Source organism: Onychostruthus taczanowskii, unplaced genomic scaffold, assembly GCF_017590055.1.
Source record: "Onychostruthus taczanowskii isolate IOZ18803 unplaced genomic scaffold, ASM1759005v1 scaffold21, whole genome shotgun sequence".
In the NCBI taxonomy this organism is placed as follows: Eukaryota; Metazoa; Chordata; class Aves; order Passeriformes; family Passeridae; genus Onychostruthus; species Onychostruthus taczanowskii.
Window position 1 is genome coordinate 12,522,459 of NW_024499351.1, and position 72,089 is coordinate 12,594,547.

Below are 72,089 nucleotides of genomic sequence, written 5' to 3' on the forward strand. Positions count from 1 at the left end.
ATTAAAATTAAATTACCTAAGATGTCACTTCTTAGATCCTATGAAAGCAGGGTACATTTGGAGCATATTTCTGGCAAGAAAACAAGTAATCCAGGAGATGTTTATTTGATAGATAAGATGATATTTTGACTCATTTTTTTGTATGTCTTTTGAGCTACGTAATTCATTGGCCAATGGGTTGTGTCTCCCATGAAAGTTCTGGTAATTAATGCAACATGAAGTATTGCATGAAGAATGTTCAACATGAAATAAATAACTGGGCACCTGCATTCATTCACCAGTGGCAGTATGGAACATTTCCGAAGGTCTTCAAAAGTAAGAGGAAAGTCTGGCCTTTCAGAAACCTGGATGGAGAATCTCAGATACTTACACTTGTCTTTTTAGTTCAGAGGAGCAAACACTTCTACAGGACACAAGGGCACTGTGGTTTGATTTTAGTAGTAAATCAGTTCCCCAAATTCCTTATAATCTATATGAAAAGCAATGACAGAAAATAAACAGATTTTAAAAGTTGTACTGAGGTCTTAATTTCTTTTTGAGGTTTATGAGCTTTCTGTAAGTCACCAGAGCATCCAAGGACAATTCCACATGGGAATGATGTCTGGGATGCAAAGTTATCATGCTGCTCTGCCAAAACATGTTCCAGAGGACAGTATCTGTTACTGCAAAGACTTAACGCAGTTTCAAAGGAGTATGTGGAATGCAAAATGATTTGTGTCAGGTGCCGAGAGGATCTGGTGAAGTCCTGGTCACATCTGTCTCAGACAAAAATTTAGGTGGCAAGATCACGGGAAGGTTTTGTTACTGTAAAGTCAGATGCTGATAGATCACATAGTTTCAAGGTAAATGCTTGTATGGCAGTAAGTAATGAGCAGAACAGAGATACCTTTCCAGCAGAGCAAAAATCAAGCTGATTTAGTGCTGAAGCAGCAACATTGAGGCTCCTTCTCTATGGCTCAAGGGTGATATATCACCACAATGGCAACTTCTTCAGACAAAGACCAAAGCAGAAGGCTCCTCCTGAAGACCTTGCTAGCTTTGAGATGTTGAGAAATGTTAAGTTGGTTTTGAACTTCTGAGGTTATAAAAAACAGAAGCAGATTCAAAGAGGTGGAGGGGAATTCCATCTTAAATATGGAGGCTGAAGACTGACCAAAATGGCTCGCAGAAAGGCACACTAGAAGAGAAACTGGGAGTGGCTAGGGAGACTAGAACCCCAATGGCACTGCTGTATGGATTTGGGCAAGGCAAAATATCTGACCTTGGCAGATGGCATGCACATATATTCCCAGTCATGTGCACACTGACACTCTCTCAAAGAATAATCCAAGTTTTCCAGTCGTTGCTCTAAGACAAGATCAAAATTTGTAAAAATAAGTTAGTTTGATAAATTGGATCTAAACATATACAGTCAAAGAGAACAAATGGCATCACAAGTTTTGAATTACAGTTGCCATTTGAACATTTCTTCTCTGACAAAATAATTGTTGCTTTCTGTTTATTTGTGCCATTGCTGGAGGTGTACATTGATATTTGTTACTATGGACAAGTAAACAAAGGGAAGAGAACAATTATTTTCTGAAAATTATTACTTGTATATAGTTTCATATTTATTTTCAATACTTTGAGTTTTAGAAAATTATAGTGACTAACAGCAGCTTATTTAACAAGTTAATATGAAGCAGTTTGCAGTAGTTAGATGGCTATTGCTAGTCCGTGAGTCTTTTCATAGTGTATTTTACCAGAAGCCAATTCTCTTGGATTTTACAGCTGCAGTTGATATGAAAGATCCATCCAAACCTTGCAAGACAGGACTGTGTTGTGAGTGCTTTGTCCCTGAGAGTGTTCAAGACCAGGTTGGATGGGGCATTGAGCAACCTGGTCTAGGGGGAGTTGATCCTGCAGGATCAATATGCCACCCCCCAGCAGGGTGGGTTGGAACTAAATAAATCTTTAAGAACCCTTCCAACCCCAATCATTCTATGTTTCTGTGATTCTGTGAATAGGTCAGCCTTAACAGAAACTGTGGTCTACATTTTCAGTGGTGTTGGTGTGCTGCTCCATTTATCCAGTAACCTGTTGCCAAGCTAATGTGTCACACACATGTCCTTCAAGTAAATACAATTATTTTTCTACTTTGTCTCAGCATGTCTCATGCTGTTGGTGCAGCCACTGCATCCGACCCCAACACTGGCTTTCCAGCAGAATTCAGTGTAACATTTCAAGCCTACAGTGTGTCCAAGCACTGTGTGACCCTTCAGAGTTAAAAGTGCCATCTAACATTACCAGCCTGCTGGCACACCCATGGTAGCCATTCAGGCAATTTTCTCATGACCACTCTTGCTCATGCACCCTGAGCTTACAAACCAACTGGACTGTACTTTCCTTGGAAATGGAGGAAAGAAACACTGTGAACAGCAATTGGCAGAGCTGCTTCCTGTTTTCTGTGAACTGGTTTGTTCATAAATAACCTGAAATAAGTGACAGATTTTCTCCTTGCAAAGATCAGGACCTAACGAGCAGAAGGAGCTGCCGTGCCCTGCCTCACCAGGATGCCACTGGCACAGGTTCTGTAGGAAGCTGCTCACAGAGTGTTTGCACAGGTTTGCTCCCCACCCCATGAGGGACTGCTGGAGTCTTGGTACTCCCTCCTTCTGTCCAGAGATTTTGGCTAGCTGAAGAGATGGAGCCTGATGTGTTCCTGTGTTTCTACAGGGTGCCAGTAGAGGGCAAGGATGGCTTTAGGCTTGGTGCGAGCAATCACACAGGTTGCCCGGCAGAGCAGAAAAACTGCATGAGCTAAGGGAAAAGGCAAAAATGTACGGGAGTCTGGTGAAAAGAGTGCCCCAGGACCTCTCTTAGCTCCCTATTCCATCTTGTGTGACAGGCAGGTGCTGTGGATCATGGTGGTGAGCCCATGCTGCGACGGGAGCCTGCAGGACTCAGGCACAGGAGTCTGTCTGTCCTCAGTGGGACAGACGTGGCCCTGCCTGCCTGAGATGCTGTCGGTCCCCTCCAGGCCTAGGAGAGGGACATGCCTGGCTGCTGTGTCTGCTGCGAACAGAGGCTGCTCTGTTGCACTGGTCCAACCCCCACTTCCACATGACTGTCTTTCCTGAGCTGCTGCTTAACATGAGCTCAGAGGAAGGGTCTTCCACTGATATCTTATGGGACCTCATTTCCCTCTTATTTGCCAGAAAACTTTAAGTACAAGGGCAAAGAAGTTTTTTGGTTCCATTCTGGGAAAATGGAATTAGCTGCAGTATAAATAATCTCTAAAGGTTTTGTAATCCAAATAGCCCAATAAATGAAGAATAAGAAAGGCAGCTCTTATTTAGATACTTTCTCTGAGCTGAATAAAACATCTTTTATGTCAGTAAGTACTTCAGATAGTCTCTAGTATACCTCAGTAAAGAATTGTTTTCTCTTTTTGATGCAATTTCAAGTCCTATGTCCAGTTGATTTTTAAGTTCATTATGTTTCCCTTCTCTACAAGCAAATCATAGGTGCCTAAGAAGATTGTTAATTCCTCTGCTCCAGAAACAGAAATAGCATAACATTTTGTAAATTTGCCTGAGTCTGTCTCATGAGTTGATGTACAACCTTTCAAAGGGAGGAAAACACACAAACAAGCAAACAAACAAAAAACCAAAGAAACAAACAAACAAACAAACAAAAAAACCAAAACCCAAACCCAAAAAACCACAGCAATGAAAATGGAAGTGAATTGTAAATAAACTTCTTGGGTTTTTTTCCTGAAAAAACTTTTTTCATAAGACTTCCCAATAGTTAGAAGTTTTGACAGTTCTCTCACCCACAAAGGGAATGATGTTCCTCTGAGATACCAGTTGCTGCTTTTTAGCTATGACTGTGCAAAGCACCTGTGCTACTCTGGAAGGCAAAGCCTTTCACAGAATTTCTTACCTCTTTTTCCATCCCTTCAATTAAACAGTGAGGTAAATGAACAGGGACTTGTTACACAGGAGTGAAAGGCCACCAAATTTAGAACTGTAGAACTTCCAGAGAACTGTAATCAAGAGATAACTTTTGCAACTTTACATGCATGACGACTGATGTACAGTACAACCACTTCATCTGAGTCACATAGATCCATACATGTGTCTGAAAAGCAATGGAAGATGACTAAGGAGTGGGAGGAAAAGGTAGGCAAGGAGGACATACTGTTCAAGGAGAAGATACTTGAAAAGAAAAAAAATAATTTCCTCCTTTCAAGTGGAAAAGCAGATAGGATACACTGACATAGACATAGCAATCTTTGCCTCAACACCATTATATCCAAACACTTGACACTGGAAAGGAGAGCCAGACAATGAACTAGAAGATTCCACACGGCACCATTTTCCTGTGGCCTTGACAACAAAGGAAACGCAATAAATAAAAAGGATATGAAGTCCCCTTGTCTTTTTATTATTTACATGGTTTTGTTCTTCTTTATGTTAGTACACTCTAACCATGTTGGGGCAGCCAGTTAAGTGGAAGAGTAATTTGTACAATGCATGTGAAATATTGCATCTAATTTACAGCGGAGTCTTATTAGTCTGAGTAACCCTAATACACAAGAGCAATAATTTAGAGAGTGATAAAAACACATCAGACCTCTCAGAATGGACACAAACTACAGCTGAAAGGGACCTAAAGAGATAACTGAGCATGCCCTTCTGTACTGGGTGTCCCTGCATGTTGCGGTGTGTTGTCATGGTGTGCCTCAGTTTCCCCAGAAGATTCCTTCCCCATGTGGTGCGGCAATCACCACCTCTCCTTTCCCCACCCTTGACCCCTGCTGGGCACTGTCCATCAAACTAGAAATTCCAGAAGGCATCGAGTGATTGGCAGGTGAAAGGACACTCTCCACCTCCTGGGGGGCCATTGGCTCACCCAGCTGTCCCTCTCACCTGAGACCCCCTCCCCCCATACCTGGTTGGTGCTCCCTGGGTCCCCTCCCCTTCCCCTCTCCCCAGGTAAAAGGGCAAGCACACCACACAGTTGGGAGTTCTGTTGGAGCTGTTGCAGGATTCAGAGGCTGTGCGGCCCAAAACAAAAACTCTGGATTAAAAACTCTTTGTCAGAACCCACTCCTCTTTCACCATCGCCTTAAAGATTTCTCCAGCTCAGAAAGGCTGAGGAGTGACCCTCTCAACGGCAAGTTCCAGCCATAATTCCCCTCAACAGCCAAGTTCCAAGCACTGGAGCTCGGGACGTGCCCGGACTTGTCTCCACGTGCCCAGCTGTGACCACAGGTACTGAATAGCGTCTCTGGGGAGAAAACTCCACAGGTGCCGCTGTTTGGTTCAGCAGCTGGGACCAGGCAGACCAAGGCAGTACCGTCAGTAATATTGGTAAATTCCAATATCTGCATGTAGCAAGACTATCCCTGACAGTTTAGCTGTTTGCCTAAACCATTCACAAATTCTCCAAGAATTTAAAGTCCATGTCCACCTAGGAATTTATTGCTCTTACAGATGGAAATCATGTTGTTGTAGCACTAGGCCCTGTCATGTTTATTGCAATGTTGACAGATTTCTTTTATTATTTTCCGCCAAGGCCTACAAAAGAACAGTTTAGCCCCTGCTTAGCAGTCTTCAGCAGTGCTTTACCCTTCAGAAAACTTATGTGAACTGGCTCTTTTGTTTCCTTTTTTAGTCTGAAAAAACACATTTTAGCCTTTTCTAATGACTGTCTCAAATGTCATCCTTTCTGTTATGAATAAAAAGTTACCTATTTTTGTTTAAGGTTACAGAGCTAAAACCGGTTGGACCAGTTGCTGTTAAATTAGCTTAATTGTTAAGAAGGCATTAAAAAGGAGAAAGATCTCCTGCCCTATTTATTTCACTTTCTTAAAACATTTTCGTTTTGCTATAATACAGACTGTTCTCAGTTTACCTACACCTTCTTTAAAATCTGATGATCTGATCCCATGCAAAAGTCTACATTAACCCCACCATCCTAAGGAGTGGAACAATACTTCTTTCTCATCTCTCACATGTTCTAATTTTGCTCACACATCTCAGGAATTATGGCTTTGGAAGCCATCTGGTGTGTTTGGTGGGGAATCTTTGACACCTCCCAGATCCTTTCATACAGTAGTAATTCTGATGCTATTCTAGATATTTTATTTTATTTTAATTATCTTTAAAGTGTTTTAAATTACTTTCTTGAGGTGGGAGGATGGGATTTTAAGAATTTCCTGATAAGGGCTCTAGACTGGTGCATGTTGATTTCTTTCTCATTAATTCTGTTTTTAGTTTCTTCCTGTTTCGCTGCCCAGAGACCTCTGCACCCAGGACACTGAAAAACTAAAATGAAGATGAAAACAGGAACCAATTATTTCTACTTGCTAATGGGAACATAAAATGATCACAAAATTAAACTTCAGAGAATTGCATGTTATGCGTAAGAAAAATTACTACGTTAGCTGAAAAAAGAACCTGCTGAGGGAGGTGGGGGAAACAGCACCAGTAGATCTTGCCAAAGCTACAAGAAGACAGCTACTTGTTGTCAGCACAGTGTCATATGGGTTTGCTCACTGCAGAGAGTCAAAAAAAGGGAAAAGGAGGAAGGAGGTTGGCTCACACTCTGTGGCCTTCCAAGGCTTTAATAGCATTGAAATGGGTAAGAGCAAATGAACCTTGCATGAGGGATTCTGCAAAGGAGACCCACCTAGGTTCCTGGTCTGATCCTGAGGGAAACAGCACCACTGTCTCCCTTGTGAGAAGATGGGTGAATGTAGAGCAGCAGCAAGAGGAGAGACACATCATGGTCTGTAACAACAGGGAACAAGGTTATCGCTCCAGGAATTGCTGCTCTTCTGGAGAGTCTTCTCAAGAAGAGAGGGTTGTAGGCTTCTCATGAAGCATATGGACATCATCCTTCATGTAATTGTCATATCATGGAGATCTTTAGAATGAAGATGTAGGTTTATCTCTTTTTAACCTTTGAGGATCAATGTGGTGAATCAGTGGGAGGGAGGAAACAACTCTTGCTTGTGAGGTGATGACAGTTTTTGCTTCTTCAAAGTCCTTTCCCAGCAGGTGGCATATGGTGGCACATGCCCTGCCCTCCTTGCCTGTGGACTTCTATTAAGGGAACAAGTCCCATCCCAGTGCATAGAGATGCTTCAGGGCCTTCAGCTGCAACAAGAAATACAAGTGTTCTAAAACTGTTGAATCCACCCAAAGTCATGCTCTTATCCTTCCCACTCCAAATATTAGTCCAGCCTAAACAGAAGCCGAAGTAAAGGTCTGTTTAGCAGGACATGGGGATGTAGAAGAGTCTTTTTCACCTAGAGTTGAGATGGTTTCTTATTCCCCCTCATGCAGAGTACCTGCTGTGTGCAGGTGTTCTTCAGCGAGGGTTGTTCCATTTTCCTACTCCTTTTCAAAGTTCTAGATGGTGACTGACTGTCTCTATCTAGTCCTGTTTCTCATTCCTAGGGCTTCATTTTTGTGTACAATGGCTTTGGTGCTGCTAGATATCCCTGATACTTGAAGAAGACTCCTCTACCTCAGTTCAAGACTAACCAGCCAAGAGCAATGCAAACTATAAAAATATCTCTGATAATTCTGCCTGGGACCACTGGCAGCTGCTATCCATAGTGTGTTCTTCTGTGCCTGTAATCAGCGGATTGTCCCTGTGTGGAATGGTCCCTTTACACTCCCTGGCACCATTAACACCCTAGAATTCATCTATGGCACGTGGTACCAGCAGCATCCATCCCATGAGCTCGTGCTCTCATGCATTATCAGCTTTCTACAGACTCCTTCATAATGCAAGTGGCAAATCTCGTGGTGGGTGCTTCTGCACAGAGGTGGTGTGAGACCCCATTCCTGCTCCCTGGCATTCTGAGGCCACTTAGAGTCAAGTGTTGTACATAAATGGTTCCTGACATTGAACTATGATATTTCAAAGTCACAGCTTTGGCATTTATTTGGAATTACTGTAACTGGGAAAGTAGCACATACGGATTTCTCTACTGCTTAAAAAGATTCCACTGTGGGAGTTTTCTGTACCCTACCCTAGGCTGTCAAGATTATATTGGTTGCCATCTGGTTTTCAGTCCCACTCTTTGTTTTCGGTCTCCAGGCCATTATGCCTTTAGTAAATAATCAAACATATTTTGGTCTATTCAATTTCTTTTCTTCTGGTGAATTGTTGATTAGGAGCCAAAGGTTTATTTAAACAGGTGATAGCTTTGCTGCTTACTTGGTGCATTGGTAACATGATTTTAAGTCACATCTACAAAGACAAATGTAGTCATGCCAAGAGATCTGAGCACACAACAACAGACTAAAGTGTATCTAAGGTTTGGAAGCCTTCTGGAGAATTCCAGACTAGAAAGAGCTAAGCTTTATCCTCCCACTTCAGAGGCTGCAGCAGTAGGGACCACTGTGGTTATGAAGTGGGGTGGAGGAGCATAGGAGTGGCAGTAGGTGGGAAATGGAATGGGAAGAAAGGGAGGAGGAACATGCAGCTAGAAAAGGTGCAACTAAAATTGACAACAGGCATAGCCTCTTTCAAAACCTGTTTTGAACTGGAGCCTCACTAACAAGTGCCTGTATTTCAATAGGCTTGCCCAGTCCACTTCATTGCCCCCTAGTGAAGTTCTACTTGTGCCGTATACTGAACTACATCCATGCAAATCCTAATCCCCAGCAGATAAAAATAGCATGGCTGAAAGTGTGCAAAAGCTTGAGTTTTTCACTGAAGGAAGCCATGAGCACTCAGCTGGGTGCCCTGTTTGTTCAGTGTCTGCCTCCTGTAGCTGAAACAGTTCAGACTGATGTTGTTTGAGGGGAGAAGCCAAGTCTGTCTTCTGGCTATCAGCCTCAATTGCCAATTGTCCTGCCTGCAGGCAGCTGTGGTGCTCCTAGGGGGCATGGGACAGATGAAACACAGCTGAGGGAAGGGGAAATTAAGACATATAAGCAAGAAGACAAGCAATGGGAAGCAGAAGATATAGATAAAAGGGTTGGAAGTGGTATCCTTCCTTGAAAAATTAGTTGGGTCATTACTGCATAGGTCTGACTAGAATGTGTGTTTGAAACCAGTCACAAGCCTCCCCACCCCGAGTCTTGTTGATATTGCTTTCAAGAATGGTCATTTTACAGTAAATATACTCTGACAACCCCAAAGTCTCTTCTTCCCTCTCTGTGCCAGAGTTTAGCCCATGCATTTCCAAAACCACATAGCACTTGAAAGCACAGTAATATTTGGAGGCAGAAGCTTTTAAATAAGAGCCAGTTAGAGCTACAATCCATCTCCACCTTTTTTTTTTTTTTAATTTTCCTTGCATTCTTTGAAAGAAGCCTGTCTCAAACCTACACATTTTAAAAGGCTGCCAGTTCTTTCCTGCAGATTTTGCAGCTTTCAGCTGTTATGCCTCCGTAAGATTATACTTTGCATCTACTGACAAATATCATAGAATTAAACTCCCCCAGAGACATTAATATCACTTATGGCCAGACAACATATTCAGAAAATTGCTTGAAATTATTTGCCAGAAAACTAATTTCTTAGTGTCTTAGAGCAATTCTCCCCACAATTAACAGGTTCCTCAGCTAATGTAGTTCTGATTTCTTCCTGCACTTGATATAAATTTTATATCACACTCAAAAAAAAAAAAATTCTTAATTCAACACCCCATCCCTTTAACTTTGCCTGACTGACATGCTGGGATTACCAGAGCTGGGGCAAAATGTCAGGCTCTCTCAATTTGAGCAGCTGTGAAGGATAGAGAACAAAACTACAGATAACTTGATGGTTAAATTTTAAAAACAGGTATTTGCTTTACCTTCTGCCTTCACCTGATCTCTATCATATATCTCAGAGTCTAGTCATACAATTTACATCAGTGAATTTCACTTTCTGAAGATAAGCAGGACAGAAAAAAACCTTAAAACTTGAGTCGTCTTCATTGTATGAAAGAAAGCCATCCTTGCAAGCCTTTCTCATTTTAAGCCACCCATTTTCTATCATTTATTAAAAACTAACAGCCACAAAACTAACAGCCACAAAAACAGCCAAAGAGTGCAGTGTCCCCCTCAGGTGTCCAAGGTGTGCTGCTTACTCCTGCTTTTGTATTAATTTTCCATTCTACTCAGCAATTAAAAAGCAGACCAATTAGCTTGCTATTTTTCCTTCCTTTCCAGCTGTGCCAGAGATGAGTTGACAAAAGCCCCAGGATGAGAGGAATAGAGTATATCAATAGAGATTGTCTGCATCTGAAGTGTTAATTTGTTCCTTTACATTTTGCTAGCTGCCAACAACCCAAAAGCCACAAATATGAAGGTTGCCACAGAAGGACAACAGAGCTTTATGAATAAACACTTACACTTTAGCTTCAGAAGCTTGTGACTTCTATTTCAATGTGAACACAGATTTATTTCACATTGGTGTGCATATATTTTGCAATTTTGCCCAGCAACCAGGAGTATGTAGGAACAAGTGCTCCTCTGCAGAGTTTATTTTGATCAGTATGGATAGCACCCTACCCACAAATCAGCACAGAAGAGGATTTTTGTCTCTGATCTTAGCGGCATTAGGAATTATGATACTTCCTCATACACCCAAATGCTCAGCTAGATAAACAGAAATATGATCAACAAGTGTCCAAAGCCAAAAGTCCACAGAACACTGCAAAGCTGTGGACAGGCCTTAAACAGGAATTTTTTTCTCTTGGTCATTAGTACTGAGTACATTAATTTTCCTTACAATTATAGGCATATTATGGTGCCACACTATAGTTTTATATCAAATAAGATTAAAAGTGTGTCAAAGTATTTACATTTCCCCTGAATTAATAATGCATAGAAATAATTTGAAAACATGAGTGCTTTTGTTCAGCATATTTAGGAGAGTAGCCAGAAGAATGTTATTAAAAGTTAGCATGGGAAATTTCAAAGAATGTCTATAGGAAAAAAACCCCTGACTTGTACTTAAGATATTTTGTGTTTTAATCTCCTCACAGAGGAGAAATTCAGTTTCAGAGATTTTCAATTTTTCAGAATTCATATTTTCAGTTTCTTTTTTTCTGCTTTCTTTGTCATTCACAGCCCCACCCCAGTAAGGAGAAAAGAAGGGAAGGGTATATTTTCCACAGCTTTCTCCATGTAGGAAACAACATAACCATCAAAATATGAAGAGTGGGTTATCACTCTTCTGCTCTTTCCTATGAGCAGCAAGGAGTGACAAGAGGGAGAAAAATTCTGGCATCCCATAAAAAATATTCTAAAAACAGAAAACCAAAACACTTTGAATTCACAGGTTTTTCAGTTTAACTTCTAAAATAAAAAATGATAATCAGAATATTTCTCATAAGTTAATATATTTTCCATATATCTACTCTTTTTTTTTTTTTTTTTTTTTTTTTTTTTTATTAACCAGAAGGAGTTCTGGCTACGGGCTGTACTTGGCTATCAGAGGAAGCCCTCCCAACTACAACATGATACAGGGAGCCTCTGTGCAGGACAATGCTTTCAGCATCCCAGTCCACATTAACTCTCCCTTTCTAGAGAAGTCATGCTGGAGTGAAACAGCAAATTCCCTTGGTCAGTTAGATGAGTATTTGTGGGTCTTCTGTTTTGGACCTCTGTGCTCCTATCAGTCGTGGTACCACTCCCTGTGCGAGGCTGGCTGTGTAGTCCAAGATAACCAGTGGCTGCTACTTTGTTGCACCAAAGATGCACAACACCTGCTTAGACACCCATTGTCCACAAAACATCACCCCCCCACCTCCCCTCCCACCCCCCAAAACCCCAGCCCCTTAGGTGTCTGTTCCTTGGGAGCTGGGAATAAAATGACAGCAGTAAAGGGCAGTTTGGCACCCCTTTTTCCCTGAGTCTTTGCCCTCGTGCCACAAGTCAGCAGGAGTTGCATCAGCTGCATGCAAAAGCAGTTATTTGCCAAATATAAAGTGAATATCCCTCACCAACCCCTTCCAGTACCCCAAGCTGCACAAGACCCGATAATGAACAAGTCTGAGTGGAGAGCTAAGGGCCTGCCAGGAGGAGGCAATGCCATGGCTTTGCTCTCAGTGAGATGGGTGACCCTGGTCAGGGCTGAGTTTACTCCCACACACCCATCACTTCCCCCTTTTCCTCAGGGATGAAGCCACAGCCCAGGATCAGTCAGTAAGGCCAGGCAGGGTACATGGAGGAGGCCCAGTCTGGGTGCAAGTCAAGAGAATTCTCCAAGAAACAAAAATTAAAAACCTAAGGAATGTTGTACTCAGCACAACCTTTTATTCTTATATATCACAGTATTAGTTACCTTACCAAGGGCAGGTTGAAGCTAAAAATATGTTTAAAAAAAAAAAAAAGTAAAAATCAATCAACCAAAAAAACCCCCCAAACCAGCCAAGAAGTCATGAATTTAGAAAGAAAACCCTTTTTAAACTAGAGGTAACAGAGCTCCACCACCTCCTTGCATAAGACTTGAGACAGGTATTTTATGGGTCCTGCAGGACCTGAGTCCAGCTACAGGAAATTGCCCTGAATGGAGTAGCATTTCCCTGTTTAAAATGGTCCTGAACTGCAACTCGTCCTGATTTCTTACTGGCTTCACGTCTCAGAAGTAAAGGTTTGAGTTCTCTGTGACCACGAGCTGCAGGTTGCTGGTTTCATGTTGCACCAGGCACTGGTAAAGGCCTGTGATAGGCATTCAGTGAAAACATTTCAGGCCTTTTAAGTGTCAGCTGGTCTGTGATTTTATCTATTAAGCTATTGTGTTCAGAGTACCTGCAGCCAGGCATGGACCATAAGAACAGGTGTGTGACAGATACAGGTTTGTCCTGTTTTCCCACTTCTTGCTACCCTCCCCTCTATAAATTAATGACACTACTAAAATTCCAAGGGCAGAAGTTGAACAATAGTCTCCAGCCTGCTGGGAGCTGATAGAAATATTACTGGGTGCTTACCAGACTCCATGCCATGTGCTGCCCTCAGCTCCATGAGGAGCTGCCACCTCCCTCTTTGGCTCTTTTTGCCATCAGTCACCAGTCAGGCACTTTTTCCTTCACTGCTCCTGTTGTGTGGCTGGAGGAAAAGCAGAGATTGGCTACCCTCACTCAAATCCCACAGCATCCACCCTTCGCTGCCATGCCCATGCATCTCCCCACTTTCCTAGCTTGTGCCTCAGCAATTCCACTCAGTTGTCTAAAAGCCAAGGTTCAGTCCCTTCCTCCTCAGGCTGAGGTTGTCTCAGTTTCTTCAGACTGCTCCATCTCTACCATGGGTATCACCAAGTCACACTTTGCTGCCCATTAAGGCAGGTAGTTAGCTCTTTTCCAGGGTGTTGCCAAGGAAACTGCTGGAGCTGAAAGACTGCAAATAGTTCTAGCCTGAAAAATGGTGAGCACTGCTACTAGAAATATTGCGAAAATTCATAAACAGCTACTCAGATATTTTAATAGCTCTGGCAGGAGATTCAGATACCAGTCATAAATGTCCATTTTATTTTATCACAGTACTGATTAATTCCAACACTTCCCATCTCTGTGCATCTTTAAAAGCAGCCCACTGATAAAACACAGCCCTTAAAATAAACTTCAGTTTATTTTTCAACAGCTGTCCAAAATCCACATTGAATAATACTTTGCTATGCTGTATCTAATTGAAGACCAGATGCCATTGAACTGAAGTCATCAATACCCCGTACAAGTTAAGGCATCTGCTTGCACAAAACAACTTGCTTTTTGTCTCTTTACCTTCCAGCTCTTTGGGCCAGGACCAGCCTCATGTGTAAGGTGCATTACAAGTGTAGGTAGTTGTAAAAAGAAATATTGATTACCATTCTTCTCATGACAGAGAGGATAAATTGTAAAATTTTTATTGCAAAATATTAAAATAAATTACATTTTACAAAGACTTAGCAAATATTTACATACAGTGTGATTCCAGTGACAATCAGCAACAAAGAACAGACAGGCATATTATGGAGTGATAAAGAGTCAGAACTGCACAAATGTCAAAAGCCATATGAAAGACAAGCTAATTTTTGAAAGTTAAATCCATCACAAATGGAATAAATCCCACAAGGCACCAAAATTACATGTCTACAAAGTTCTTTTGTTTACTCTACAGACATAATGCCTTTTGCTCTCCTCGTCTGTCTCTACACACTCTTCCAGATCAACTGGAGGAAAAATAAAATCTTCGCACATACAGCTGTATCACCATGGATCTATTATCAGTCTGGTTTTAATTCTGCGTGCTTGGTGATATCCATTGCCAGCAACAGATTCACTAATCATTAGTTCAGAAAAATTAAACACTCTGATTTTGTATTTCCTCAGTGACTTCGTACCAGTGTATCAGATGTGTCAGGCTGCCTGATGTGAGACAGGTATCTGCAAGTGATGCCCTTCTGGTAAAAACAGGCTTCAATAATGCAATACAAACCCAAGAAGCATCACAACGATGTCATGAAGTATAGGGTCACATAGTCTTAAAGCACTTAAAAGGCCTTTTGTTGGAACAGACTTCCATGGTCACATTTCAGGATTTAATTTTTGAAAAAAGAGTAAAATTGAAAGTACTGGCTCATCTTGGCAAAATTAGTAAGTGAATCCTTCCTTCACATGATGTGACTGGAAATAAAATCTACTTGTAGGCAACAGCTAGAAAGAAGAGTTTTCACTGCTATTCCATCCCTTCCTTATACATGCTCTTAAGCTTTTTTCCTTCCTTAAATATCCCCCTTTTCTATCTTTCCAGGAAGAGATCTGCCTCACCTATAAAACCAACTCCACAGCTTTAAGAAAACTGTTAACATTACTAGTTAGCTAAATGAAATCAACAGGTATCCAAAGAATATGTTTCCAGATTGACCAAAGAATTGAAATAACAACAAGACATAACCAGGTAGCACTGGGGAATTCACTCAAGAGACACTTTTGGAGCTGAATAGAACAAAATCCAGCCTGGACATCCCTCTAAGTCATTATATGTAAATCTGAAGGCAGAAAGATATTAGTTTAGGTCCCCCAGGCAGCTTCTTTTCTCAAAACGTGGAAGACAGGCAGGCATAAAGCTATCCTGTTTAGCTCTTCGGCACTTCTGAGATGGCACCATAATTTTAAAAACCCTGGGAATGCTTCAGCTTTTTGGAGAGAGCCATTATCAAAGCTATGCACCAACTAAAGCCCTCCAAAACTCTGAAACATGTAGGGCTTAACGAGACCAGTTCTCTTGGCCCCTGTGTAAAGAGGAATTTTTTCCCAGTGTTAAGATTACATTAAGGCACATGGTGGGATATCTTGAGAACAGTTTTGTGAGGTGTGATCATGTTTCCCCGAAAAACTGAGAATATTGTACTTTGTTTTAATAAATTTAAACTATTACTTTAAATCCCATGATACTTATTATGCAGACTTATAGTCTGTGCTGACTACACTGGGAAAGGCCAGAGAGCCACATCTAGCATGATAATATGAAACAGATCCCATCTATTCTCAGCTCTGGCATACAAGTGCACTTCGCTATGCAGAACAGAGTCTGGGTTCCAGTGTGCAACATCCCCTCCCAATCAAAGCAGCCCAGCCAAGTGTCTGGGTTGTATTATTTCAGTATTAAAGAGACTTTTTTCTTTCTTTTTTTTTTTTCCCTTGTTTTTTAAATGAAGATTGGACTATGCTTTTCCATTTCACGCACTTGCTCAAAGTCTTTTCTCTCCTCGTTGTCCTGTAGCTCTCTAACTGTTACTGAAACTTTGATCTTTGCATCAATAATGGAAGATAAGTTGGAGGACAACAAAAACTATATGGAGTGCTTTCTCTTTTTTTTTTTTTTTAAGGGTGGACTTTTTAAAACAAAAAATATTTTTAAAAAAAGAGAGAGAAGGCTAAACTGACTACACAAGCATCCTCTGCATAGGCACATAATCCTACCGAACATTTCTTACAGTTATAAAGTACAGCTGTCAACCACAGCCCTTCAGATACAAAAGCTTGAAGGGCTTGGAGTAATTTTAGAAGAGTGGGGATTAAGCTATCTTACTAGAAGTAAATAAGAATCATCTTGATATGGCCTCTCCCTCTTTCCTGTCAGATAGAAGTCAAATTCATCCAGCCACCCCTGCTCCAAATAGCGTATATAAAATAAAATTTGATTACAAATGAGAATCTCTCCTCAACAATACTACCATAAATTTCAGGTTAAATACAAATCAAATGATGTTGACTCCACAGCTGTTCAGTATGACAGGTGGACGAGTTGGCCATTATTTGGCCATTGTGTTCACATTCTCTTTGAAAAAATGTCATATATGTGGAAAGTTCTAGGAAAGTAACAGAATAGTAAAGACAGTCCCTTGTTTCACAGTAGATAACTTCAAAACTTCCCATCTAAAGGCTATCCAACCAGAGTGCTAGCTTCCCATATATCCTCCTTCTTCCATGGGACAGGCCAGCAATTTAAGCTGCAGCCAATACTTGTAATCATCAGAAATAGCCAGTAATTTAAGATTAGCATTGCAAGGTTCCAAAAGGTCTTCTTATAGAGCTAGTGAGTCTGCCAGCATTACACTGAAAATGAGACTGGGACAACTTTTAACTAGTCTCTGAACTTTGGAAACTTTCGGACATACCAGAATGCTCTACAATGCTCTAAATGCTCTAAAACCAAACAGATCAGCAGAACCTGACATGTTAAGGTTTAAAGGTCTTGGCTATTTTCTGTTCCAAGTGTACTGGGTAAAACTAAAGTCAATACCTCTTGCCAGCATACAATCAAGAGCCTCATTTGAAAGAGTTGTCAGGGTTAATGCACAGACATAGAAAAAGAAAGAAAAATAAAACCATGGTAAAATTTCTTTGTAGCCAAAACAATTTGGGCGTACATGCTATGAACAGACATGCTTCCTTCTAGTAAGTAGCCCATCTCCAAGTCAAAAGATAATACTTTTAGAAGTTTAGAGCCAAAGTTCCTTCTAAAAAAAGTGCCTTATGTCCTGAAGTCACTTGATCACATCTCAGTTTGCCCAAGGTTTGATATTGCCCAACCTTCTATCAAGTGAGACAGAATAACCATTGTATATGCACATAGGTCAAACTCTAAAAACAAAACAATATATGAAGTGTAATCTACTGTTTCAAAAATCATCTCCCATTCAAGTCATGTCTGAAGTACCAAGGCAGGGAGGAATATCAAACAACAATACTGACTAACACACTGCCCAGATCAGCAGCAGTGCTACAGGTCCCTTCTGACAGGCATTAGGGCATTTGGAGAATATCTGTGCTTCCCAAGGTGATTTTTTCCTAAGAAGAACAGTGTCAATAAAACTTCACCTGTACACAGATACTGTATAAGATTCATTCAAGTATTTCCTTTAGGAAATGGACAGTGGAAGGACACTTTCAACACTAAAAAAGTTCATTGCATCCTGTTTGTGCCCATACATGCTTTGATCAATAAGTCTTACAGTCACTTTACTCTTTGACAGTTCTGGGGCTGATGTGCAGCTTAGCAGCCCAACTGGCAAGCTTCATCCCAGATTCTTCCTTGTTAGAGGGCTCCTTCTCAATCCATTCCTTTGGAACTCTTAACTTTAATATTTTATTTATGAAATTAGAACTCACTATAATTTGACAAGCACTGACATTATACAGAGATGTTTCAGAGCTTCCTTCTCAGTCTACCAGCACAGCTCAGCTCAGATCTGTGTATCCTGGTATTCCATTAAAAGTTTCTCTAAGTACAGCGCCATATTTTTGGCAGTAACAACTTAACAATGAGCAACCCCCTTGATTTCATTTGTGAGAAATGCCAGATTCAAATCCAGGTTTTCAGAGGTGAAAGGTAATGGAGTAACCGAACATATTTGATGCCCAAAACAGTCTTGCAACAGTATAGTTACACTCCCAAACTACTTCCTCAATGAAATGCATGAACTCAGAACAGATCCAGTGTATTAACTAGTCTTTTCTATTTTGTTCAAGAACCACAAAATCTAAAGAAGGAGTGGGACTCCAAATTCAACTGTTATTTTACAAGTCTTTCAGAAAAGCAAAGCTGATGGGCTCAGAAGCCAACTTAGGATGGGAAAAGGAGACTGGAGTTTCTTAGTCTGGGACTTGCTTTTGTTTTCAAAGAGACAGGAGAAGCTGCAAACCTACTTTTCTCCTTGCTCTATGTTCAATATGCACTGACCACTTTCAGAAAACCATTGTCCAGCATGCTTCACGTGGCAGCCTTCACATTGCTTACTGTATTATATTCATTCATCAGTTGTTCATAAGGCACAGAAAGTTCTAGCTCATTATTGGTAAAGGTAGATTCATCAGAGGATGGGAATTTTACCAATTTTTTTGCAGTTTCAGATTCCTCTGCAAGATTATCATCCATAGAGGATTTTGACGTTTCCTCATCATCTGAGATATCTTCTTCTTCATCATCATCTTCATTTACAAATGTTATATTGGCATTCTCAAATATTAAGGGCCGATAGTCTCTGGAATCCCACACTTCACCTTCTTCTTCACTAATCCTGTCCAGCTGGTTCACAAACATGGTTCCTTCTAGAGGGCTGTCTCCACTATGTTTGTCATGGAGGGGTCTCAGTACGTGACCATTTTGAATGTCCAGGGAAGCCTCATCATACTCAAAGGACTCTGTTTTTGTGTAAGTCACCTGAACATCTATACTGGCATTCATCTGTTTAGCATTTTCCACGATAATCATTTTGTCATTGCTTGTCTTCAGGGCCTTCTTCCCAATTTGCTTTATAAGGTCATTGTAGGTCTCTTCCTTCTTTGAAAGAAAGCTGAAAATGTTGACATCCTTTGAGGTACCCATTTGAAGGGGTTTTTTAGGCCGAGGGTGGTTCTCAAATGACTCTTTTCTTTTTTTCCTGCGTTTCTTGATTGCTTTGTGGACTTCCACAAACATACTGACCTTCCAGTTAACAAAGAGTGAGAGCCAAGCTAGTCCCAGATAGATCCATAACTCCACAAAATATCTGTAAAGCGCATGGTAGTTTGCATCTGGATTTACACCTACAGGAAATTAAAAACAAAAACATTACTATAAGAAGACTGACAGCTGATAAACCTTTGAAGTTATGACTCTGAGAATTACTATCTTCCTCACTAAAAGAGCCTTGTTATTTGAACACTGGTCAGAGAGCTAACGAGTGGGGAAATGAAAGAAAAAGTTGATCCCACATTTTCCCCTTCTTGGCCACATGTATTCTGACCACTGGACTAACAAAATAAAAATGAAGTATATTTATCCTCTCCTTGTAAGATATAAAAGTGAACATTTTCCTGTTTAAAAATTACAAATCTTCTTCCTGCCACTGAAGTATGCATATATAGGTACCTTCCTTGAGAAAAAGATTCAGAGTTCCCTTATGAGGACCAAAGTGCTGAACAAAGCAGTGGCTTTTATAGAAAGCAGAGATTTAGGAGGAGAGACGAATATGCTCAGCATTGCCCACTGACTAGTTCTAGGCAGGTGTAGAAAACATTGCCCAATGCCTGCACATTCTGCTTAGTATATTGGATCCCATTCGAAGGTGCACAACTAACATGGTGGGCAGGGTAGCTCCTTGCCCGAAATACAGACCTGGGGTACCAGAGAGACTTATGGGCTCTGGCTGCAAAATTAACCCAATAAAGGCCTTAGGTGTCTACACCAACACTGAAGAGCCAGATCTAGTCCACTGGATCAGTACCCAGCCTTAATGGAATATTCTATCCTGCAAAATGTGTTGGTAAAGCTTAGAAAACATCTTTTCAAATTAAGAGTTTAGAAGTAGAATTGCCACACTATACATGTAATGAAATAATATATAAAATACAATTACTGACCAGCAACAAAATCTCCAAATCCTATGGTGGTGATAGTGATGAATGAGAAATAGAGGCCTTCAATGTAATTCCATCCTTCAGTCATCATGAAGACAAAGGGAGGAATAACCAGATGGACCAAGACACCCCAAACAATGAATATAGCCGTGCATGTAATTTGGGCTTTCCTCTGTGAATAAAAAAGAAAGTCAGGAAAAGATCTCAAATTTTTTTTTCCCCACCCATGGCACCAAGAATCATCTGACAGTACCAGATATTTCAGTTTTGTGCTAACAATTTAGCTGCCATAATTAAAAGTCCCTAAAAGTGACTGAAGTAAACACACTTTTTTTTTCCCTTTAGGCAGGACTCCCTATTCTTACAACTACTTGCTCAAAAAGGATTATTTGCTTATAGTTTTTTTTCACAGTCTTGGAAGAGTTTAAGGAGTCCCTAGTATTTTATAAATTGGAATGGGATATGGACATAGCACTCTAGTCTAAAAAGCCATCAGTACCTCTAATTTTCCTCTCATTCATTTGAATACAGAAGATCAGAAGCATTTTATGTTGTTTCTCTCCCATTTCTTTTTCCTTCACTTTGCCACTCATGCCAACCTCTGTACAAACCTCCACATACATACACATATTTCACTATTATTTTCTAAACTCTTCTCAGGTGCAAACCCAAGAAATTTCTTGCTCTGATACTGAAACCAGGAGCTAAAGCAGTCCCAGTGCCCTCCAGGCACTATGACCCTGCATTGCCTCCCATTTCTGGGCAGTTAGAACTGAGAATTCACTTGCATTGGGGAATGGAGGAGAAAGAAACCCAAACAAATCATCACCAAAAAGCTAACAAAATGGCACAAACGAAAAAGCAAAAGCCAGTAAACTCAGAACAAAATATTGTTCTGCAGTAGGTTCACTGCACAGCAGGAAATATTTGTGCAAGCATGCAGGCAGGTGGGAGCCAAGCAGGACAGCACATTTTCAATCCTGTGCCTGAGGAGCTTGAATGAAACATCTGTGAAATGGAGCCTTATGTACATTTGTTCCAAAGTTCTTTAACAGAAGAAGCAGTACCAAAGGTTTTTAGGAGATCTCATTTTGCTAAACTTCTAGCAGAACTAACACATCAGACCCCATCCCTCTTTTAGTTCTTTCAGTGCAATACCATTTGGGAAAATTTGTGCAAGTGTCCATTTACTACGAGATAAGCAGGCAAGTTATGAAATGTAAGCTTAATTCATGCATCAAAACTACACAGTTCAAGGGTAAACAAGTAAGGGCTTACCAGGCTTACTCCTCTTTTCGTCAGAAACTGGCCCAGCCTCTTGGCACGTCCTCCAAAGAATTTCCCTAGAGCACTGATCCAAGTCAAGCAGAGAGGGACTCCAAAAAGCCCATAAAATATGCAGAAGAGACGCCCAGCATGTGTCTTTGGGGAAACATTTCCATAACCTGAAAGAGGTAAGTATGTCCTCAGTCTATTCTGGCTGAAGAGAATTCAAGGCAATTCTACCTGTGCACAAAACACTGTGTGGGCTCCTACTGTGCTGGGCACTCCTTACTTCACCATCTAAAAGGGATTTAGTTTACTCCAGCTGCTCATCTTCTGAAACTGGATGTGTTCCAATTCTACGCTAACAAACACATATTCCATTACTGCACTTTAAGTGTTCCCTAGATTTGGTGCATCTTTTTCTGGACAAGATGAGATAAATAGAAAATAAAGCTCATCTCAAAACTTCTAATATGATGTCCCAATCTTAAGCAGCACTGTTTAAACTTGACTGATTTAATTTTACAGAATGAAACTCAAAATTCATCCTGAAGCTAGATCCCAGGTGAAAGATCCACTATACACATTTAACTTGTGACGTGGTATCTTTACAGGGTAAGAGCTTGTGAGTTAAGTGCAAGGCAAGTAAGTGCAATATATTTAAAATGAATTTAGTTATTTGCTGGTCATAGAACCCAACAGGGCATGACAGATTCAGGTTCTAAAATCAGCAGCCTATTTTTTAACTTCTGACAGAGTCTTCTTATTTAGGTGTGTTACTGACTTCAAAATTTTTCATAAGTTATAATATAAGCTGGGTATTGTGAATTTTAAATAATAAAGAAAATCACAGTACTGCATATGGTTTAACAGTAAGACTTCTACATTCAGTCCTCTCTGATTACTTTGCATCCCCCCCCCCCTTTTTTTTTTAATTATGCAACAAGTATGTAACAACACCATATAGCAAAGATTTTTCTGTAAAAGCAGAAGGCAAATGATGTTGAGTTCTGAAAACCTACATATCACAGGAGAAAGAAGTCTTCCAGTGCAGAGGATCTTACAAGGACAAATCATAGTGATATTTAAAAAGCAACAGTTGTTCTGCTTCACATTTTTTTAAGAGGTGGATAAAAAATATAGCTAGGTCTGCAAGCCAGGAACACTGGTAATTTAGTAGTAGCTCAAGAGAATGCATGTGTGTAACAAGACAGCAGTCCAAAAACCTCATATGCACTTGCTTTAGGTATTATTTTAATGGAATGCTTTGTTACGCTTTTGTTTTGGAATTTTACAATTTGGAAATTAAGTGCATAAATCAATGGAACTGGAATGACACCAGGCAACACCAACAGCACCTTTAATCCATTACTTATTGGAAAGGCACACTTTTCTGTACACATGTGGAGAGGGTGCCAAAACCCTCGTTTTTTTCCTCCATGAATCTGCAGGTGAACACATACTTTAGGCAGCTCCAGCCATGGGGACTTTATTCGGTCGCTACCTTGACACAGAAATGGGAGAGTACAAAAACAGTAGAGCCCACAGAAAACTACAGCTAGGAAGGTTGACATAGTAAATATTTACCGATTGTTGTGATCACAGTAGCAGCAAAGATCACAGCGTTAGGCCAATTCCAGTTGTTAAAAGTATTGTTCCCAGTGATGGCAACCCCCTGTCCAGCAGCATCTGACACAATCTGTAAGGAAAAAGTAACAATCATCTTGTAAAATCCTGGCAGCCTAAAAAAAGAAATGTGTCTGTCCCTCTCAGGTTTCCCCCCTCAGCTCATACTTTCAAAATAATCTCTTGAGTTTTTTGTGAAGGCTGGCCTAGTATATTCACTAAAAATAATTTTATTAAATACTAAAAACTTTATTCACACAAGAAAAATTAATGCAGGTGCTCTGACATTTCAATAGGGAGTTTCAACTAGATAAACCTTTACTTGACTTACAAGTTTAAACCAAATGGATGTCCTCCAGAGAGCAAATAACACTCTTGCAGGCTGAAGTAGCATTTAAACTCCAGTGCAGATCTTGAATTGGTTTAATACTAGGGACATCTTCAGAACTACTATCCATTTCAAAACACTGTTTCATGCCTCAGCTTGACTTGGGTTTAAATCTCATAGAATCCTTGGCAAAGCTCATGTGATTCATGTTAATTCACCTGCTGTCTCTACCGAAGTCAAACCATCTAAAAGCAAATGGTAAAACTGTACTTTTCAAAGACAGAGAAATTAACTTTTTTTTCAAAGCTTTTCATGCAACAGGATTCCAATCATTGTCCTTGAATCAGGCCCTTTTCTTCTCCCACGCTGGAATCTGGTATGCTGTGGTAAATGCAAAGCACTAATTCTTATTTAGTGCAGAAAGTGCGAGTTTCAGATCAAAACCATGCCTCTTGCTGATTCTGGAGTGCATTTCTACCTCCCCTAAGTAAAAGGAAAAAACCAAACAGATATACCATAATCCCTCTGGGAAATCTCTAGTTATTTAAATGTTTGCCCTGTAGCATCATGATGTTAAAGCCTTAGCACATTACTCTGCTTTTTTTCCTTCAGTGTAAACACTGAACAAAACTGAGGCTGCATAAATAGACATAAAAGGTGAAGATATTTCCAAATATTGATTTGTAATATTACCCACTGTATGCATTTCTCCCTCAAAAAGTGTTGAACATAAAAACTATCTGCAGATAAATATTTAAAATACTGGAAACAATACACTTTAAAAAAATTTTTTTAGAAATAAATATGACAGGTGATGTTTATCTTAAACTGGCAAGAACTTTTAAAGGTAACAACCAACTCTTCCTTCCCCCATCATGCCTTCCTTCCTTTCTACTTGATTAAGATCTGATCTTGGACCCAGCAGAGACTCAACACAAAGTTTAATCACTACTGAAAACATACACAAGTTAACACAAGTTTTAATTATTCTTGAGACTTATTACCTATCACCACCCTTTTAGTATAATAAAAATGCCCTCAAAGTGAAAGTATTGTACATATACAAGATGCACACAATTTAATTAAAAATGCACTTTCAACACACAGGCTGTTCCAGCAGATAAAAGGAGAAGCATTGAAAGTGAGTGAAGGTAAAGAACTAGATTTTTTTTTTTCCTCTTGGTAAACCCAAAGTGTGTGTAAAACTTTCCATAGCCTACTGTCTTTCCATAACAGAGGCTCTGGATAGAAAAGGGACAGAGTTCACACCAATGCACTCATTTAACATGAGAAAGTGGTGTACAAATGAGAAGCAGCCCTAAAACAGGAAGGTTGAGAGCAGGCAAGTAAAACACACAAACTCTATTCCAAAAAGAAATGGATCACAAGAGCTCATCTGAGAAGAAACCAATCAAAATACAATCATTCATTTCTGCCATAGTCTGCCATAGTCTGCAACTTCCAACTTCCTGGAAGTCCCAAGGGACATCCCAATCACCTGAAAAACACAATCTGTTATCTATTATTCTTGAAAAGATGCCTTAACTTCTTCCATTGCCTAAATGTTACACTAAGCACCAGCTTTCCAGTCATTTCCCATTCCATAATCAGACTTGGATTTTTTCCATTGTTGTTTCCTCACAGAGCAAGTGATCTCCAAGAGACCCAGTGAACTATCCACTCCCATTGTCATGGGCCATTATCTCACTGCATTAATCCACCTTGACCTGACCTCATGAGCTCAGTTTCCCAGTACATACAATTATGCCAAGACCTGCCAGGATATGAGGTCTGGACGTGTAAAGAGGGCCCAGATCTGAGGGGAAGAAGCTGCTGGACTGAGTGGCACACAGCTGGTGTTCACAGCCAGGCAGCTAACATTCTGCAGGAGATGGCCCTACAAGTTATATGAACCCTTGGTACAGTGAACCACAGATAATTCTCCGAACACAGCCGACACCCTCTTCTTGTCCCTATTTGCACACATCCATTGGCTATTAGCACACAATTAATTATCTAAGATCTACAGTCCAGTCTTCTAAGTTACTTTATGCCTGCAATAAGTCTGAATGCAATACATGCATCCCAGCTGCAGGAACAAAGACAGTCACAAAACACGCTTATATAGCTTTGGTCCTGTGGGAAATCTGTAGCTGTTTTCCAAACAGCTTAACTTTTGCCCATACTGAAATAATTAAAGATTTTGGCTTAAAACAAACAAAAAAAAGTGAGTGGACACTATACAACTGAACAGCAAACATGGTTGTGTTTTTTTGCTTGGCAAATCTGTTAGGTTCTAATGTCAGAGATGTCTTTGTTTTCATATCCTAGGATACAGAATGCCCCAAGTTGGCTGTGCTTTATTTCCTAAACTACGGAAAACTTCCACCAAAAAGTCTCTGGATTGTAAAATACGAGACAAGGAAGAGGAAGAAGAAGGTAGATGGGGCAAGTATTAGTATCTTGAAAGATGTAATTTTAAAATACTTTTTCAAGTATGCCCAAATGCAAAAGCTGAAAATAACTAACTCATAATTTATACATTGCCTTAGATCTCACCTCAACAAAGTTCATACTGGTAAAGGCAGGACTGTTTTAGGCACCTGCCACTTGAATCCCCTCCATACAAGTAAGAGTAGGGCTGGAAAGTTCTCAAAAATAGCAAGGAGAAGTCTTGGCCCATATAGGTCACACACCGCTACTAACTTTATTCTAAGACTTAAGGAGTGCAAGAAAATCTTAAGATAGTGTAGTAAGGAACAGTTGGGTCTGATGACAATAAGCAATAGGAAGGACTTCTGGGGTACTTGTGGCCAGATAGACAGATACTCCAGACTGAAGACAATAAACTGACTATATATAAACTAGAGCAACAGATCCTGCCCCACAGACACCCTATTACATACAGGAAGAACAGCCAGATATTGCTCAGAGCCAGGTCTCCTTTGAAGAGGCTAAAGCCACCCTTCATGTTCTTCAAAGCATTCCCAGGGGATCTGACATATAGGTCTAATGGCAGCTTTAAGGTTCTCCCAGTGGTATGAACAATTGTCTTTTGAAATGCTGTTTTTCCACAAGAAAGGAGATGTAATTGAACTATTAAGCCTGAAATTAGACCCAGTGGCTTTCATTCTACTCTCAACAGTATTACAGTGTAATGGACAATCACAGCTTCTGAAAGCTGAATCCATTAAAGCAAGAACTGACTGCATCCTTTGAGGACTCCTAGGCTTTGTCTTCACTTCTGACTCCAAAAGAACACAGGAGTAATTCTGCTTCTTTCAAAAGTTGTTTCATCGAGGATGTAAAGATGTAGTGCACTGAAAAACACTGAATTTAGAATATACCAAGTACTTTAGAGACTTTCCTACAAGGAATAAAAAAGCTTTAACAGCAATCTTTTTTCACATTGATATCTAAATCTTTTATACAATTTGAGGAAACCAGAGAAGTGCAGTAGTTATCTAATCATAGGAAAGTATAATACTGACAACTTAGCAGTCACAATAAAATTGTCCAGGGTAATCAATTTTAAATTTAAACTATCAGATGAACAGTATACTGCTGTTCATCTTTAACCATATTTCAGTTTTTAACCAAATCCAGTAGCAGCAGGGCTAAACAGATAGGTGAAGTGGCACAAGCAATTGTATGAACAAAAAACTACATAAACAGTTAAAACGACACAAACAGTTAAAACCCATGCCATGCAAACTGCACACCCTTTTACTTGTCCCATATCGATTTTCAAGTGATTTAGGTTTTCTGGATCCAGCTATAAAGTTACAGTAGCAGTCAGCTGTTTATAATAATATTATTTTTAGATGCAATAAAAACATACTTAATTGTTAATGGATATCTTTCCAATAATAACAAACCTGAGTCACATGTTAAGACTCCCAGGTCAGATATACATTACAAAGTTCTGCTGACCTGGATAATATTGTTGTAAAATTACATACATAAAGATACATACATAAAAATACATAAAGAGAGAAGAAAACCTCTCGGCCAGTAACCTTTTCGAAGGAAAAATGCCTGTGGGTGGTCACAGCTAGACTGACAGGACAGCATCCTCAGACTCATTATGCAGACAGCAGCACTGTAGCCACGGGCAGAAGTTTCCTGTCCTGTTGGCATATTGCACTTTGATGTCTGTTTACACAGTAAAAGCAGCAGAACCTATTTCACACACACAGTCTGAATTTTGTAAGCTACTTTTGTACTTTATAGCTAGATCAAGTTGTAAATTCACAGTCAAACTAGAATATATTAATCCTGGCTTACAGATGTCATAGGTCAACTACTGAGTAGGTTTCTGTGTTTAGTTGTTAAACAACAAATACATATCTAATGTAATACTAAACACCATAATTTATTGTCCTGAGTTATAGTCACTGGAGTAAGAGAAAACAACCAACAAACAAGGTAGATATTGAAGGTGATTGGCTTTCACTCTGCACCCTCAATGTGCCCCAGCTGAATGGAAGATACTGTCCATCAGCGAAAATATTTTCCTCTCTGGAATACCTTGGCAGCTTGGGTTTTGGGTAAGGAAGCGGAAAGTGAAGCCAACTATGCAACTAATGATTTTACCAATGAATAAAAAATTCTTTCTCCCCATTACTTTTCATGTGTAGATATATGAGGTGTACACAAGTAATGTTTTAATAAAAATTCCTGTTTGAGTTCCTCAAAGATTTCATATTAACCTATATATTCTTTCACCTCTCTTCCCAACCTCAAAGACAGATGCAGTACTTTTAAGAAAATCTTGCTGTGCCACGCTGCTTACTTTGGTAGCCAGAGACACAACGTGGCAGAGCTGCAGAAAGCCAAGAGAATTCACATACGGTGAAATGATTTCATCAAGGCAGCAGAAAGATCAGCTATTCCCATGTCATCTTTAGAACGGCTGCTATACACGTGTCAGTGCACAGAAATGGAAGCTCATCACTTGTTGGAAAGGAAAAAAAAATTCTTTAAGGATTAGAACACAAAAAACCCACACAGCCTAGAATGCAAACCAGCAGCACCCTATCTGGACATGCATGTTTCTGTCACTTGGCACCTGGCACCTTTCATATGTAATCTGCTCAAGGCAAGAGTTCTCACGAAAGCAAGGTGGTAACCATCCTCCCCTTCTGAGCAGCTCAAACCCACTGGAAAAACACATAATTGTGGTTCCTGCCATCTATTTTCACTCCTATCTCTAGTGTAATGACAGACTTACCCTAACTGCTTGCTTGGACTGAAGAGCTCCCATCTGAATCACACTGGCAGTATTACCAGGGCCAGCACATGCGGCCAAATGGACAAGCCTTTGAGGCTGCCTTCGCCACTTGACAGTCTCTGCATGATTAGCCGAACCAGCAGGACTTAGGATAGCTGACCTCTCATTTCCCTCTCAGCATTATCTGTGTTTGCAGTATGAATTTCATGTTTGGCAGGGCAAGAACCATGCCAGATGTAAAAAGAAGTCTTTTAGCTGAGTCCTGGATTTCCTACTTCTCTTCTGTGGGGAATGGTTTGCGACCTTTTTTGAGAAAGAAAAATAAGACAAATGAACCACATTGTCCCAGTCTGACAGGCAACACCCTTGTGTCTTGCTAACCTGTGAAAGTTTTACTGTCCTTTACTGACCTATGCAGAGAGTTGACCTGAAAGCAAGAGGTTGGGGCAAAAGGTACAGGATATGAGTCAGCAGCACCTGCATTACAGAAGGATGGTGGGAATTAATAAATTCCACATTAAGTGAAGAGGACATCAGTTGACTACACAAGTCTGGTTCCGGATCAGCTAAGCATAAAGGAGTGAATACCCAGCTGGCCTATGTTAAACTAGGTTCTGCAAGACTCTTGATAATCCTAGAATTTGTACAGTCTGTTTTAACAAACAAAATCCAAGGCAGAAAAAAGCTTGTTTCTAGCAGGACAATGGGGTTGTGGACGGTAGCCACCTACCACAAGATCAAAGTTGAAACTGAAACAAAAAATAGGAAGTAGTCATTGAGGGAATAATGTTAACTTTCACTTCTACAAGAACAGAAACTCCACAGGCTTCATGCTTGCTGTTGACAGATGTAAATAACACACACAACCAAAAGAATACATGAAGATATGCAAAAAACTAGAGATCGCTAGGACTATACAGGATTCCTTCCCCCTTATCTATGAATTGAAACAGAAGAAAAAAATAAAAACAAACCCTGGAAAGCAAGTGTTATTCCCCAGGTTTACATTCCTATGTAGATCAACTACAAATAGCAGGGGAAAAATTTTCCCCTTGCTGTCATAACCAATCACTTTATAAATGCAGTGCAAGTGCTATTGCAAGTGCATACATATTTTGCATTTTTCAATCAACAGTTTAGTCTTAAAATATAGTTCTCTTATCAAAGGACAAAGTTTTGAAAATTCCCAGTAGGGGAAAAAATCCTGGCAAAATATGGATTAACATACTTCAAGGGAGGAGTTTTTTCCAACAATAGCAAGACTTTACCCAGAATGAGATATTTTCACACTTCTATCAATACAGCAGATAGAATATTATCTTCTCACTTTTCTACAGTCTAGGGAAAAAGAAGAACTCAAGTTTTGTTGGGTTTTTTTAACTGCTTCAACATGTCAGGGGTTTTTGTTTATTTGTGTGCTTTTAATAAGGCAATTATGAAAGTTATTTAAATTTGCTACAAGTGACTTTAAATGATCCAACAGTATGTTACAGCATACAAAACAGAAAGGTATATGTACAATTTGAATGCATTGCATATAACACACTTTATCCAAAAGGTTGTATAACAAGATTGAACTTGCTCTGCAGAAAAAATTTGGCTAATCTTGTTGATTCTTCATTTACCCAGCCAACTTCTTAGTGTTTCATTCTGTTCATGCAACAGTGCTTCTCAATGCATAAATTAATTACAGAACCAAGACACTCTATTGCTTTCCTTTCATTATGCTTTACTTTGGTCTGTCAGGAACTTGTGCCTTCACCTAAGCAGAATTTTTCTTACCTAATTGAGCCTCCAGCACATGCCACTTCCTACAAAGCTGTCCCTACATCTAAGCCTGATAGTTAAAGAATGCATGTAAATACATGCCTGGTTTTCACTCTGCATAGTTTTGTGATACAACAGACAGCAAATTAGGCATCATTTCTGGCTGTTAGTTTAGAACACAGAACACCCAGAAGATTTCTTTACATGTCTTGTTCTTGATTTCTTATTTAAGTCATTTTGTCACAATTCATTATTGATTTATTTTTAAGTGGGAAACCTCCTGTTCTGAGACTTTGATATGGCTGGCACTTTTTTTTTTTTTTTTTAAAGCAGTCTTGCTAGTTTTATTGCAATATTTTATTACCTCCGTTTAGGTGGAGAAAGCACAGAGTGGGATACCTTATCCCTTACCAGACTTTGAAAGCAGATTCCAGTGAAAGCAATTAAATACATGCTATGAAGAAAACTGTGGATTAGAGCTCAACATCCCTTTTAATTTACTGATTAACCAGCACAGAACAGGCTGTCCAGTAAGAACACCAAACACAAGAAACTACCAAACAAGATACTATCAAACACACAGAAACATGGAAATAGTCTTTACCAGAGAGAAAATACTCTTGACTAAATAACTGCATCACTGCACTGTAAAGAAGCATTGTGTATGTCCTTTAAAGAGTGTAAGTGAGTTTGAAGAAGGATTAGAAAACATTGACATCTTAATCCTACACACATACCTTTACACTTGAGAATATTCACTATTTAGTATAATTCTGAGGAAGCTTCTGTAAGGTTTATTTACATGCTCAGAACTGATGAAGAAACTGACATCCTCCAAAGCAAACTGGAACTGCTCAACATGAGCTCCAAAATCTCTCTGCAAAAGAATTTGTTGGATACGCCAGTGAACTCCTATTTGCATCTGAAGTTCTATCACACTAGCTGTTCCTAAAATTCACACTACCCAATCCCAGAATCATATCTAAATGCAAAGAGTATTTAAACAACAGCATCCTTGCTATGGGTTAGCGAATCCATTGTGTTTGTGTGGCCACGCTTTGGTAGTTGAGGGGGCTATGGGGGTGGCTTCTATGAGAATCTGCTTGAAGTTTCCTCCATGGCCAGCCAGTTCCAAGATGGACATGCCACTGGCCAAGGCTGGGTCTAGCAGAAATGATGGTAACACCTCTATGATAATGCAGTTAAAAAGGAAAAAAATGCTATTGCTCTGAGGTAACTGCAGCCAGAGCAGAGAGGAGTGAGAATGTGGGAGGAGCAGCTCTGCAGACACCAAGGTCAGTGCAGAAGGACGGGCGGGAGATGCTCCAGGTTCTGGAGCTGAGATTCCCCTGCAGCCCCTGGTGCAGACCATGGTGGAGCAGTCCCTGAAGCTCATGGAGGTCCCTGGGAATGCAGAGATCTTACAGCCTGTGGAGGAGCCCCACACCAGAGCAGGCAGATGCCTGAGAAGAGGCTGTGACCCTGTGGGAGGCCTGTGCTGGAGCAGGGTCCTGGCAGGAATGTGCAGACCCATGGAGAGAGCTCACTCTGGAGCAGGTTTCCTGGTAGGACCTGTGACCCCATGGGGGATCCACGCTGGAGCAGGTTGTGCCTGAAGGACTGAACCCCATGGAAGAGTGACCCACAGTGCAGCAGCTCAGAGAGAACTGCTGTCCATGAGACAGACTCCTGCTGGAGAAGTTCATGGAGAACAGTCTCCTGTGGGAGGGACTCCATGGCAGAGCAGTGGAACAACTCCCCTCCCTGAGAACTGGCAGGAATGTGTTGAGCTGACCATAACACCCCCATTCCCTGTCTCCCTGAGCCACTGAGTGGGAGGAGGTAGAGCCTGTTGAAGGAGGGAGGGAGGTTTTATTTCAGATTTATTTTACTTTTCATCATCCTGCTCTGATTTTGTCAGTAATAAATTCAATTAATATCCCCATGTTGAAACTGTTTTGCCTGTGATGGTAACTGGTGAGTGATCTCTTCCTGTCCTTATCTCAACTCACAAACCTTTCACTGTATTTTCTCTCTTCTGTCCAGTTGCGGAGGGGAGTGATGGAGAGACTTTGTTGAGTGCCTGGCATCCAGCCAGTGTCAACCCACCACATTTTACTATTGCATACAGTCTCCAGCACCTTCCAAAAGTGTGTGAGTGAAGTTTTTCAAAAGAATTTGTGTTTAGATACAATGCAATTATAAATAAAACATAAGAGATAATACTGTCACACCTCCCTACCTTTATTAAGGATAGTGGCTTAATCTGTCCTGACTTTGCAGAATAGACCGGCTTTCTAACTATTCTGCCAAGTGGAAAAGAGTTTTCCCACACCTTCTCCCAGGCACTGATGCTAGATAGTATTTTTCCACCCTTTCTCTTTAGCACCATTATTTTAACACAGCACCAATTACACACATGTTAAACAATGCAGCAAGTTCTTCAGTGGACTGGGTCTCAAAAAGAACAGAGTGATAAATTTCAATCTGGGATTTTTTCTCCTGAGTTTTATTTCTCTCTTATTTCTCCTGGCAATTTCAGGGTTTTTTCTCCTTGGTTTTACATTTTGGCAAGTGCAGAGTGTCTGTGGGAACAATGCTAAAATGATGAATTTGTAACAGAGACCAAGCACTTGGCTTTGTTAATCCGTAACTGCTGACAGGGACAACGCAGTGAAGAGAGGAAATAATTGATTTAACATGCAAAGGGCAGTCTCATTAAAGACAGTAATAGAGGCACAAGCACCTCTCTTTGTCTCTGTGTCCTCTTATTCTATATTCTTCCTAGTTGGCAAAATGAATGAGGGTAGAGAATGCACATTTGTCACAGATAGAAACACTCTTTATTTCAGTCTTTTAAGTGCTCATCTGTTTTCTTGTTTTTCAATTAAAATTTAATCAGACTAAGTGATCCTTTAGAAAGGCAATCTGTTAATTAACCCGTATTAGACAGCAGAAATCATGCTCTTCAAGTACAATCTCAATTTATTATCCAGAAATAGCTCTCATTAGTCAGAGACAAGAAGGGAGGGAAAGATTTTACATACAAATTTAGAAGATATATGCTCTGCTCTGGTTTTCGCTTGTTATCTGAAGGCCATGCAATAAATCATGAACTTGGAGGAGATGTAAAGAACCATCTCTTTACATGCCTGAACCTGAAAGACACATGAAACTCTAATTGTGGCTTAAATATAATATTTATGAGTCTGGAAACTTCAGGACACAGTCCAGTGGAAAAAAGTTGTGAATTTACAGATAAATTAATTCTACATCATTGTTTGGAAACAGGAAAGGTAAATAATCCTACCAGCTATTCCCTGCTTGAACAGATGATCAAAATTAGACAAAGCATGAGCAGCATGAAACAGGATACATAAGACTTGACGATAAAAATTTTAGGCATTCTATAGTGCTAACATTTGCTATATTGAATATTTTTTTTCCTACTTTCCCTTGCACACACTCCACCCACCACCACCTACCCCCCCCAATTAAAACCAGACATTCACGTGCTGGCCATTTTAGTAATTCATATAGGTGTAAATGCTGATCACTGCGATGAATTCTATTCTACCTACAAAAAGTCCACAGGGTTGCTTCTGCTTGGAGAAGCAGTCTTAGTATTGCGTAATGTTCTGCAAGATTAGCGGCTCAATCGGTGCTGGTAACTGGCACCACCACCTTTTCCTTCCCTCCAAGGTGGACACAAACATCACAAAGTGTATTGATATACTTGAGTTTTGCAGGGAAAGTTACAGCTGAGTAATAAACCTAATCAAGAGAGCTTTCCTGAGGATATGATGCTTCCCAAGATGCAAGTGCACATTTTTTTTGTGTGCCACTTGGCACAGAGAACAAAGACTGAGTTTTAAAGTTAGTGGAAAATATCTTGGTAAACAATTCCCACTGAAATGATGAGAGAATTATCTCCTGTGGGACAAAGAACGGGTGGAGCTCAAACTTAACACTCCTAGCTTCCCAACTTCTGCAATATCTGAAAATTAATAGAAAATCAGTAGCTCCAGGAAAAGCTCTTGATTTAATAACAGAAAGTGCCTGCCTGTAGAAGAGAATCATGGAAAAATCATTGGACCTAGTTCAATTATAGGGACAACAGACTAGCAAAATACAGTTTGAAACTCGTAATTTCCTACTTCAGTCTAGGCTGTAAAGTTAAGTTCTCCTTGAATTAGCCTGCAGTAAGAGGAGAATTCCAAAACTTCCGTATCTTGAAAATGGACCTCATTGCCCTTGAGAACAACATAGGTTTTGTCATCAATTTTATTTAGAGAAGATAAGCAAGTTGTACTGCAAAAACAAAGGGTGAGACGAGATAGCGTTGCTTTCTTTTTACTGTATCAGAAACTATAATGCAAGACCACAAACAAAAGCCATTTAAACAAAAAACCAGTTTGGTATAGGAATAAACAACAACAAAAAAAGTCTGAATGAAACTGAACTGCAAATTAAAACAGGCTCTCAACCAGGCAATAGCTGTTAATCAAAGCAATCAGCATGGTAATGTATAAGAACCTGCCTAAACCAAGATCCAGATTAACAGTGATTAGTTTAGCTAATGTAAATATTTCTGCAATGTGGTGTTAGAGGTAAGATTTTGGATCTGGAATCCTTATTACTACTATAGTGCACTGTGGAGCATATTTTTGTCCTTTAGTAAAATCCTCTATGTAAGAGGAGAAGGTCTTCAGAGAAATGTTGGGAGAAACTGTTTACTCTTTTTCCATTTTCTGTGTCTCCATTTAAAGTGGTGCAGGAGCTCTTCCTCAAGGATGTGACACAATGCCGAGTGCCCAAGAGATAAATGGTGAAGAGCAAAACAAATTACTTGGAAAGAAACAACTCTACTGAAAAATAGAAGACTAATATTTTTGTAGCATAAGCTTGATTTATTTTTTCTCCTGACAGACTTCCAACAATAAAGTCTTCAAGTAAGGTTTGAGCCATACAGAATACATTTCCTTTACTGAATATACTAGTGGTTCTACAAAGTGGATGCATTTCCCTACTGACTTTGTGAAGCCTTATCTTTAGGCCACATGGAAAATAAGTACAATTCAAAATCACTGATTTTGTAATGATAATTTGCACTCCTTATTTGTACCAAGTGCTATTCCACTGAAGGTTTACAGATGGCTGTTACGTCTACAGCTACAGACATAACATAAAAGCTGTCCTCTTTGGATTAAGCACATTTTGCATGAAAATATTTCATCTGACAATGGAAACAGAACACAAATCTGAGCAACATGGTCCAGTGAAAGGTATCCCTGCCCATGGCAAGAGGCTTCGAACTGGATTATCTCTAAGTCTCCTTCCAAGACAAACCATTCTATAATTTTGTTCTTTTGTTTGTAAGAAGCAATGCAAGAGTAACATTTGTCTTTGCAGCTTTCCATCGTAAGCATCTATTTTACAAAACAATGTTTTAAAAATAGGCAGTATAAGACATATTCAGTCAAAACACACATATGTGTTTTCTAAAAATTCCTCACATGGTGTACAGGAGTGTTTGTGGAAACCTGTTGTAGTCTGCCCAGACGTGATTTGGATAATGCTTATTGATTTCATGGTCTGCAACGAGTACTATGTTTTGCCTTTCTCCATCCTCATGGAAACTTCCCATTGCTTTCTCACACTGCCTTTACTGAAAGGAATGTCCTGAATCTGAGGCTTCATTTTTCATGCAATAAAATTCAAGAATAAAGTCACAGAAGGATGTTCAGCCCAAACAGGGTTGGATCTAAGCACACCTCCTCACTAAGGCAAATTGAGGCCAAGCCAGCATTGCTCATGTGAATTGACAGTAAAATTGGGTAGTCAGGCCTTTGGAAGTATGTGTGCTCTTTCTATACCATGTAATCAATCAAGCCTTGAAGAGAAAGTGAATGGGGCACCACTGATCAGAAACCAAGCAGTTTTAAGATGCTACATGGTGAATTTCGAAGGGTTTTGGCAAACCGAACCATTACAGTTGAATGAATAAGGCTTTCCCTCACTACCAACCACCGCTATCCTGCTGCTAATTTTGCTTTGACATAACAACTAGCTAACAACATGCTTGATTAGAGACCTCCTGGCCCAGATGTATAAAACAGAAGACTGGGGTAAACGACTGTGATGAAAGAATTAATTAATTCTGCAATAACCCCCCCCAAGTTTTGGAGTAGTTTCTGCTTTAGAGTAAAACATGAAGTCATTGAGATTTAGGTGGTAAGAGTCCATAAAAAACCAATTTAAACAACTGGAGTTCTACTTCTATTATGCAGTTCAAATAAATAGGTGTTACTGTTTCCTTTGGAAAAAAAGGTCTAATCTGTAGGGAAATTAACCTCTTGGAGGCATGTCAATATTTTTACAGCATACACTGTTTAAGACTTGCTTGTGTATGATGTATAGCATAGACAGTTAATTTTCCCATAAGTCATAATTCATAGGACAAACAATGTGAGGGATATTAATGGAAAGAGATCAACAAGGTTATTTCCTTTTTGTGACTTTCTGCAGAGTTAAATAATAAGTGAAACCCTTAATTCAGCAAATAAGTTAACTGGAACTATTTTGTCATTGCAGAATTGAATACTGAAGCTTCCCTACTTGTGATACTTGCAGATCCTGTCCTTCAGCAAATTGCTTAATTTTATTTCCCCTTTTGATTTCTGTGCAATGGATGTTAATACCAACTGTTTTGAAGAGGCATCTGGCTTTTTTGACAGATCAAGACTACAGAATTTAGCAGTTTGTATGTATTTTCCCCCTGTTAATTTCAGGACTAGATTACAGTTTTATGAACTACTTAATAAACTATTTTGATGAAAAGCATATTCAGTGCTTTACCAGCATTCCCTTGCTCTTTTGATTAATGCAGTAATAGAAATGTTTCCTTTTCATTTTCCCAAGTTCCACATAGACATGTTTTGAAGACAAATTAGCTAAAGGTTATTAGCTGCATGAGAACTGCAGCTGTTCTGCAGATCCTGAGTGTTCCTACTTTTCAATGATTTACCAACATTCTCATTCAGAAATAAAACCTATCAGACTATGTCATAGCTTTCATTAGTATAGCTTAATTTGGTGAACTTCTGTTCCAAAATGCTTATAACACACTTTGCCTTGGATGGGGAAAAGAGAAAAAAAGTATTTTGACAACTTTTATGTTGCATCAGCTGAAATTAAGACACTGGAATAATCTGTAATACCAGATTAGGCTTCCTTCCTATCTGAACACATACATGGTGACTAATGTAGCCAACTCCCCTTTAGAAGGGCTTTGGAAAACGCTGTTGTCCCCATTTCAGAGATAAGAAAGTGGAAGCAGAAGAGTCAAGAGTTTAATCAAGCCCTCACACCAGCTGGTGACCTATGTTAGGCAGGGTTAGAACCAGACAGTGTCTGCATGAGACTCTTGCAACAGAGCTGGTACCGATTGCATAAGCAGATGGTAACCCATGGAGCAGTCTGTTTCCAAAATAATACATTTCAGTTCAGTTGCAATTGATTTAAGTAGATTTAAATTAAACCAAAACAGTCCTATTGTCAATAAAAACACAGTTTATTGAGAGGAATTTATTAGATGCACAGGGGTTGGACAGAAAATGTTGATATTACACAAGAGAAGTAGAAGAGGAAACTGAATTTAAAAGGAAGCTTCCGCCACCCCCTCCCTCCCAATCTGCCATGCTCTCAGTGTATAAGAATAATTAATTAGGACAAGTCAAAACACAAGTGATCCAAGCTTGACAGCTTTGCTTACAGAGGCCCAATAAGCTTTTCAACTCAGTGAGTGACTTGAGGCATTAAGTAACACTGCATACTATATTCTCTCCAATTTACAGACATGCATTAAAATATGCTTCAGGTTAAGAAATTTACAGAAAGCTACTTGTTTAGAACACTCTAAAAACTGTTTGGTTTCTTAGGCACCAGGAGGAAAATGCCACAGACTTTTGGTTTCACAAGCACTTTTGTATTTCATCCCCAAATTTCAATACAACTTTAAAGGTGTTGTTTCTCTGAAGACATGCTAGAGGCTGCTGCTGAAGCATGCTAGTAGCATCACACACCTCATTTCCTATCTAACAACATATCCTAACAACTTACTTGTCTGACAATTCAGTGAGTTTACACATACTAGAATAAAAACCTTGCTTGTCCCAACAGCATCAAATAAAAAACTGAAAGTGATCAGACTTGGGTGGAGCAGAGTACTACTTGCAACAACATTTTTAATCAGGTAGACTTTTGAACTACAGAATAGGAACAAGAAAAAGACACACAGTTGGCTATTAACTCTTTAGGGTAGTACCTTCACTTAAGCCACCTTACTAAGCCAAACAAACAACCAGGTTTCCAGGGTCAACCAAAAACTTTTCATAACTTCAACCACACCAGTCTATCTCCCTATACCATTCCTGTATCAGGCAGGAGGAGGAGGCAAGGCAAGGCATGCTTCTAATGTCAACAGGGACAGGATGCTTTGTATGACTAGCAAGGTAATGGGTTTATCTTAAGGGTCTAACAAGGGCAAAAAACCTGCCACAGAAAGGCTCTTAGCTTTGAGGTTTCTGTTATTATGTATTTAACTTTATCCAGGGCTTAACCTGAAATAAAATGTTTTTATGTTACTTACTATAAATCTCTTCAACACTAGATTAACTGAAGACTGATCTTTGAGGAGGACTGGGGAAAGAAAGAGCGGAGGCTGCACTGAACAAATGTTTTCAAATACAGAGATCTGCCGGCACAGCTACGGCAGGCTAGAAAGAACTGTGATCAGTAACTGAGATAACAGACTAGGAAACAGTCTGACCTAGACAGTCTCAGACCTGTAATAGCTTGGTTTGCCTGCCTATTTCTTCTGCTGGCTGAGTGTATTATACTTGCTTGAGTTTGCTGCTAAAAGCTAGCCATGCATTAGTGTATTTATTAAACACAGTTGTGTCAGCATATATACAATCCCCTCCCCTTTTTTTTTTGCAGTAACTATATAACATTAAAAACCATATACACAACATATGCACTAAAACACAATCTTCTGCTATTTTAATACATTTGGCACTACACTAACAAGTACACAGAAGGAGCTTTCTTACCAAGGGAGCTTCCAAACATTAACTGACAGAAAGCAGAACAGATACTGCTTCAATCATTCTCCAATAATCTTTTCAGTCCTGTACCACATCTAGTTACTGGTCAAACCCCACAGGTAAACTAGAAATTGCAGGTATCTTGTAGAAAGGATATTAACTAAGTGAAAAAGTAAGCCTAGTCAACTGAAAAATCTTTCCACTTTAAAACTACCATGCACACTTTCAGATTCACAATATTTCTCCCATCCATTTGCAGGTTTCCCCTGAACAGCTCGTACAAGACAAATTGCAGGCAAAGAGTAATGCACAGCATTGATGTGTGGTAGGTAATTAACAGACTCTCTTCTCACTAACAGACTCACTTCTCAACTGTCCCATCCCTGAGGATGCATGAAAGCCAAACCACTTTGTCACCTTCTTGCTACTGTATTAAAGGCAAGAGGGATCAACTGGCAGAAGTACCATAGTTGTTGCCTTCTGCTACTCTTTTCCTTCCTAGCTCAGATTTCCTGCAACTGACATCTGTGACTGTTTAGCAGCATCTAGTACCTTCTCCAAAGCTGAGACAGAGGAAGCACTCATACATTTCTAAGTAGAGACCCCTCAAGCTTAAAAGCTGCTCACATACAAGATCCTAAGGAAGTCAACAAAACCACAGAAAAGCTGCAGTTGTCTCAAATAAGTGAGACAGTTTTTCCAAGATGCACAGAATTCAGCTGAAAACACCTACTCTATATCTAGTGTGAAGCTACTGTATGACAGTGTTTCTCCACTAGGAGACAAGAAGTAGCCACCTGTGAGGACATCTGTCCAAATAACCAATTGTCTAATTGTAGGAGAGCTGAACAAGCATTATTAAAACACGCAAATAAAGCCAAGGCATTCTCAAAGTTTGAACTATATTTTACTTCTCCTAAATATAATACAAAGACATCAAATCTCATTTCATTAATCAAGTTGGCAGCTTTAGGACCTTGCAGAGAATATGTAACAACTTCATGAAAAAGCACTGTTATCCTATAGTCACAATCCAGTTAAGACACTACCAGAAAATCTAGTATTCCTGTAACAAATAATGTAGAGACACAATAAAGATGATTACTGGGTTTGCTGCTAAACAGAAGCAACTTTAAAATTTTTTGCTCTCTCTCCCTTTCCTTGCCTTCCACCTGAAAAGCCATGAAAAAAGGTGGAAGCGGGCAAGTGGTTATTTTAAAAGGGCAATTGATAGTGACACAGGTGAAAAATTTTCAGAGTGCACTAATAAAAATAAGAAAGAGTGAAGTATAAACTCCAGTGCCCTTCAAAAACCCTTGTGCCAACAAGGCAAGCACTGATTGCCCTCTGTCATTCTGCAGTCACGTACACACCACTTAGACAGGCCTGAAGCCTTAACTGGCAGGTTATCATAGATCAACTATTTAACTTGATTTTAACATATTTGCGTTACAGTCTGTAGCTGGTTAACAGCAACTGTAAGAGCTGAGCATGTGGTAGGTTGAGCGTTCCAGCCAGACTAACTCAAGAGAGGCTAAGGAAGAAGTCGGTATCACAGTGAGCTTGATTAAACCCTTCTCTTTGTTCAGCTGCTTGGCTCCAAACACCTCCCGTTTCTTTGGTGCCTGGAGAAGACTCATCAACCTCACTTCCATTACAGACCAGAACCCATCTACTTACAAACTGCCATTTCTCTAGCGAGGGACCAAACAGGATTCTTGAGCAACTTTCCTCCAAAGCTTTTTTACTCATTTGGAGCAGGCTGGGAGTAGCAAAGAAGAGCAGCAATATGAGCATTTGGAGGTCACACAGCGAAGTCATCACTGATAATCTGATATTTTAGCCACGCCATCACAAATACTGTATCATATCTGGCTTTGCTTTCTACCTCGGGACCTTCACAACCCTTTGCAGAATTATTTTCAAGTTCCATCAGCTATTACTCACTCACTGCCATTATCTGACAATCTTGTGACTTACTTTGCAGTCCAAATGAATGTTAACTGTCACTGTTGTTAGCAAGTATCAGAATACAGAGACCTGTGATAGGTCCAACTGGGACATTTTTGCACCTCTTGCCACCTCAAAGAGACATACAGGTCTGTGTTTTGCTTCTCAGCAGTTGGAAAATGCTTACACAGTATTTGCAAGACACAGAACAAAGTCAATTTACTATGTGCCAGTTTGCTCAATCATGATCTGTATCTACCTTTTCATTAAGCAGAAATATAGTCCTACAGACTGGCTGATCTGTAGCAATCGACGCCACAACAGAGGCTAAAAAAGATAAGTCCATCGTAAGAAACACTACAGATACACATACAGTTAGAAAAGGAAACACAACCTATTATTTGTTTCCTATTTCATTTGTATCACTCACATTTCTTTCTCCTAAGAAAATCTGTGTATGAGGTTTGATTTTAAAACATTCCAGAAGCTATTTTGCACCCAAGAGTGTATTTGATCCACTTGAGTTCCTACAAGACAATGCGGGGGGGGAAAGCAAATTTCGCTACTGATTTGACTGTAAATTGTTCCTAGGCATGTATTGCCCTAGTAGCTCTATCTCTCCTGCCTACAGTTCAAGTGTTGGTAAGTACATAAACAAAATAAAATCTCAAAACCCCAATAAAAATACATGATAATTTAAGGTGGGAGGACACAGAAAACAAACAGCCAGCCTGAAGTTCCCTGCTAAAGAGCCTGGTGTTTTATTAAAGAAAAGATCTAGTAATGCTAGAAACAGCAGTGCTGATGAGGGACCTGACAGAATCAAGACAGAAAATAAAGCAAGACAAAGTTCCTTCAAGCCCAAGGCATCCTCTCAGCAGACAGAGCTAGCAAAAATGCAAAGTACCTATTGCATGCTTATTTTAAAAGTTCAGTTGGTCTCAAAGTGTGGCTCTCCTGAGGATGTCTGTAGCACCTCAGGCGGTGCTTCAGGATTTTGATTCAACTGAAGAGTGCAACTCTTCCACTTGTCCTGTTACCACATTCTGTTACACACGACAGAGCAGACTCAGTTTGTGATGAGCTCAGTTTGGACCAAAGCAAGCCCAAAGACATACTACTATTCCAACCTACTCCAGGGAAGATATTTAACTACATGTGCCTATGTAGTCAATCCATAGAATCAAACAAGTGCCAGGGCAAAATAAAACCTCTGCAAATCACAGGCACTGTGATCAGCAGATCCACAGCACCAAAGTGCAAAAGCATTCTCCTTTGCTCCTCAGCTGATCAGATTATTTACTTTCACTTGTAATCAAGCTTGTTTCTGGGTTGTGTACTATTATATTGACATCTAATTGCACTACCAGCAAGGAAAACAACTGTTCTGAAAGTCAACAGCATTCAGACAAAAGCAAAACAATTAATTGTGTTTAATTATTAATACATAGCAGAAACAACAACTTGTTTTTAAAAAGGAAATCTGTATAAACTCATCCTTACACTGTATCTGCACTAGCTACAGAAGGTATCTTGCAAAAACCATATATACAGTATGAACCAAAGCATGGAACAAGCTGTTGATAACTTGCAAAACTACTTGCATGCCATGGTCTCTAGAGCAGAGCTTGCCAAAAACACACCTAGTAGCAGAAGGTAACATGTACGGTCACACAAACATTCAGTTCTAAGGTAACAGAAGGACAGCATACTAGGAACACTCAAAGATTAAGTTCATAACAGGAAAAAGGAAAAGCCCATAGCAGAAAATTATGGCTTCTGATCGATTGCTATTGCTCCATCAGTAGAGTTGCACTGTATGCACTATCAGCTTTGTTTAACTATTTTCCAAGAAAGTTCAAACAATTTAATGGTTAAACAGGGAAAAAGGAAAAAAAAAGGAAACACAACAGAAAAGCACATCTGCTTACATTTGGTTTCCTGTGTAGAAACACACAGAGAAAAGCTGTGGTGTAACACAGCTAGACAGCAGGAGAATTTCTTCACAGGAAGGGCTGTTAAGCATTGGAATGGACTAGCCAGGAAGGTGGTGGAGTCACCATCGCTGGAGGCATTCAAGAAACAACTGGACACGGCACACAGTGCCAGAGTCCACTTAACAAGCTGGTGTTTGGTCAAAGGTTGGACTGTGATCTCAGAGGTCTTCTCCAACCCTAATGATTCTGTGCTGCCTGTCCTCAATTCTTTTCTAATGTTGCAGTGGCAGTACTCCTAAGTCACACTCTGAGGCATCTTAGTCGGCTGTGGAAAGTGGTCCTATATTTTCATCTCAAATTATAGTTGCTGAATTTACACGATGCATAATTAAGATATAAATTTGAAAAATCTAGGAACACCTATTTCACATGCATAAGCCTTAATTTACACTGTCAAGATTTCATATGAAAGATATTAGAAGCAGTTAACAACTCTTGTTTCATTGGCAGTCACTTGTCCTTGTTTGAAAGATGCTCAGCTTTACTTTGCTCAGACTATGAAAAAGGCTTTGCCTTGAAAGAGACAAGTCAACTGGAATTCCAGATAATTAATTCAGTCCCCTATTTATCCACCTTCAATATCTTCAATGAAAGGGATCAGGACGGTAAAGAGCAAACAAACAAACCCAAGTAAGTCTAGAATCTCATTTATGCATCTCCTGAAGAGCACAAAAAAGAAAAAATATTATGAAAAAGATGTCCCTATTAACTTTAGACTGAAAAACAAATCACTCTATAAAGGCTAAGCAAAAGCCATCATCTCTGGTACATGTTGAACAAAGCATTGAAAACCTAGTCCAAATTTTTAAGAACTTTAGTTTTTCTAGTTTGTAGACTCTCTCAAAAGTATTGCACATAGATTAAACCTTGAGGTAGCAGCTTGAAATTAAAGCAATGTGGCAAACAATGTTCGGAATCAGAGAATAATCTTAAATTTTCTCAATTTCCAAGAATACCCAAGCAAGAATATCCAAGCAAGCTTCACCATTTTCAAACACAAACCAAAATCCTGGAAATGCACTTGCAGGTATTTGTGAAAAGTGAAGACACTTTGAAAACCAGGAGAGAAGCTAGTATTAATCCACTTAACTGTTATTTTCTTTAGCATAAATCATGTGCCATGTATATTCCAGCAGCCATCCTTAAAAGTCTTCTAAAGTGTTTGTCACAGCACTAGGCTTTAAGTCTAAACATTTAGATTTCCAAAGTTATACCTCAGGCCTTCTTAGAGTCTTGTATGCTTTTCAAATAAAGACTCCAACTATTTTTTCTCATACTCAGTATGTTTGTCTGCTTCCCCTAAACACAGGCTGCAGTTTCTCTTTTCATTTTATTGCTGTTTTAAAAGTAACCATTTTCACTCATCTGCAAATGATTCCTTTTCTTTTCACCAGCCTTGATGTTTATCAATGGGAAGAGTATCATTTTTCAATGACTGGTGGGCAAGTAGAAGATTTCCTGGTAAATAAGACGTGGCCCAGCATAGGCAAACCTTTGCTCGCGTGTGAATAGACATGAGGGTCAAGAGGGCACCTCCTTGCATGAATAGCTCCTTTATCATTAAAGCTGATGTTTCACAACCAGCATGGAGCAATAAAGAGTAAAAGTAAGGAACTGGAGAAATGACTGAAATGGGAAATGACTGAATCACCTTATATTTGGTTCAGTCTTCCAAACTCCCTCCTACAGAGGGTAGATAAAGGTGTCAGCACTGAATCCCTGCTTTGCTACCCTTCCTAAAGAGTCCCAGGACTTAGGGCCACTGAAACAAGTGGCAGTGACAAGCCACAGAATTGTATCAACAGACAAAGCTGTTACACTACTTTTAAGATCCTACAATGATCTTATAAATATCTTAAAAATACATATAAGATCCTACAATGATCATATAAATATGATATAGTGACATTAATACTAACAATGTTAATTTCTGCACATATTCCGAAGAGTTATGAGACATTTCTCTTCCCAAGTAATTGTACATAGAGATGGGGGATTACACAGCTCCTTGTTTCAATACACAGTTGTGGTCGAGGGTCTTTGGAGGCTTAAATAATGTGAATAATGTGGCATCTCAGCCACATTTATATGTGAGCAATCAGCTCTACCCAGAAGAACATGGATAGGGCTATACACTGCCCAGCCTATACACTGCCCAGGGTGAGCCACCTTTAAAATCAGGGTCTACATAACGTTACTCTGAGAAGTGTTTAAGTACTTTACCTCTTACAGTTATGATAAATAGTATAGTGCTCTCAACGATCAAAAGCAAATGGATTCTTCATACAAGAGACTCCTAAAAGTTGCTTTTAAGCAAGTTTATTTTTAGGCATTTCTCAGGATGGAGGGAAAAGGCTTTCTTTTTAGCATATCCTCTAACACTCAGCTTGTAAATTTCTGCAAGTGTGTTAAACACATTTCAATAAACATTTATTATGGTGTATTTCTACTGTAATACATTTTTATTACAGAATATAAACTTTAGACAGTATTTGACCAAATACAGCCCACTTAATAATCAGTCAAACTGTTGGTACAGAGATGCTGATCTGTACCCGAGCTCAGAATCTGTGCTGATAACCTATTTGTCTTTTTAAGTGCTCAAGATCAATGCTACAGATCTGGCTTTGTAGTCATTCCACAGAGTTTCCATTGCACTTACAGCTAGCATTAGGCTCAAAGGAACACACGAGCTAACCTGGGTGGGGAACAAGGGCAGCAGAGAGACCCGTCTCTGAATAAGCCAGTCCTTGTCACCTTTCAGGCTGCTTCTGGAAACAAAATTGGTACTGTTAGTTCAACTTGAACATTTCTTGGCATCTTTGCATTTTACCAACAGCCATTTAAAATTCTACATTTGGTGATATTTGCTGAAGAACTTTATCCAGTATGTTTTAAATGGGGGTCTTAAATAGAACATCAGAGAACTAACAGCAAAGCTCAACATGGTTCTGTAAAGTCACACGAGTATCAGTGGGGACCAAAAACAGAGTGAAAGAAAAGCCTTCAAGATCAAATCACCTATTAAAAAAAGGGACAACAGCAGAAAAACGAGTTAAACCACACAAAATCCCAAGAACAAGTTTAGGGAGCCCTTGGAAGAAGCCAGAGGAAGAGGCTTAGAGGAACAAGAGAGAAGTGGGGATGAGGATGGGTGGGGAGGTGTAAAAAGCCCATTTATCAAATCAACGACGTTCTGGCTGTGAATAGAGAATAAACGTGGAGGTTTAACAAGAGAAGAGGGTGATCAGGATTTGTGAAAGAGATGCTAGCGATGGTTTAAAGATTCAGCAGAACATAACAGAAGCAGCATTGAGTGGCTGAGAAGGGACAACTACAAATACTATTTCTATATACTTTACAGCTTACTCGGGACAGAATCCTGATGTCCTTACGTGATTCCCCATTCCCCCCCCACCCCCATCAGTTAGCTTCAGCTAGGTTAGATTTCACCCTGCCATTGTCTTCTGTCAATTATGACACACTCCCCTCATTCCCATCACTTCTTACATAGAAGTTGAATACGAACAGTGACAAAACTACAAGTCTAAGAGAGCAGTCTAAGTTTGCAGTTACCAATAAGAGTGAAATAAAATCATTTACATTTGAGCTACCCTGAACTTAGGATGACAACAGAATATCTATGTGGGATCATCAGACTAGCAAGACTGGACATGGAAAGTAGGATAGGATTGGAAGAAGTGAAGAGGGAAACCTCAAACCACGTATAACATTATCATTAGGGGCTAATGCATTGAAGAGGAAAGGCCCTCCACGTTTTTTCATTATCATCTTGTATTTTAAGGAAAAAAACTCCAAAACCAAAAACCCCCCAACTTTCTGCCACTTCAGGATTCATTGTGATACACATCATGGGAAAAAATAACCAAAAATAAAAGCCCGTTAATGATTCCCTCATACCAACATAACTTTCATAATAAATTGAGGTAGAATGTAGATTCTGCATTATGTCTGCAGCAAGTTAAGCGTGCCAGGCACATCCCAATCCAAACAATGCTTTTTTCCTTGAGGACATTAAAACAGGTTTGGGATATGAACTAGAGCAAGACTTCATTAAGACTCCAGAACAGCAAAAACATACTCCAAACACATAATATGTATTTCACTTTCCAACATCTCTTTATAGTTTCAACCCTCTAACCACCTGTTCCACTAAATGCCACAGACACTTAAAAAGGCACTAAGATGGGAACAATAAGGACACTGCGACCAGAAAGCTCTGCTATCTGAAGCAGACAGAAGGAAGCCACCAACCGAAGAAAGGGAACTTTTAACCACAAAATTTTAGGATAAAGAATCTATACTCTTCCAAGCTTGAACAGTATCGATTACACCAAGAAAACTAATGAGCCACTTTGCCATTCTTCTGTATTTGAGCATTTCAATCGACTTTTAGTGAAATTTACTGTTAGAAAATAAAGTAATTTTATAAAAATCCAAACATAATGAACAGAAAATCTACTCGGTATAAATACTTCTGAAATTAAAGTCCCAAATGGCTCACTCTCACCACTGGAGCCCCACATATCTGGGCAGCCTGTGTTTCATAGTTCACTACTGCTTACCACGACATTTTAACGGATTCCACGTCCATAAGAAGGCACTAAGTAAGTTTATATTGCTCTCGGATTTAATACACGCTATCGATTAATAATTAGGTTTGAAGAGCATTCTGCCAGATGAGCGAGACAGGACGATTATCAACTCCTTATGGCTTGGAAAAAAAGTCAGTCTCCTAGAGTATAACAGCGCAGGAGTTGCGAGCATCCCTCCGTGCGAGCCTCTCCCCCAGTTACCCCGACCGACCTGCACGACCCCCAGGCATTTAGCAAGGGAAGAAATAAAAAGAAAACAAGAGAAAGGGAAGAAAATCACACCAAACACAAGAGGATCGAGACGCTTTGCTTCACCTTCCCTTCCTCTTAACACAACATCCATTGAGGCAGAAGGAACCGCCGTGGGTGCTAAAACAAGAGACGCATTCACGGGCGCCGGCTCGAGCAGAGGGCGGGAGCACACTCCGGACGGCACCTCCGGGCCGATCCGCTGAAAATCAACCCCCGGCTCCTTCAGCACTCACAAGGAAAGAGAAGGCAACGCGGACCCATTTTAAGGCTCTGTCATTAAGTAGTCAGGAACGATTAAGAGGTTTCCCTCCGATCCCGCTCGAGGGACAGTTTTTCGGCACCGGGCTTTATGAAGGCACAGACGCCGTCGGTCTGTGCCGGGTCCCGGCTGGTTCCTCTGCCCGCCCGGCCACGGCCGCGGGGTTTTCCGCTGCAGGGCGCCCGGCAGCACCTGCTGCCGCTGCTGCCGCCGGCACCCCCCGGCCCCAGCCCCGGTCCCCGCGCCGGCGGCGTTTGCTGTACCTGCAGGATCCTGTCCAGACCCTCTTGGCCCAGGCAAGGGAACTGCTTGAGCAACTCCGTCTTCTGCCGCTTATAGTTGTCGGTAGCCGAGCGCCAGTGGGGCTCCTCCAGCACCTCGAAGATCGCCGCCCCAATGGACAGGTAGAAGATGATGGCCGAGGTCAGCAAGGGGCCCCTGTCCACCATGGTGCTGGCGGTAGGCAGAGCGGGCGGACGGGCGGAGCGCGGCGGGTGGGCGAGCCGGGGCGGGTGCCCCACGCTGCGGCCGTGGGTGCCCAAAGCCGCCCTGTCCTTCCCCTGACACCTCTGCCTACCCCGGCCGTCTGCCGTGCCTCCTCTCCGGCTTCTGCCGCGTTCCCTTAGAGTCTTGCACACTCCCCACCCACTCTCTCCTCCTCCCTCCTCCGCAGCGCTCCACTCCCCCGGGCTGTCTCCTTCCCCTAGTTTTCTCCCCTCCCTCCAGAACAGCGATTTGAATCTGGTGCTCTCCCGCTTCCTCTCTTCCCCCCCGCCCGCGCATGCGGCGCTGCCGCCGGGGAGCGGCTGGAGACCCGGCCCGCGGCCTGGCTGGGGGCAGGCGGTCCCCGTAGCGCGGGAGGGCGGCGGTGGGGTCCGGCCGTCGCCATCGCCAGCCCCCGAGGGGCCGCCTGAGGGAAGGGGAGCGGGGCCGCGACCTCCGTTCTTCCTGCCCTGCCTGCCGGGAGCCGGTGTGGGGCCGAGAGGGCGGCCCGGCCCCGGCCTCAACCCCTGAGCGCGGTTGGTCGCTGCGCCCACAGCCGTCCGTGCGTTCCTTTCTGTGTTTTCCCCATAGTCAGGGTAACAAGAGGTAACGTCGCTCAGTTTTATTTTACTTGTTCCCTCATGCCGGCAGGTTCAGCGGAATTCCTCGTTTTCGACGCCGGGAGGCTGTGAAATGAGGTGTGTGGCTTGCCCTGGATGCGTGGAAGCATGGGGGAAGCTGAGCAGGAGCTTTGAGGAGAAAAGATGTCCGTCCGCGCATTTCACCCCTTCCCTGAGACGTCCACACGTGGGCATTGAAGATCATTAGGAGCAGAAACTGCATCTCCTTTGGTACCCTCAATAAATATCGCTAAGTCCCTGTCTATGTGTTTGGGAGGGAGGGGGAAACACTGGGTAGTGATTTTCCATAAGATGCTCAAGACATCTTCAAGGCTGAAGCTCACCCTGTTTGTGAAGCCTTCTCCAGGGGCTGCTTACAGCAACGCACAAGCCCTTACCCCTTCGTGTTTGAACGGAGCTGGAAATGGGATTAAATGGGTCAGGGAGAGATACAGTGAGGTGTTACGCGCACTGGCAAAGTGCTTCTGGTGTGGACACGGTTCATCTTACAAACATCATTTTTGTGAGGGTAACTTGTTCTGTTTCTCCTTCAGCCCCCAAAACAGGAAGTAAACTCTCAAAAAGTAGAGTAGTTCAAATCAACTGCATCAACACTAAGAGATATGGGTTGTATAGGTACTCAGTTGGAGTACACAAGCTAAAAGGCTGAGATAAACCTGTGCAGACATAGTTGAAATGGGAAGAGGGGGAATGGATGAGAATGGGAAAGACAAAGGAGAAAGGTAGGAAATATGCAAGAGTATGAGAAAACAAAAAGGAGTGTACATATAAGGCAGAGGAACATGCATTGGTTAGAGATACCTATATAAAACTGAATCAGGTCCAATGGATACTCATCTGATATTTCCAATCACATGGTCCTTAAGCAGTCCTTCTGCTAATGTATATAGTGCTCAATAAAAACACATCTGCAAGAGGTTCCTAGTAGCCTAAAAGCAGGACTGGAGAAACCACGAAATCTACAAACACATTAAGTGATCAGTCTTTGCATGGGATTTTCCAGTTATTTAAAGGAAGCATTACAAAGAAAAAAGGATTTTCAAACTGCAGTAGTTAAAAAAATTAATTTATATATATTAGAGAGAAGGAAAAAAAGCATCATAATAAACATTTTTAAAATGTCATAAACTATGCTAATTTTTTTTATTAAGGAAAAATTGGGGGATGCTTCATGAAGTTGAAAGGCTGTAATTTCCTTTTAATTAAAAGGAAAAGAAGAATTTCATGATGCACAACTACCACATGAAAATTATTCCCAGGTGTTATCACTTGGCCCAAGACCTTTGCAAAACTTGAAAAGCCATTGGCCACAAATTAATAATTTGAGCATCTGTCATTGTCTCACTCGCTGATTTGAAAAAATTGTATATAAGTACTTATGGCAAGTGACTGAAAGAATTGAAGAACTTTCAGTAGGCAAATTAGATATAATTTTCCTTTTCGTGCTCTTGCACCTTCTTCTGAGTCACCTGCAAGTGGTTAGGTTATTCCGACAGCAGCAGCAGTAGCCTCACACGTTACAGCAATGCTGCACTTGTGTGTTCCTGACCCTGAACATCTGTGCTTCGTAACTGGAAGGTATTTGATTAAATTTTGAAACTGTATTCTTCTCCATCTGTCTTTAAGTCTCTAAAGGCCCATTTATACATTGAAACAGTATCTTGAAGGCACAAGGAATGACACGAATGACCCTGAACCCACTGCAGTTGCAGAGCACAGACAAGAGCAAAAACACTTTCAGGCATTTTACAGAAAGTTTGTTTGTGATTTTGATTCAACATTTCTACTTTCCACTCTAAACTCCCAATCACTGATTGCATAATTAGTACTCTCAGTAACTGAGTCAGTCCATATTTAAAAACAAACAAGTCTGTAAATCACATACCATTTTTCCCTGTGTTGAAATGCTATTGCACTTGTTAGACTGTCTCCTTGTGTTTCTCTGGGTTTAAAAGAGGTGAGCCTGGTAAGGAGCAACATCCAGAAGAATAGTTTATTCCCCAAGGAACCATAACCAGCTACTCCTGCAAGTAGAGGCGATCCACTGAGTATCAACAAACTTCAGGTACTTAAGATATTTGACTTTGATTCTATTGTGTTTTGCAGAGCAAATTACAAGGTATACTTTCATGTTGCTGGCCAAGTAGTCATGTTGCTGGCAAGCAGGAATGTTTGGTGTAGCTGGCCGCTCTTTGCACCTCCTGATCTAAAATGCTTCTCCTGACCTCAGAAAAGATCCTATATCCTTTTATTCATGGCCTTTTTCTCCTCTTTGTTTCCCTTAGATTAAACAGTACCCCTATTGTCAACCCACAGCACCTGCCACATAGGCCCCACAGCTTTTCATGCTAGCTAAGTTAATCAAAAGACTGGGGTTATTCACTCACAGGCTTTTAAATCTCATTAAAAATCAAGGGAGAAACAGCAGAAAGCACTGTGGTGAGCAATACCACAAGTATCAATCATTTGTATTATTTGCATAGGACATTATTTCAGGCTGTCCAGTCCAAAAGGAAATCTCTTTCATCCAAGCTGTATGTCTAAGACACATTTGCTGTACAGATGTTTCCTAGGACAGCCTGGAATGAATGACTAAATGTCAGAAAATGTTTTAGATGGAGCAAGTAAAAGACATTATTTGGGCAAAAGAAACCTGTCATGTAGTGGTAAAGATTGCATGTTATACAGGGCTTGAACTATGGGCCTCTCTTCAAGCCTTTGCCACTTTTCACTTATGAGCCTGTTTTTGGCTGGTTGATGACTGTTCTCAATGCCTGTCAACACTGCATCTTTCGTTTGTTTTTTTACTGTTGAAATTTAGATACCCCCCAACGTTGCCTTCAAGTGTTATGCATCCAGCCTTGGATGGTTTAACTAAGTTGAGGGGTGTCCTGTCATGACTATCATGAGCAGTTTTGGTTCTTTGATGCAGTCCAGTGCACACAGAGAGGGTAAGGGTGGTCTGCAGATGATGCAGAATTTTATATGAGGCATTTGTGGAAAGTTAAAAAATTCTCAATGGGATTGTTCATACCTTTTGGCTTAAGTATTTACAAAAGCACATTTTATGTTCTGAATGTACAGGAACACATAGTAAATCATAATAAAAACCTTTACCAAAACAACCTGCATACCACTGCAACAGACTTCTTTGCCCATGGACAGATAATGAGTGAACAAACACCACATGACAGATGTTAGTCATGCTGCTTAATGAATAACTGGTGATGAGTACAATACCTGTGTGGAATGGCTGTAATATGTTCAAGGAAAAATATGCATTTGGATCATTGTTTTTCACTGAGGTACCGGCAGTGCTCGAGAGAGATGTCTTCATCAGGAAGAAGCCTAGGTATCAGGAAGAAGCCTAGGTATTTCAACAGTTTTTTTGCATCTGTTTCCTTGACTGCCTTGTTCCTCAGCCATCTGTAGCAGTCAGATTTTCCTTCAAAATATTTGAAAAATAAATACTCTGGCCTTCTCTTTCTGTTCCACCATGACCTCACTGGTAGTGCCAGAAGCTTTATGGCAGTCCTTCATGCTGACATTCATGTCAGTGATCTAAGCATTTCAGAATACAGCTCTACAAAAAAAGACTGACTTGTACAATGTCAGTCCTGGGCTGGCTTTTACCACCATGATACCCGGAGGACATTACTCTTCTAGATAATATGCTCAAGGATAGCTGAGCACCATGGTAACAGAGCCAGTGAATATGCAACAATCTGTTATTTTGTTAGATAAAACATCACTGTCAAGTCTTATTTTTGGGTCATTAAGAAGGAATTAAATTTTATTTGTGTATAGTAATATGGATGAATGTTTACCCATGGTCCTGAGACTTGTTTCCCAAACCAGTTTAATTTAACTCTTATCAGTCTGGTGTCATGCAGTGCATACCTTCCCCAGTGTTACTGCTTGAATGTGGCAGTGCTGGATTACAGGGGGGGAATTCAAGGAGGTGTTAGCCTCCCCCATCTCCCAGCTGGGTTGCACAGCTGTGTGTCTGTGTGCCAGGTTATGCAATGAAGGGCCTTGTATGTGACTGTGCAGCTCCCAAATCCAAACTGGGCTCCCTTCCATGCACGGTGTGTAGCACTCGCGTTTTGTTAGTCAACGTATCGGAAGAGCTGTTCCCACCTAACTCTTCCCTTTATAGAAAAAAAGTCTGCACATTAATTTTGGCAGTGGGAAGGCAGAGGGAAGGTTGATGGTGGCTTTTTTTTTCCCCTCTTGGGTGAATAGAGCCTCACGGATAACAAATGAAGACAGCTATAGACCAAAAAAACATTGAAAAGGATCATATTTTTATCATCTGTTCTCCAGTTCCAAACCCTGCAGCAACAGCTTGTGAGGTTAGATTAGGTCTTATCTAGGGAAAGAAAAGATTGAGTAAGTAAGTGAAAGAGTTGGCTGCATGCAGTTAAAGGAGTATGGATTTTTAAGATTTTTGTTTTCTATGGACACGAGTTGCTTTTGTGCTCGGTGTCCTGGAATGAAAGAAGAATCATGGCTCATGTGGTCTCTGTGCATGTGCCTCTGCCTTATGTGTTTAAAGGGGTTTTGGAAGAAGACAAGAGTTCCTGGCACAATCTGCACAGCCCCTTAGCCTGTCACGTGGTTCTTTGTGATCCCTCCTCCATCACAAGTGGTATTGGGAAAAAACACAGCAAAGGCTGAGCACTAACTCCCACTGCTGTCCTGCAAGTGAAGGGCTTGCAAAGCTGTTAGTGGCTTTCAACTTAAGCTTTGTACCCTCCTAGACCATCATCAGGAGAGGCATCAAGAGAGTTTGGAGGAACTTGGATTTTAGTGTTACTGCCTTTCAGTGGTGCCTCCCACATGCCAAAATTCAGTGTAAAAGTAGCAAGCAAATCCAGATGACTTGCCGATATTACTTCTGGGAGGTAACTTGGCACAAAAGTGACTGGGTTAGAGCATCAGGAAAAAGTCCACCTGGTCTGGTGCTTCAATCAACAGCAGGACTGTTGTCATTGCTCTAAGAATAGAAGCTGTCTGCAAGTCCTAACTTCCAGGTCTCATGGTGAACACCATGCTCTTGGCTCTCAGTGACTTTGTAGGGATGTGTGTATGCATGGTCACAGTCAATTGCAAGATAACCCATGACTGAGGCGGAAAAGCAAGTTGGATGCTGGATGTTTTCCTCGTGTTGCGTAGCACCTCAGCAGTGGTCTGTTCATCATTCTGTCTCACAACTGGAACACAGTCCAGGGAAACTGAAGAAGCAGTGAGTGAATGGAAGCAGACTCAAATTGCCCATGTTCTTGAACTGCTTTGGGAGCTCATGGGGAAGTCCTGGTAACTCAGGTCAGACTCACAGTGATGCCAACAAAGAGGTTTGAGGGAGGCCTGGCAAGAAGCAGAGTTGAGAGAGGGCACAGTGTATAAGAATAGACAACTCCTAACTATACCTGTGTGCATGCAAAAATCTCTGAAGCAGGTGGGGGAGAGAGAGAGAATATGGGGGAGAGAACACTGACTCCATCAAGATAAAGGACTGTGGTGCTCTCTAAGGGCATCCAAACAGGGGTGAACATCCCAAACTTTTTTGTTCATTCAAGAGGACCATCTGAGGCTGAACATCCCTGGGAAATAGTGCATTGCCAACATGGGTTGTAGAAACTAGTGGTTAGCAGCCTGTTAGAGGTTTCACAACTCATTTCCTTTGAATATTAGTTATTTATTTTGCCAAAGAGAGGCAAAAAAGGGGAGGAGGAGGAGGAAATAAAAACTAAATGGGCTAGTTAATTTATTTTATAAGATCAAGTCAATAAGCAGATGGGTGAACTCTGCAGATGGCATTGCTTCAGTCAAGATAGAAAATTCAGTGCTTTCCCTGTATGTGTTTTTTTGCAAGATTTTTTTGGAACAAGGAAGTGTATGCAAATAATGGGACCAATCTGCAAATGCTCATTCAGCTAAGCAGCCATGAACTCTCACTGACTGTGGGTACTTGTAACAGTAAAGACTCCAGGCTGGGGAGCCTGCTTCATATTGTACCCTTGCTTCACTACTCCCTACTCTCACCCCCAAACTTTTGCAATTCAGTGGCAATCAGAGTTAATAAAGGTGTGTCTGTGTTCCTATAAAGCAATTTGCATCATCATCTTTTGTGATGAAATTTTCACAGGGGAAGGAGGAACAGCAGCATTTTGTCCAAGGAAAGGTTGCCCTGGCAATATACCAAGAAGCCTGAAGCCCTTAATTTTCCTAAGAGAGATTTGATTACCGCAGCCCATATCTGAGTGCAGAAATGTGTCCTGCAGAAACTACACTCCCTCACCCTTCACTCCCCCTTTCCCAAGATAAGTCTAAAAGTAGTCTGGAGCTTACAATCTTGCATTGCTGCCACTGTGTCACAAGCACATGGACAAGCTTGGGCTGCCTTGCTGAAATTATTGTACTAGGTCTACAACAGATCACAGATCTGCCTCTAGCCTACCAAAAACTTAATTTTCCATAGCTGGGTTGAAGAAACTGTTGCTTTCACTAGAGAGAAGTAACCAGAACCTGCCAGTTGACATTAACTGTGTTGTATGTTTTTTCAATGTGTGTCTGTTATAAACAAATGACAATGCAACTTCCATTTTGACTAAAGGAACTGATAATCGACACAGAGCTATTAAAATATGACAAATAAGTAATGCCTAAGCCAGATAAATAAATGAGCTGTTGGAGAAGTCTTTCTTCTGCTGTGCTGCCTAGTGCAATTACAGCAGCCTTGCTTAATAAAGGAGGCCTCATTTAGTTCTGGGCTTGTCTCAACACTAGTCTTTTACAAGCACTTTGGACAAGATCATTAATCCTGCATGTATCAACTGAAGACATGCCTTCCAAATTTCCTTCTAATGCTGAGAAAAGCCCTAGTTACACAATTATACCTTAACTAACAAATGTCTATTCTCAGCAGCGGGAAGTGAGGTTTTTTGCAGATATCAGAGTGTACAAATGCCTTGTATGACATTTAGAGAGATTAAATTCCTTTGCCTCTGTTTATACCTGGACTGCTTGTAGGGCATGCTGCTTGGAAAACATGGGAAGATTACAATTGGAATATCTATTATCATGTCAATATGTGGAAATCTGACAGCTGTTAGCAGAGCAGTGTGGTAAGGACATTGCTGGGGTTCATAGGTAAAGAAGAGAGGGGATTTTGATATCTGCCATTAGTACAGAACAGTGGGAGAAGCTGCTGTGGTGCCTCACTGGCAAGACACAGTGGGGAGGCTGCTATTGCCACTGGAAGAAAGGGTGGGACGGAGCCTACAGCCTGTTGTGCTGCTATGGGAGGCCTTTGCTGGCCATATTTTGGGCAACAGGGCTACACTGATACTCCAGCAACACATAATCCAGCTATCATTTTTATTTTCCAGAAAAAAAGTTGGCTTTCCTGTCTGGGGTGACTAAACTAAAATGCTTTTTCTCCATTTAACCTTGATGCAAACTCATCTGTTTTTGAACAGAGATCGCAAGCTTTAAGAGGCGATTCAAATCTGAACCTTTCCTTATGGTCCCCACTGTGTGGAGAATTTCTTTGAGTCTGGCAGTTTTCCATGTTAGAAATCTAATATAGTTTATGTTGATCGTGCTTTAGACATAAAGCTTGAATTTGGTCCTATGTGGATAGAAGGATTGAATATCTTCAAACAGTGGTGAAGAGAGAGAAAGACAGGAAAAAGTAAAAATGCCTTGAATAATATAAAATACGGGATCTAGCACTGCTAAGGAGGCAGATAAAATAATGTGGTCTTTTTATATGTGACTTTTGCTGTTCAGCATAGGCTTTTCAGGACAATTGAGTACCCACTTCAGGACCAGGGAGCAGGGGTAGGGAAGAGCTCACAACAGCACCTTGACAGCTTGCCAATGCACACACAAGCAATATGCACTTTTCAGTTAGTCCCTGCAATGAATTATGTTTTCAGTTGTACCTTGCAGAGTGAACAGCAAATAACTTTAGACTGTAACACTGTCCAATCTGTTCCCCCATATGCACTCATTTTCCAAAGAATACACTGTACTGTGCAGTAATGAGTGTGTTCAAATAACAATGGAAAGAATGACTCTGATATTCTCCTGAACTAATTTCAAAGCTGCATATCCAGTTCTCTGCCTTTTTTGGTCAGTCTCTTTACACCATTTATGCCTGCTTTTAAACAGACGGGGTAGAAGAAGAGATTCCAGCACACCTGATCCAACTTTTAAACTCAATTCCACAGAAAGGCAGATATTACACAGCCATAGCTCCCAGTACATTTTTATTTCTTAAAACTATGCAAATTCCGTGTTGGTAAGGTAGGTAAAACTGATTGTAGGATGTTACACGTGAACTGGAATGCATAGCACAAAAATACATCTTTCTGTAACACTAAGTATTGTCTCACATATAGGAGAGAATTTTTCAGAACTGACAAATCCTCTTTTAGGCACCTGTAAAAAAAACACTGAAACCAACATGGGCCACCTGTGACATGCAAAGCCCTCAGCTGAAACAGTCACATTCACAAAGCTGAGCTATGAAGTCCCCTATAATACAAAGTCCTCCAAACTCAAAAGATTTATTGTTCTTCTGGGGGCAGATTTAGGCACATAACTTATTCTCATTGAGCTCTTGTAGTTTCTCATACCCTGGTTCTTCTCATGGTATCTTCTCTATGGCTGGTCCTGCAGCCAGCTTGTTTTCCAGATTGATAAGCTGCCTCTGCTGCAATACCAACACTAGCTGGGCCATCAGGGAATTCAGTGGGATCAGATACACATACAGGATAACAATAGTAATACGGTTACTATAATAACAGTATAGAATTACTAGGATAGGAATATTCTTTATTCCTTGTACTGACTTTCTCCCTGAAGGACTGTGCACATCACAATACTAAGTGAATTTCAACCCTGTGTACAGAGCCAGCACATGGTTTCCACAACACCTGACTTCTACTTAATGCTCAGGTTGGCTCTAAGTGAGAAATAACTCTTGTTACACTTCTGCACATAGGCAAATTTTGATTAAAGACAATGGAAGATTACTTGGGAAGAGTGAGGGTATTTTTTTTCTTCTTCTCATTCTGGAAAGGACCACAAAAGCCCTTCTGCCTACTGAACTATAAAGAATAAAGGTTGCAAGTAATATGGGGGAAAGGGAAAGGTTTTACGCCACCACTCTGTCCTGTTTGAGTGGTCTATCTCCATACGTTGTTCATGCTTGGGCAGTGCAGTTTCCATTTAGAAATATTCCTGCTTAAGTGTCTGCCTCGTGCAGTGATAGTCAATAGAGCATTGTGTCATAGATGGCGCCTGGCACAGGGCATTGCTGTGCTGTGAAAGAGCTCAGCTGAGCACTGGGGCTGTGAGGACATGGGTGAAGGCTCCCAGGTGCACTTGCTGAATCAAATATTTTGCTTAAAAAGTAGTGTATTGGAATAAGACAAGTAAAAAACAACAAGCCTCTGATTGGAAAAGAGACAGCCCAATTATTGTTTGAGACATTCCATTTGTGTAGGAGATGGACAGAAGCCCTCCACACCACTAAAATCCTCCAACTGTTGCAGACAGACAGGTCTCCTTTTAACCATTGTCCCAGATGTATTTCAGCTGCAATACAAAACAAGTCTGGCTCAACCCTTTGCAGACCTCTGAACTGTCAAAAGCCCGGAACATCGAGACTCTCGAGTGATTGCATCACGTGAGAGGGGAGGCGGTCAGAGGGAATCATCGCTTGAGAATGCATGCCCACATCTCAGCTCCTGATCCTGGTCTGACACTGGGCATGTCGGATCATGTACGGAGGAGATGCACAGGGCATGCCACTGCTGGCAGGTGCGTGCTGCCCAACAAAGCTGCTTTGAATGCTGGCCCCTGCAGGTTCTCCTCCACCTGCTCCAGCCCCGGGCTGAAGTGCTTCCTCTCCACAGCCGCAGTGCTGTGGAAGGCTCCTGCCTTGGGGATGGATACTGCAGGGATGGGCACAGGAGGATGGTGCTACCGCAGGGATGGGCACAGGAGGATGCTACTGGAAGTGGAAGAGTGGCAGCAGAGGGAATCACACTCCAACTGCCTTAGGCTCAGCAGGACTTCTCTCGGCATTACCAAAGGATCATGTCATTGCCTTTATAACTGCAGAAATACTGACCAAGGCTGACTTTTCCATTTAGAACAGAGAAATTCCATCCAGTGAACTATGTATTTCTTGGGTATTATTTGGCTTAACAAAGGGTTGTAACCTGTCAGCCTTCAGTTTCTTTCTACCAGATCAGCTCAAGTCCTAAAAATGCTTTCTCTTGTATCTTATTGCTGAAAGATTGCTTTGTGCATGCTTGATTAGAGAATTCTGTTAGGAGAATCTGTTGTATAGAGCTCCTTGTAGCTTCCTCACAAGGCAAATGTGTCCTTTCCCCTAGAAAAACATTGAAATTATCAAGGGATTAGCATATGTTAAGGAACTTAAATATATATATCTCAACAAGGCCAGAGAATATACAAGTTCTTTGGGTTCCTGTGTTTTGCAGCCAAAGTTCTGAAAAGCACTTCTGTTCTTCTGTTCAAGGACAGAAACTGCAGCTCTCTGTACTCTCAGAAGGGAAGGGTGTCAGCAATTGCAGAAGTGTGGAAGAGGAGAGGAAGTCTCATGGCGCCAGCTGAAGGAAGGAGGAGCAGTGGCATGAAGAGTGCCCCTTCAACCAGCAAGGAAAAGAGGAACCACCAGTTCTGTCTCTAAATCACTAGGTCTCTTTTCTATGCTAGCAGGATGCTCCTCCCAGCCCCTGCTTCAATTTAAAATTGTTTGTCAGAGAAGGAAATGCAAAAGCTCCAGGTGAGAACGAATTTGTATCACAGAAAATAAATGGAACCCATGGAGTCAGAAAAAAAAAACATTTTAAAATGGGCTGTGTTTCATTGCACTCACTTCTCTTTGAACTTGCTGACGTTCAGATACATTCAGAACTGGGGTTTTGGAGGAGACCCATCTCTGTTGTCAACTCACTTATCCTCTGTTGTTGTGGTTGTTTATTACAAAATAGTGTGTGCAAGATATTTAGGTGAAAATGTAGAAAAATTAGTTCTGAGTGCAGTGGTTGTAATAGTTTTTGTTTAAAATGCGTTGAATAATATGCTTAAGAAAACTGAGGACAAGTACGTGTGTGAAGATAAACTGCTTGAAATACTGAACTTTAACCTTGTAGGTCTGCACATTTGTACAGATAACCACATCATAAACTCAAGCACTCTTAGATTCAGTCTAGCTGGATTCATCAGGAACTCTTCAGCTGTGGACAGAATATATTTCAGGAAGTTGGAAGTAGTACAAAATAAGCATGGTCTGAAAAGGCTTTTGCCCTGTTCTGAGGCGCAGAGCAGATTCGTCTCAAAAATGCACTACCAGAAGCTCTTTGAATTAATGTAACAATAGAATATGGTAAATATTTCTTTTACCTAATAGTCTCCAAATCATTTTAAAGTATTATTTAGCACTAGCTACAGCTCTCAGTTGTGGGAATGTGTTTTCACAGGCAGCTGTGAAATGGTCATGTGATTTACCCTGATTCACAAAATTTAAAAACAACAAAAAACAAAGAGTAAACAAAAGGAGGCAGTGGCAGGGAAGCAAGAAAAGGGCCAGGGAATCAATCCAGATTGGAATGAAGGTTTTGCCTCCTATTCCTGCTGGACAATATTCTCTGTCACAGTTATTCTCACTAATTTATCTGACCTATAGGATGTCAAGTTACACACTGTCATGATTCTATGCAACATTATTTTTGACATTTTTTATTTACTTCCATTTTGACTGCTTACCAGGTTTCCTCAGAGAGGGATGATAAAGTCTACCCTCAGAGAAGCCCAAACTGTATTATTGTACTCCTGGCACAGTTTCTAAATCCAGCTGCTCCTCAAATATTAGAATGGACTGTATCTGTCAGGTCATCCCTTTTAATTTTTCCAAGCATTGGATGTTTGTGCAGTGCTTTAAGTACACGTAATTGCAATGACACAATTGAAATACACTTAAAAATAGAGCTTTATGATACCTCTCTGTGTTTACTCAAGTGAGGTTGCTTCAGTTTCTGGCTTGTCACAAGAACCAGCCATATAGGAAAGTATGGGCCTTTTCACATGAGAGAAAATTAATACTGGGAACTTTGTAACTAAGAAGATATTGGGAGATGTGCACCCATTAAAGTCTCTGACTAACAAACCAGGGAAATGATGGCAGACCACTGGTTACTGTGAGAAAGATGCTCTTGCAGTTTCCCCACCCAGTAAAGGCTGGGTCTAAATGTTTGTTGTCAGTTGCTAGAGAGCCTGTAACTTGACATAACCAGGCGCTGATGTCAGGGTTTCAGGATTAATACTGAGCTAAGATCTTGTCAGCATTTATAGTTAACCTTTTTATTACAGATAGATGGAACAAAGCACACTTAAGTCAATGTTTACCTCTACTGTTGAAAGCAAGGAGAAAGGAAGAGAACAGTTAGTGGCTTCAGGAGGGCTTGATAGCCAAAGACTAGTGTCCTTGTAAATCTGATAAATAACATGCAGTCCAAATTTTTGTAAGAGCTCCAAGGTTTCCTGTGGGATTCCTTTAGATAAGAATTTGAAGAGCACTGGTTACTTCTGAAGGTACATTCCTCTCTCAAGGTCCAGCATATGGGGAGAAACAACTTTAAAACAGAAAGAAGGAACTTATGGGGAGAAGCAGCTTTAGAAAAACCCCGAAAACCCAATAAACCAACTAGTACTTCTTTGCATAGAGATGGACTGTCTACACTCTCTTAGAAGAAGCCCGCAGCCAGTGGATGTGTAAAGCAAGAGGAACAATTAGGTAAGACAGTGGTGAGCAGAAACACAAAATGCAATGAAACTGAAAACCAAACAAACCCTGCTATATGTAACCTCCTGAATCAGGGTCATGCCCTAAATACACAGTACTGTCTGAAAGTAGTGCATGTTGTATTTAAGTACCTAAATACAGTCTTAGTGCATACCTGTAAAATATTTTCCAGATCCAGCATAATATCTTTTTATGTATGATATGTTGCTTTAATAAGGAAGAGATGGAAATCCTGAACCTGCAGTCAGTGGTGCTTTTCTTAAAGAAGGTTCCTGGAACCATCTCGGCTCAGGTTCAAAGGCTGCTTAAATGTTTAAGCTCAAACTAATCAAATTAAGTATGTTCTTGACAGATTATGTTCCCCCTTTTGTAGGTCTCCCCTGAGGGATATTAGTCATAAACTCAGCAGAACGCCTACACTGCATCCACACAATTTGAGGTAGATGTTAAAATAATCCCCCACCTGAGCACAGAAGTCTGGTAACTGTTCAACCAGTTATGCAATTTGCATGTGTAAATGAATTCAGCATTCACAGATGGATTCCTATGTGTATTATGGATTGTTAAGAATGGAATCTGAAAACTTTTCTGTAGTATTTATTTCCCCTAATGGGATTTTATCACATCAAATTATAAATGTATATGTTGAGATATATTTATATATAAAGATGCACAGAACATATCTGCCTGTGTTCATTTCTGTAACAGTGCTTAGCCAGTTGAGAATGTGATGGTAGAGCTACGTACAAAGCTGTCTTTGCTTGTCACATTTTGGGAAAGTGAGCAGGACAGCAAGACTTGCAATTTTTCTCAAACTGTAGCAGCCTCTGAGAATAGCCGATTTCATGAGCTCTGGGTGTTTGGATTTCAGTTTGTAGACAATTTAAACTCTTGCTCTATTTTTTGGAATGCAAATCTTCAGGTTATGCAATGTACTATTCACATTCTTTATTGTCAGTACTCAGAGAGGAAGTGTGTCACCAGTCCCCTGGCTACTTACTGGCATCAAGTTGTTAGCAAAGTGTTGCATGAGTGCTCAGTTTCTGGCACTGACCTTTTTTAATATATATATTTATTTTTTTTTTTTAGAGAACAGACAAACACAGTTCTGACCTGCGCAAATGAATGTAGAAAAATAAGGCGGCTTAAGGTTTAAGGCTGCTAGCTCTGTCAGTATTATCAGTTTCTGTAGTATAATACAAAATGAGAGTATTTTTGCATGATGAGACCAGGGAGGAATTGAGGGGCTGAAGTGATCAATACTTCACCTAACCTTAGAGAATTCAATTTTCATCGATTTCCAATGAAAACAGAAACATCTTTCAGATATTCATATGTTAAAAATATAACATCTCTCACTCACATGTTTACAAAACTGTTTCCCAATATGATTTTTAGTCTCTAAATGGGCGAGAATTCCAAGATAGGTAATTTTAAAAGTAATCCTACACTTCATGTTTAGGGATTAGATTAAAGTTTGGGTAACAGTAATGGCACATGTAGTCTTTTCAAATTCCTCATAGGAACCACAGAGCTACTACTAAGAGCCATGAATGTGGCTTTGCCTATATGCCTGTAGGCATAGGTTTATGTTATATTATTATAGGTTTATATATTTGAATATTCCCTGTCAGATAAAAGAACATTAATCCATTAGGAATTGATAAATCTCTTGACTAATCCTCTGGGGACATCTCCCTCATACTGATCTGCTTTTGGATTAAATGAAATATGTTTACCTTAAATTCTATTCCATAACACCTTTAAAGCCTTAATTTCAAAGATTCCCAGAACAAAAAATATTTCAGCACTTCTTCTTCTTGGAAAAAAAAAAAGTGTAATAGGATACCTCTGAATACCTGGATTCTCTACCTTGTTGGTTAATTTTTTTAGGAAGAGAATACTAATAGAAATTTACGAATGATAAAAAAAATTAGAAAAAGTATGTTACCAGTAAGCAGACACTGGTATAGGACATTAACAAATTAGAAAAACTGAAGTGATCATCTGAAGTGATGGGGACTCTTTTCTGCCTACTTAAAACTCAGTTTCTACTATTAGAATTGTAAATCTAATGCTCCATAAAGACTTCCTAGGTGAAAAAATTCTTTGCTAAAGACTTTATGTTTCCTTCGTTCCTATTCTCTCATATTGTTTAATCAGCCACTGATTCCAGTAATCAAATAGAAATAAAAACCTTACTATAAAACATCCAGAGAGTCCTTTAAGTAAACCAGTGCTAAAAATATGGCACTGAGAATTCCTCTCAGTTCCAGAGCCTCATGAGAATTAGAAAAATTATTATTTTCTCTTTGTAAATCACTTTAACATCAGGGTATGTTACTTGAAAATTTCAACCGTAAAAAAGAAATTCTCAAAAATAATATTAATCCAATCCACTAACTTTGCAGCAGATGTGCTGTTAGAGGCATTCTCTGTGTTTTGCTGGGTTTTAGCTGATGCCCTTATTTTCACCTGCTGCAGGAATACAGCTTTATCATCTGAGGCTGCTGTGTTGCTGTGCTGCTTCCTACCTGTCCCATTTCTTTAATTACTGTCTACTGTTCATGCCATTTGCAATATGTGAATGAAAACAGAAACCAAGGCATGAAAGAAATTGACAATATAGATTAAGTTATAAATCTGAAACCTCTTTTAGTGTCCTACTTCAGACTTTACTATCCTCATATGTATTTTATCTTGTTACAGTGATATGCTGGATTTGTCTTTACCCATCAAAAAACCTAATCAGTCGGGAGCCCTTTGTTTAACTAAGTAGTAGGATCACTTTTTCAGGCACAGCAAGTATTTTTCCATCCAGCTCTATCTTTACAAACTCAGGATGTCTTTGACAGATAAGGTTATTCATTTCTTTGCCATTTTCAGTGTGGACTGTTTAGCATTTTGGTCTGAGGTATGACTTTTGTCAGCATAACTATATAGCTAAAACCTGTAGGGAAAATGCAGCTGAAAAGAGCAGATACAGTGTTCTGCTTCTCTTAAAGTAATGAACTCCTCTCCTATAAACACTTCACTGTCAATATATCTTCATCCTCAATTAAGAACATAGTTGGAACAGTACAATTTCTAGGTGGAGACATGGCCCAAAGGACTTTCATGGTCCTTTTTAAACCCACTTGACTGTACTGATTAAGATGGAGTTACAATTCTGTTTGATAATGGATACATTTAGGTTAAGAGTTTTCTTGAAAAAAAATAATTTAAACAATAAGTTAATCTAAGATTAAATGCTTTACTGCACAGGAATTTAGGTAAGTGCTGAATCAGAACCCAATGAGTAAATGAATACCTATGTGGTTTTTAGAAGTCGTCTATTTAAATTACACATTTTCAAGCTCAAGAACAACTGATATTTCAGTACAATGATTATTATACTATATTTTTTTCCATAAAATGGAAATAAATGTTACCACACAAATATAAAATAGAAACTGTTTTAAAAAGTTTATTAATTAATAATATATTATGCTATTATTACAGTATCCCCCCCCCCCCCCCCCCCCCGTATGCTAGATGAACAGAATTCATAAAAATGTTCATTGTTCTGGAAAAGCAATTGTCTAAAGACAGAAAGAAAACAAAAAATATGAGGAGAGGAATAGTATATTTTAATAATAAAATCACTGTGAGGTGATGTGATGCTGAAGCAGAGTGTTGTTAACATACATAATTTTATCAACTCAGGCTTCAAAAAAAGAATATTTGTGAAGGTTACTTCTAGTTTTTTCTTGTCATTTTTCTTTGCAAATGAATTTTTAGACAGTCTCCAAACACTGTCAGAATCAAATGAATAAAATATGTTGGAACAAACTATGTGAATATGACAAAAGGTGATTGTGAAAATTCAACGGTTGAGAGTAGTGAGAAACTTGCAATGTAAAAGGGTTTTATTAAAAAATATATACTCATAAACCCCAAAATGTTCCACCACAATGTTTTCAGTGCACTTCTGATAAAATGCCAGCTGGATCTACTGGGGATGTGCAGCTTGTTCTGAGTCCAGCCATTAGGTCTGGAAAATAACCAAGAGCTTGAGCTTCCAAGTCCATAGTTCTGTGTCAGTGACACACTGCTGACTTGGTGTCTCACATTTATCCTCCAAGGCACCCAGTTCCTCTGCTATCAGCCCTGCCTTGCCATATGGGTTGTTTTGAAACCAGTGGTCCAGATGTTTCCTTGTGAGTGCCATTGCTGGGAACGTGGGAGTCTGCATGTGATGAGAACTCTCTGCTGGGAACAACTTCAGGATACCCAGAGGTGATAGGTGATTATCTTGTACCACATCAGTATTTTCATCTAAATGCATGACACCAAATCATTATTTAATTTAGGGTGCAGTATGGAGTTATAACAATGATGTCACTGAAAGACATGTTCATGCTTCTCAGAGAAGTTGCTTGTGTAAAGTTGCATACACACAACTATAAAGGTATTAGGAAAGTAAGTCTTATAGTTGTAGAGAAACTGATGTTAACCTGATACAATCTGAGTAGACATCGTATTTTCTGTGTTGATTTAGCTTTAGTTAATTGCCTACTGGCTTAAGCTAAATCCTTAAATCTACTCATAACTTCCTATATATCAGGGTGAATTCTGTCTAACCATTATAGTTTTCTTTTCTGTGAAGTGACTTATAAGTTCAAGACTCCTTTCAGAAATTACATGCATATTCAGGAACCTCAGACTTTTTGTAAGACACTAAATCTTATCTTGCAAAATTATATTATTGGTCTTAAAATGGCAAGAGTCTCCACCTGCATCGTGCAGCTTAAGGCCCTGGATTAGAAAACAAGTCCAACGTAAATATTTAATTAAGGATAAACAATTAACAGTTCAGAGAGATCAAAGAGAGAACTCACACTTCTGACCAGGACTGTTTAAACTTGCCCAGCTGCAGATTAGGAGCAGTGATCACTTTGAGGTCACCTTCACACTCAGAAATGACAGGAACTTCAGCATTTAAGCCATATCAGGTCTCCAGGCATAAGTTCTCTGGAGAACCCTGAACTCTAAGCTAGCTACACTTTTTCCATGCCTGAGGATTTCACATGTCTCATTTAATAATGATCTCCAACCATGAAAGCCAGTGGTGATCTCAAGCTCTTGAACTGTCAGTTATCTGGTATTTGCATCTCTTACTGAGGGGAAGGAGCAGGGCGTGGAAGGGAGAAAGATGTCATGCAAAGTGAAACTGAACTCAGAGAGAGAACTGCAAACATGCAGGCTGAAAAACCGAGCTGTTAAACTATCCTATAATATGTAGACTCATAAAAAGTTAGGAATGAGGATGTAGCTTCTGGCAGTGTCAATACACTAAGTAAGCAAAATGTTAGCATGGCTTAAGACAGCTTCATGTTCTTAATTTTCCTTCCCTGCCTCTTTCATCAATCTGATAATTTAATATAACCAAGGAGATTAAATACTTTAATCTTCTACCTTCATTGGACATGGTGGCATCATTTCCAATTCTGAGACACGACGGTATATCATCATCGTTATATATTCTTGGCTAAATTTGCAGACCTCGCCTTGTAATGTGAGTAACAAAAGATTTAGTATTAATCCTAGCTTTCAAGAAGCAAGTATTTTCCATGAGGAGGGAAGATGACTTGAACAGAAAAAGATCTAAATATCTACATAAGAAATTTGTAGAATAGCCTGTTTCTATGTCTTGCTAGGGGAATATAACCAAATGTTTAAGGGCTTGCAGACGGACCTAGATGCCTGACCACACCAACCCTATATATTTGCCTGTGAATTTTTGGGATTCTTTTCCAGGTTCTGGAACAGGGACAGCTGGACAATGCTTCTCCAGTCAATATTCCTCTCCAGTGCACCACCTTGAAAATATTAACAACAACAAGCTACTTCCCTGTCAATAAAAAAGTGCTATCGTGCAATAAAATGATCGAGGTGAAGGTACAGAAGGACCTTAATGTAGTTTAAAACAAAGAATAACCTGTGTGTAAAACAGTGTGAAAAGTAGAGAACTGATTTTTAATAGATCAAAATGGAACAGTTGGGCCTCCAAAATCACTATTAAAAAAAAAAATCAGTGTTTCTCATGCACATTGCACAGTCTTATCCCCAAAGTCTCTTGTCCAGCAGGTCTGCCAGCAGGAAAGAAATGACAGGGTAGACAGCTCCTAGGTGTACCTAAGATTATGAAGTCCTACTGTGCTTAGGTTCTAACCCACAGCCAGCATCTCTCTCCTGTCCCACTGCATCTGTTCTTGTGGCTGCAGGTATTCTTTACCTTTCCTTTTATCTTCAGAAAGTTGATGTACATCAGCTACCCCAAGGTTAAAAAAAGAAAGATAGAAAAAGCAGAGTTCAGCACTGAAGACAAGCCCTAAGGAGGTACTGACAAGCAGTCTGTCTTGAGGAGGTAATTTCCAGATGGATCTGGTGCAGAAACCAAATTCCTGAAACTAATAGATTGAAAGCATGGCAGCTGATACGGCTTAAATTTGTGACTCAGGCAAATCTGGGCTTACCCAGATAGGATTAATGCTGATACCAACCAGAAGAGCAGTCCCTTAGTGCCAGCAGTAAGGGTTTGGGGATTCTCCATCTAGAATAACTACTTGCTCTACTGACTGCCATGAATACGCCATTGATTTCTTCATGTATTTGAAAAATGGCAAAACAAACATTCGCAATACAATCTGGGCTTTCACTTGGAGGAGGGCTGAGCTGGTTCAGGCAGGTTATAGTAATTTGGCTGTTGATATTCTTCTGATGGACAAAATGCCTATTATAAATAGGTTTGCTTCTTCTCCTGCTCTGGTGGCCTCTTGCCAGAAGCATAGTCTAATCCTGGCTGTAAGAGCTGGCTCTGCAGATACAGTGCTACCATATGCAGTGCAGCTCCAAACACTAAGAGAAAATTAATTAGATATACCACTAACAGAATTTTAGAAGGTTAAGTCTTCCCACAGCAGAGTGAAAGAGATGAGAGGCACGTGTCTGTCTGTGGATGGTGAATTCCAAGTCTATGAAGCTTTTACATTCCATTTATCAGGGGGAAAGGGTGTAAATGGCCACAGGCTTGCAAGTGGCCTTGGAAATTAAAAAAAAAAAAAACCAAAACCTTCAAAAAGTCATCCTCTATAAACCAGATCACCTTGAAGGGAGTCTATAAGACAGATGGGAACAAACATTCTACCAGGGCCTGTCATAGTAGGAAAAGGAGTTTTGGTTTTAAACTGATGGAGGGTTAGTTTAGATTAGATATGTGGAAGAAGTTATTTACAATGACGGTGGCGAAACATTGGAAAGGTTGCCTGGAAATGTGGTAGATGCCCCATTCCTGGAAACATCTAAAAGCTGGAGCTCTAAGCAACCTGATCTCACTGAAAATGTCCCTGCCCCATTGGAGGGGGGTTGGACTAGATGCCCTTTAAAGGTCCCTGCCAAGCCAAACTATTCTGTGATCTCACAAATCAGATCATATTGCAGACATATAAACATTAGATTTAGCACAAGGAAGAAGGAAGGAATATGAGGCTGGGAAGGAGAAAAAGGAGAAGTTAAGATTAAGACTGTCCAAATTTAACTCAGCTCAAGGTGCCTGGAACCCTACCTAGAATTTCAACATATGCCTTTCAAGACATATATGCTTTGAAATGATGATGCATTTGACCAATGCAAAATGAACTGAAATTGTACATCCTTGTTAAGCTGATTTGTCTGCAATTCTAGTAACTGTATCAGTCAAACCTCATTTATTTCCCTGGGCCCCAGTACCCTTCAATGCACACTTCACTCATATTAGTGATCCTTCACTAATGTTCACTTTACCCAAAACCCATTCCATATTTAACTACAAACAGGTCTCAGGTTCAAAGCTTGCAGCGACAAGATGACACACGGTGACAAAAAGAGGTTGAGAAATTCCATGTTTCTTCCTGACCCCTCTGTTTACCCGTGGGAATCAAGAACGGAGATTTCCATTTTTGATGGACAGATGGATTTCCATCTGTCTGGCCACAGTATCAGGTGGGCTTGGACTAGCTGGATGTTCAGTCTGATTTCTCATGGAAGCTCCTGTATTGAAGCCTCTAATTGAACAAGGCTCTTAATTCAAGGTTCAAGTCTGACTGCTGCAGTGCTGTATAAACAGAGGATTAAATGCTTTACTAAATCAGAGTTTATGCTGGTACCTTTTTTTGGCACTGCAGGAGTTGCACCACTCGGAACTGACTTCTGATCGCTCTCAATACAGGCACATGACTTAGCTCTGCTGGGGTGATAAGCACATGTTAACCACTTGGGTGGGTTTTAAGTAACATGTTTACTTAAAACCATCTGCTCAGCTAATCTGTGTAACTATCTGAAACAATTCCTGAGGTCAGTCTTTTAAACAAGGACATTGGACAGATGGTCAGCTTTACAATGTGGGTGGAGCACCATAGGTTTGAGGAAGCAGATATCATTCCAATAGAAGCTTGAATTACCCACTTTTCTTGCAGTTGTTGGATTGATAAAGCTGTTGCATCAGTTCCCAGCCAGTGCTCCTGGCAAAGTGACCATATTCATGCTGCTCATATGGTATAGAATCTGGGACCTAACATTAGGGTAACATGTGTTTGTACAATAGTTTCACTGCTCAGCTTCCAACTACCACCCCACAAACAGCAGCTGCTGCCCATTCAGCTGGTAAGTACAACTGTTTGAGTGTGGATGGCTTTAGACACCTTCTAGAGAACATACAGACTTTTCTCCTTAGTTTGCAGTTCTGTGACCATGACTGTGATCACTCACTGTACCTTATCTGCTAATTCCTTCAATCCACTAAAGATAAGAGAGATCTGACTCCAAACCCTTCTCGGTGCTTTGCCAGGATAATGTCAAGCCAACAATCAGCCTACCTGTGTCTCATTTTCTGTGCTTACAAAAGAAAGGGATAGCACATATCCTGCTCCTTGGTGTGCAACACAATGAGAGAATACAAACATTTTTAGAAAACATCCATAAAAACATGGATTGTTCTCCTCACAGGTCTTTCAAGGGTACCACATATTGAGCATGGAAATCCTCACAGAACAGAACAAACTGTGTTTGGATGTTTTGGTTGAAAACCAAACTTAGTACTTGGTACTTGAAAACCTTACGGAAATGGGGGAGCCAAAGGGAAGGTAAATGGTTAAAATATTTGCTTAGCAATGAGGTTATCATAAACACAGAAAATTATGTTTACGTAAACACAGAAAATTTTCAGTAAAATTTGTTCTGAGCAATTTCATCAGACACGTCTACCAGATGGCTGTCAAATAATTGATTTTGTACCTTGGAAGCCAAATAAAAAGTGGAAATTCAGAATCTGAATCTTCTTCCCAAATAAATTATTAGAAATTTATTTAATTTGACATGTCATGTTCTGGCTAATACAAAATATTTAATTTCAAGTATTTTCACAGAATGTCAATATAAGCATGTAGAGCAGCAGTAGTTCTCAAGACTGCTCTGGGGGAGACAGTTGCCCCTTTATTCAGTATCTCTAGAGCTCTGGCCCTTGCAAAGGACATGAACTATCCAGATTCAACTCTATTCTCTGTCTCCATTGCTCACCTTTCAGAAAACTGACATAATCAGCACGTGTGGTGAAAGAGCCACTCTCCAGTTATCTGCTGATACACTTTCACTTTGGACAAACATTTGTAGCCTCAGCCTTCCAGGGAGTTTCTCACACAACAGGTGGAGGCTCATTCCTGGACACTTTTCTGTGGTCCTTCTTTTGTAATACAGTAATGTGGAGTTGTCGTGCTAACCCAGGCTTTCTCACAGCCCAAGAAAGCACCTGACTGCCAGGCTGTCACATAAATCCAGTACCTGTCACGTCCTCCTTTATCTTTGTGGTAAAAGAAGA

At 40.4% G+C, this 72,089-nt stretch overlaps 1 protein-coding gene across 1 annotated transcript; it reads right to left on the bottom strand.

Moving 5' to 3' along the window:
* Nucleotides 1–13,832: 13,832 nt before the first annotated feature.
* KCNK5 (potassium two pore domain channel subfamily K member 5) lies at nucleotides 13,833–48,857 on the bottom strand. The gene is made up of 5 exons (XM_041404477.1): nucleotides 48,487–48,857; nucleotides 22,676–22,787; nucleotides 21,101–21,267; nucleotides 19,826–19,994; nucleotides 13,833–19,009 (listed from the first exon to the last, which is right to left on the bottom strand). The coding sequence occupies exons 1-5, from the start codon at nucleotides 48,670–48,672 to the stop codon at nucleotides 18,195–18,197; spliced, it is 1,449 nt and encodes a 482-aa protein (XP_041260411.1). The 5' UTR covers nucleotides 48,673–48,857; the 3' UTR covers nucleotides 13,833–18,194.
* Between the last annotated feature and the right edge of the window lie 23,232 nt (nucleotides 48,858–72,089).

Excerpts from the sequence above, each read along its gene's own strand:
- KCNK5 (XM_041404477.1), bottom strand. The coding sequence starts at position 48,672 with ATGGTGGACAGGGGCCCCTTGCTGACCTCGGCCATCATCTTCTACCTG. Across the intron at positions 22,788-48,486 it reads GTCTGGACAGGATCCTGCAG|ATTGTGTCAGATGCTGCTGG; the intron begins GTACAGCAAACG and ends TTTTCCTTACAG. Across the intron at positions 19,010-19,825 it reads ATTTGGAGATTTTGTTGCTG|GTGTAAATCCAGATGCAAAC; the intron begins GTCAGTAATTGT and ends AATTTCCTGTAG.